Below are 72089 nucleotides of genomic sequence, written 5' to 3' on the forward strand. Positions count from 1 at the left end.
AGCTTTGATTCCTGCATTTGTCATTGGTGATCATCTTTAGCCTTCTGACCTTACTGTACTTTATTTTAACCTTTTAAGAAGGTTTACTGATGAGCCATCTTTTTTTAGTTTAAGTCTACAAATAACTGCCTATTATATTGGAGCTAATATCTGGTGCAGAGTAATGCAGCACATGTGAGCCGAGGACTATACTGTGAGTGATTACAAGCCAGTTTATTAATGCTCAGGAAACATAAGTTAATGTTGGTTTTCTTTGAAAAAATGCATAATTGAAAGATCTTGCAATGTAAAAGAAAGAAATATCAAACTCAGAAAGCTGCCAATTAAGGAAAGTATGACTTTAAGGAAGATGTGATGATTCTGGTTTTCTGGTCTTGTTTTAATAAAATGATCCACAGAATCGGCAAATGAGAACTTCTTTGGATAATAACCTAGCTGGTTATGTGCCTTGTCTATTCGGAATGTGTGAGTCACGGCAATGTTCTGCACCTATGAGGCAAAAGAACCAACAGTCAAAGAGCTGCATACATTCCAAATCTTGAACAAAACTCTGTTATGTGAATGGTAGCACAACAGAATATGAAGAAAAGCAAATTCTCAAATTAAAAATAACTTTGGGCCAAACTGTACACTCCCATGGACATACCTTACATTCGCCTTCAAATTGTCCTCACAAATGGAGGGTCTTGGGATGCTACAGAGAAGGCAGAGGCTGCTATCTTCCAGCCTTTTGGACATCTATACAGGGTTCTCAGACCCACTCCAGCAGCATCTCTTGCTGGAGCTGCTATGCTGTTGGGCAGGCACCCTACATCCATTCATCCATCTATTGTACTTCAATGGCCCCACATTACCATAATATCTGAGTGCTCACAATCTTTAGAATATTTACCTGAGGGGAGTACAGGAAACTGAGGAAAGACTAATGACCAGATTTTTAAAGGTATTTAGGCACCTAAAGATGCAGATAGTCACCTACTGGGATTTTCAGAAGTGCCTTGGCACCTGGATGCTATCTGCATCTTGGGGTGCCTAAATACCTTCAAAATCTGACCCTAAACTGGCTTGCCCAAAGTCACACAGGAACTCTGTGAAAGAGCATGGAAATTAACATGTATCTCCCAAGCCCCAGGCCAGTGCTCTGTCCACTGAACCATCCTTCCTTGTGACTATGTCACTCCCATCTTTTGAAGAGGTGTAGGGGGGCAGTTGCTGAGAAACTGAAAATGTAAGCAGCATTATGGTAGGCTTGGGATGCCCTAATGGAGATCTCTTGCCTCTGAAGGGAAGTGAGCTCCTCCCACTCTCGCACTCCAGGTCCAAACCATGCAGTCCCAACCTTGTACTTAATCCATTGAGAAGATGGATTGGAAGACAATGATGGCATGGGGGTGGTGCTTCTTGGCACCACACATTTCCCTAAGTCAGATCAGAAGACCTTCCTCTTGCAGAAGTAGTGAAGATGATCTTCCCTATAGCAATTTTTAGCTACTGACACAAAGTGAAATAATTACTTGTCATTTACCAAGAAATTATTGAGATTTGTTTCTTTTTTGTTGCGAATTATTTAGCAATGTTTAATTAGTGGTGCAGACTAAAACCTATGAAAACTGTAGGTTGAAGATGGAGCACAGGCCGGGAGTTTTATTCTTTGACTTGTGTGAATTCTTTGTGAGCTCACTGCAACATTGTGCCCCCAGTATTAATATAACATGCTTTCTGAAAATTTTAATTAGATATTTTATAAAGATACATATTTTACCTCATTTCTGGTCAGCAAAGGTGTAAATTCAATAACTGGTTTCAATGCCAAGTGCAGATATTCCATTGCTGTGGCTGTGAAACAGAAAGTTAATACTTGAGATAACAATAGTAAACCACTAAGCTATTGTAATTCTAGTATAACTGTTCATGTAGGTAATGTTAAAGAAAATGTAAATTGCTAAAGAATTGTGGACAAAATAATTGAAGTCAGTAGCACTACTTGCTTCAGTAAGATGGGTTGGATTTGGTGCTATTTTTGTACCATAAAGTAGGGGCCTACTTGGGCTACTTGTATGAATAAAGGGCTTGCATGGTTGGATGTAAGTCTGGTAGACTAATTAAATAACAACAAGATTTTGGGAAACATAGTGATAACAAGCCATTGTAGGTTGGATTCTGCATTTGTTTCACACCCAAGATTCTCATAGATGTCAGAGGGAGTTTGGGATGCACAAGATGCAGAATTCAGCATTGCAAGGAAAACATCTAGGGCTATCAAGCAATAAAAAATTAATTAATTATTTAATTAAAATTAATTAAAAATTAATTGTGATCAATCACACGATTAAAATTAATTGCAATTAATCATGCTGTTAATAATATAATACAATTTATATACCTATTTTTGGATGTTTTCCACATTTTCAAATATATTGATTTCAGTGACAACACAGAATACAAAGTGTACAGTGCTCACTTTATATTTATTTTTTATTATAAATATTTGCACTGTAAAAATAAAAGAAATAGTATTTTTCAGTTCACTTAATACAAGTACTGTAGTGCAATCTCTTTATCATGAAAGTTGAACTTACAAATGTAGAATTATGTACAAAAAATAACTGCATTCAAAAATAAAACAATGTAAAACTTTAGAGCCTACAAGTCTACTCAGTCCTACTTCTTGTTCAGCCCATCGCTCAAACAAGTTTGTTTACATTTGCAGGAGATAATGCTGCCTGCTTCTTGTTTACAAAGTCACCTGAAAGTGAGAACAGGCATTTGCATGGCACCGTTGCATGGCACAGTGTCACAGGATATTTAGGTGCCAGATGTGCTAAAGATTCATATGTCCCTTCATGCTTCAACCACCATTCCAGGGGACAAGCAACCATGCTGATGATGGAGTCTGCTTGATAATGATCCAAAGCAGTGCAGACCAAAGCATGTTCATTTTCATCATCTGAGTCAGATGTCACCAGCAGAAGGTTGATTTTGTCTTTTGGTGGTTTGGGTTCTGCAGTTTCTCCATCATAGTGTTGCTCTTTTAAGACTTTTGAAAGCATGCTTCACACCCCATTCCTCTCAGATTTTGGAAGGCAGTTCAGATTCTTAAATCTTGGGTCGAGTACTGTAGCTATCTTTAGAAATCTCACATTGGTACCTGCTTTGCATTTTGTCAAATCTGCAGTTAAAGTGTTCTTAAAACAAACAACATGCTGTATCATCATCCGAGATTGCTACCATATGAAATATATGGCAAAATGCAGGTAAAACACAGAGCAGGAGACATACAATTCTCTCCAAAGGAATTCAGTCACAAATTTAATTAAAGCATTATTTTTGTAAATGAGCATCATCAGCCTGGAAGCATGTCCTCTGGAATGGTGGCCAAAGTATGAAGGGGCATACAAATGTTTAGAATATCTGGCACATAAATACTTCGCAATGCCGGCTACAAAAGTGCCATGCGAACGTCTGTTCTCACTTTCAGGTGACATTGTAAATAAGAAGTAGGTACCATTATCTCCTATAAATGTAAACAAACTTGTTTCTCTTAGCGATTGGCTGTACAAGAAGTAGGACTGAGTGGACTTTTAGGCTCTAAAGTTATACATTGTTTTGTTTCTGAGTGCAGTTATGTAACAAAAAAAATCTGCATTTGTAAGTTGTGCTTTCATGATAAAGAGATTGCACTATCATATTTCTATGAGGTGAATTGAAAAATACTATTTCTTTTATTACTTTTACAGTGCAAATATTTGAAATAAAAATAATATAAAGTGAGCACTGTACACTTTGTATTCTGTGTTGTAATTTAAATCAATATATTTGAAAATGTAGAATAACATCCAAAATATTTAATACATTTCAATCCGTATTCTATTGTTTAACAGTGTGATTAAAACTGCGATTAATCGTGATGAATTTTTTTAATCACGATTAATTTTTTTGAGTTAATTGCCTGAGTTGACTCTGATTAATCAACAGCCCTAAAAACTTCAATTTCAGAGTATACAATGAGTCCAAAGTTTTTTACCTGTAATTTTTTACATTCATATTGTGAACTTCACCTCTATTCAGGGAGCCTGCACAGGGCTCATAGAACCCTTAATTCCCACTTAAGCCCTATTGAGATTTTAGGTGAGAGTTAAATGATGGATAAATCTTGTGTTGGCTCTCTTCATATGGGTGAAATTCACCAGTATGTGTCATATAAACCAAATTGTCACAAAGCTAGTGAACAGTTACTTTTGGAATTGCACAATTTAAAACTGTTCAATCTTGCTTTTTACAAAAGTATCATGGAAATAAAAACTCAGAGACTAAGTAAAAAAGCATAATAAACCAATCCATGGCATTCAGATACTTTGGATATGGGGGCAGGATAGACAGAAAGATAAATAAAAATATTTTACCTGCTACGTAAATGAAGCAAGTAGGAATACGTATCCATGGTGGACTGCAACCTAATTTTTCAAACTGAAAGGGATTAAAAATAGTGAATAACAAAAAAGAAACTAATACATGTACGGATATCAGTGTAGAAAGTGTATATGGAAATATTTATAGATAAAATATAAACCTGGATGATCTTTTTCAAATAAGTTCACTGTTGTTGTTAATGTTATTATTTTACCATTTTTCTTCTCAAAAAGACTCCAAGCATAATTACATAAGAAATGTAGGAAATTACATTTATCTGAAACAGCAGCATATGTGAGAAAAATGCATTTTGTGTTCTTTGATCCTAATCCCACAGTCATGATGCACTGATCTCTCATTTTACAGTGTTAAAATGTTATGGTTTTTAGCCAATCATTAACAGTAAAGTGATTAATGGAAAAATTATTTGTATTACAGAATAACAGTCTGAGCCTACATTCTTTGTGAACCTAAAACTTCCACTAGTGTCAGTAGGAAGGAAGGCTCAGGCACTAATCTGATAAAATATACCAACAAGGTAGCTTTCCCTTATGCCAATACACATTGTCCTGGCTTCAGTTAGTTATTACGGCTAACATTTGGAAAGGTACTCTTGAACTAGAGATGAGCATGCCAAATCCCCAATGTGTACACAAAAGTTGAATTTGTATACATACAAAGGAATGTATGCATGCAACTCCCTCATTTATGCATCCATATTTGCATGTACAGTTTTCAAAATGTGGGCCTACAGTTTTTCTACATTCATTGTATTGTATTTGAAATAAATATATGTATTGTACATACTAGTGGAGTTATCCATTCAAAAAGGTTGACATTCTTGCCATCATTTATGTAGTACGCCTGACCACTCTGTTAAAGAGATAGAGAAAAGACAGGTTAGTAACATAATACTGTGTGTGGAGTGACATTTTTTCATTCTCTCTTTAAATATCTGTACTGATTTTATAACTAATATAGCAACATAAATAAAAGTATATACAGATCAACAGGTTACCCAAATTCTGTTTCAATTAACTATTCTGTATACAGTACAAACTGATTGCCACAACAATGATTGTTTTATTTTGGTTAATAACACCTGCTTCACTGTAAACTTGCTTATTACAAGTTTATTGCTGTTAAAATGCTATTTTACTGTGATTCCCAAACTGAAATTGATTCTAAATTGACACTTTAATAATGTGTGCCTTCTTGGAACACACAGGAAATATTAGGGTTATATTCTGCTCTTAATTACACTGGTGAGATCCCATTGAAGGCCAAGTGACCCATACTTGTGGAAGTAAAGTTTGGCCTATTACCTTTTTCCTGTTAACAACTTCACATATAAAACCCATAACATTAGTATATGCTTTGATAGTCTTACCAATGTACTTTTATTTTTTAATCAATTATTTTAAATGGTAAAAATTTGTGCTAACAAGGAAGAAAAGACATGCAACAGTATTTTTTTAAAATATATGCACTTGTATTGAGTGTGCAGAGCTGGTAGTTTGCATGTGCAAATATATAGGCAAGAGCTGGCAGCAACACATACAGTTAAGGTTGTCTAAGACTTTCTTTCCATAATTAAACACATAGGTCCTGCCTCTGCAAATTGATCTGCACGGATTGTGATATTAGCCGAGAGTGCTAGTTTCACAACAACCATTGGAAGCTACTTGGGGAAGAAGGGATTATCTCAAACCATCTTCCCCACCCTCAATCCCGCTCCTATAATGGCCTCTGTGTATAGTGAGGATCGGGGTAAAACAGCGCCAACTCCATTCTCTAATTGTGTATTAGTCCTTTGCTCCTGTTGGAGAAATAATAATAAAGATAATTTGGGGAAAGTATTTTTCTACTGGTGGACTGAGTCTTTCACTATGTAGTGCACTCAGTGTTCTTTAGTGACACTAAAGTAGCTGGTACTTCATGGCAATAGAGCCGGGCAACGGCCATGCACAGGACGACCATGATGTGAGCGTTAAGAGCTTGTGCCATGGTTCTGTTCTGATTATAGCTATTTTCATTTTAAAGTTGTATCAAGTACCACTAGATAGGGCAGGGGTGGGCAAACTTTTTGGCCCGAGGGCCACATGGGGGTGGCAAAAGGGTATGGAGGGCCGGGTAGGAAAGGCTGTGCCTCAACAAACAGCTTGCCCCCTGCCCCATCCACGCCCTCCCACTTCCCGCCCCCTGACTGCCCCCCTCGAACCCCTGACCCATCCACCTCCCTCATTCCTTGTCCCCTGACTGCCCCCTCCTGGGACTCCCATCCCTAACTTCCCCTCCAGGACCCTACCCCCTATCCAACCCCCCCTGCTCCCTGTCTTGCCACCCTCCTCCCCAAACCTCCGCCCCATCCAACAGCCCCCTGGCCCCTGACTGCTCCCCAGGACCCCCTGCTCCTTATCCAACCTCCCCCGGCCCCCTTACCATGCCGCTCAGAGTGGCAGGACAGACCTATTGGAAAGCCTGGGAGGTGGATGGGCGTAAGCTGCGCTGCCCGCACGGCGGTGTAACTGCAGGGGACGGGGGACAGCAGCGGAGGGGCCGGGGGCGAGACTCCCCGGCCGGGAGCTCAGTGGCCAGGCAGGACGGGTTGTAGTTTGCTCACCTCTGAGATAGGGTGTTGCAGTTTTTTTCTTTTTACTTACAGCTATATAGTTCCTCTCAGAGGTAAGAGCCACGGCAGCCAGGATATGAGCTTTTACAAGGTTCTGTACATGAACCCAGTTCATTTTGGTAGAAGGGTCCCCAAACTTGAAACGAAACAGCCCCTTCTGAATATTAACCTGAAAAAACATACAAACAGGAAATCCCTGCAGGATGTGGCTTAATTTTTGCACATAAAAGGATTACATCAAACAGAGCCCAGTCCTTCTCCCACTGAAGTCAATGGGAATTTTACCACCGACTTCCATGCCTCCAGGATTAGACCCTTAATCAAAAATGAAAAATGTTGCTATTTACCAAGGGGATGTATAACTCAATTACTGTGCTTGAGACCTCTAGTCTAGTTTGTCTTTCTGTCATTTATTAGAACAGAAATCGAATCAAATACTGTTTGATTTTAAAGATTTTAAAAATAGATCTGGATAATTTAATAACATGTTAATAAACAAAACTAAAAGTAATCAAATATCACGCTCCAGAAAGTAGCCAATCACTTAAAACAGTCAGGAGGGAACATCCTCATCCCCACCTACAGTGTTAGACAATTTGCTAGGTGTATTATTGTGAGAAAGAGGGGTTAACTTTCTTCAGAAGCATTAATAGCCTCTAGGAAAGTTATTGGACTAGGATTAGTAGTCTGAATGAAAATGGGAAATTATAGAATCATAGAAGTGTAAGACTGGAAGGAACCTCGAAAGGTCATCGAGTCCAGTCCCCTGTACTCAAGGCAGGACTAAGTATTATCTAGGCAATCCTGATAGGTGTTCTGCTGCTCTTAAAAATTTCCAATGACAGAGATTCCACAACCTCCTGAGGTAATTTATTCCAGTGCTTAACCACCCTGACAGGAAATTTTCCCTAAAGTCCAATCTAAACCTCTATTGCTGAAATTTAAGCCCATTGCTTCTTGTCCTATTCTCAGGTTAATGAGAACAATTTTTCTCCCTCATACTTATAACAATCTATCATGTACTTGAAAACTGTTATCATGTCCCCCTCAGCCTTCTCTTCTCCAGACTAAACAAACACAGTTTTTTCAATCTTTTCTCATAGGTCAGGTTTTCTAGACCTTTAATAATTTTTGTTGTTCTCCTCTGAACTTTCTCCAATTTGTCCACATCTTTCCTGAAATGTGGCAGCTAGAACCGGTCACAGCACTCCAACCAAGGGCTTATCAGAGCGGAGTCGAGCAGAAGAATTATTTCTCATATTTATGCTTATGAAACTCTCATGTCTAGAAGATACTACGGTGTTTCTGTTATTTGTCTTTTGTTAAGGAACATCACCAATTTAGGGCCAATTACTGCTCTCTGATTCTCCAGTTGAAGTTATTGATATTGGGACATTTGTGAGTGTATTTTAGCACAGTGTTATAGGTATATCATCCTATCTCATTGTGTTGAAAGAACTCATTTTGATGCAAGTATTTTATCTTGTTCTGAGGGATGTCCCTTTTTTTAGACCCAAATGGATCTTCTTTTTTACAAACCTACTGCTATCTCACTTTAATTATTGTGAATTATTTATATTGTAAATTCTAAATCATTCAATTGAATTTACTGAGAATTATATAGGCTAAAGAAATTAACTCCACATTTTTAAAAGTGTTCTCTGCTCTCTTGTGGCCTTGTGCCACATTAAAGTGTGGAAAGGTCATATGTATTTCATGCTGCATATTTGACAGTATGTCTTCCATTATTTTCTATAGGTTTCAGGTGTGTGTGTGCTATATGTAGAAAAGGGGCCACTTGCATAGTAGCTGTTACACGAATCCATAAATGGTCTCACATCAGTGCATTATTTAAACATATGCTATTTTCTCTAGCATTCTTATATAAATTACATATGGTTTTGTTCCATGTACATCCAAAAGGAACATCAGATTTGCCACCTACTTTACTCTCCTAAGTGAAATACTAGAATATAGGTTTCTTCTGCTATAGTTCTGTTTTTTCTTTAAATTGGCTTCATGCTTATCTATAAGTATTCCCCTGGACAGTACAACTGAAATCCCTTAAACTACAAATGGAAAACAGCTGGTGACAGGCCTGATATTTGAGGAGACATTCAGTGACACTCCCCATGCCCACATGCCCTTGACAGTTCCTTTATGTCAGCCCCCAGGCTCCTTTTAAGTCCTGGAACTGCTAGCAGCCTTCCATTGCACCCTATAATCCTTGGCCCCCTGCCGCTCTGCTATACACAAAGTGGCTCCCTCTGGCTTCTGGATGTCATGGAGATATCACAGGCCCTGTTAACGGTATCAATTTTGAATTGGGAAAGGCAGAGTTACAGATGTCACAAGGGGAGGGCACTTAAAACCTGAGAGCTTTAGCAGGGAGAAGGAGTGGGGGGAGTGAGGGAGCTTGTGGGTCAATGAAAGTAAGGAGATTTAGGATTCAGCAAGAGGATGGGGAAAGGAGGTTTGAGTGTCAGTGAAGGGAGACTAAGGTGGAGCTTGGGAGCAGTGGGGCATGGAGAGGAGAGTGAGAGGGTTTAGAGGGCAGTGAAGAGTTTTAGGAAGGAAGAGTGAGGATGTCTGGGGGAGTAAGAGGTTTGATAACAATGAGAAGTGGAAGTAGGTGGGGATTGTGGGATTGTGAGAGAAGACAGAAAGGGGATTTAGGGAATAATGAGGGGAACAGAGGATATGCAACAAAGTGAAGGGAAGGAGTATCTGAGGAAGTTTGGGGATAATGTTTGGGAATGAGGAGATTTTGTAGCAGTGAAGGAAAGGAGGAGTAAATATTTTTGAGTGCAAATGGAAGGGAAGTGAGGTGATTTGGGAAATAGTGAAAGGGAGGAAGGGTGCGCTTGTGGCTAATACACTGGAGTGGGACTAAGGAGATCTGGGGTTTATTCCCTTTGTGTCCTAGGGCAAGTAACACTTCAATCTCTCTGGTCACTCGATTACAGACCTGAGGGTGGCTATCCTTCAACAAAAAAACTTCAAAAACAGACTCCAACGAGAGACTGCTGAATTGGAATTAATTTGCAAACTGGATACAATTAACTTATGCTTGAATAGAGATTGGGAATGGATGAGTCATTACACAAAGTAAAACTATTTCCCCATGTTATTTCTCCCCCCCACCCCAGCCTCCACTGTTCCTCAGATGTTCTTGTTAACTGCTGGAAATGGCCTACCTTGCTTGTCACCATGAAAGGTTTTCCTCCTTTCCCCCCCACTGCTGGTGATGGCTCATCTTAAGTGATCACTCTCCTTACAGTGTGTATGATAAAACCCATTGTTTCATGTTCTCTGTGTGTGTATATAAATCTCCCCACTGTATTTTCCACCAAATGCATCCAATGAAGTGAGCTGTAGCTCAGGAAAGCTTATGCTCAAATAAATTTGTTAGTCTCTAAGGTGCCACAAGTACTCCTTTTCTTTTTACATCTCTCTGTGCCTTAATTTCCCATATGCAAAATGTGAACAAATACTTCTTTACCTCATAGGGTTTTGTGGCAATAAATTCATAAGTATTTGGGAGGCACTAAGATACTCTGGGGCAAAATAAGTACTACTATATGTAGTAAATAGACAGCAGATTGAGGGGAAAGAGTGAGGAGGTCTTTGGAGCAGTGGAAGGGGGTCTTTGGGGAACTGAGGAGGAGGTTTTGCAGAAATGAGTAGGAGTTGGGAAAGTGTTTTGGGGCAGTGACAGGGAAAGGAGTGTAAGGCACGTTAAGGACAAATGAGGGGAGAGTGTGAGGAGATGTGGGAAGCAGTGAGGAGGTTTGCAGATCAGTGAAGAGGATTGAGGATTGTGAGGAGAGAATTTCCAGAAATGAAAGACAGGAGAAGATTGAAAGAGAGAGAAATTTGGGGTACTTTTGAGACCTACAGAGAGGGTGGATTGGTTGGAGAACGTGAGGAAGGACAGAGTTAGGGGGCAAGCAGAGAGAGAATGAGGGGTTTTGGAGGTAGTTAGGGGGAAAGTGAGGAAGTTTGGGATCACTGAGGAGAGAGTGAAGGGGTTTTAGGCAGAAGGAAGGATTGGAGGGAAGGATTGGAGAAGAACACAGAAAAGAAAAATGAGGAAAGGGAAAGGTGGGAAAGGGAAGGGATAAGTGAACTTGGGGGAAGGAGGGAAAAAGAGAAGTCAGCTGAAAGGAAAAATGGTGAAAAATAAGAAACATATGAAAGAATCAGAAAAGAGTCTTGAAGACAAAGGAGAGCTGCAGGAAAAGCTGTAGATAAAATAAACTGAAAATTTAAAAATTATTGAACAGAATGAAGGAAGACAGAGGTTGAAAAAGACATAAAAGAAAAAAAAATATACACCAAGACACACTACAGAGAAAATGGGAAAAAAGGAAGAACAAAATGAAGAAGCCATAGTAAGTTTATATATACATATATAATTATATAATATTATATATAAAATTTAATTAGAAAATGTTGTAATTAAATAAATTATAGATTCATAGATTCATAGATACTAAGGTCAGAAGGGACCATTCTGATCAACTAGTCCGACCTCCTGCACAGCGCAGGCCACAGAATCTCACCCACCCACTCCTATGAAAAACCACACCCATGTCTGAGCTATTGAAGTCCTTAAATCATGGTTCAAAACTTCAAGGAGCAGAGAAGCCTCCCTCCAGTCAACCATGCCCCATGCTACAGAGGAAGGCAAAAAAACCTCCAGGGCCTCTCCAATCTGCCCTGGAGGAAAAATTCTTCCCGACCCCAAATATGGCAATCAGCTAAACCCTGAGCACATGGGCAAGATTCACCAGCCAGATACCCAGGAAAGAATTTTCTATAGTAAATCAGATCCCATCCATCTAATATCCCATCTCAGGGGATTTGGCCTATTTACCCTGAATATTTAAAGATCAATTACTTACCAAAATCCCATTATCCCATCATACCATCTCCTCCATAAACTTATCGAGTAGAATCTTAAAACCAGATAGATCTTTTGCCCCCACTGCTTCCCTTGGAAGGTTATTCCAAAACTTCACTCCTCTGATGGTTAAAAACCTTCGTCTGATTTCAAGTCTAAACTTCCTGGTGGCCAGTTTATACCCATTTGTTCTTGTGTCCACATTGGTGCTGAGCTTAAATAATTCCTCTCCTTCTCCTATATTTATCCCTCTGATATATTTATAGAGAGCAATCATATCTCCCCTCAACCTTCTTTTAGTTAGGCTAAACAAGCCAAGCTCCTTAAGTCTCCTTTCATAAGACAAGTTTTCCATTCCTCGGATCATCCTAGTAGCCCTTCTCTGTACCTGCTCCAGTTTGAATTCATCCTTATTAAACATGGGAGACCAGAAATGCACACAGTATTCTAGGTGAGGTCTCACCAGTGCCTTGTATAACGGTACTAAAACCTCCTTATCCCTACTGGAAATGCCTCTCCTGATGCATCCCAAAACCGCATTAGCTTTTTTCACAGCCATATCACATTGGCAGCTCATAGTCATCCTATGATCAACCAATACTCCAAGGTCCTTCTCCTCTTCCGTTACTTCTAATTGATGCGTCCCCAACTTATAACTAAAATTCTTGTTATTAATCCCTAAATGCATAACCTTACACTTCTCACTATTAAATTTCATCTTATTACTATTACTCCAGTTTACAAGGTCATCCAGATCCTCCTGTATAATATCCCGATCCTTCTCCGAATTGGCAATACCTCCCAGCTTTGTATCATCTGCAAACTTTATTAGCACACTCCCACTTTTTGTGCCAAGGTCAGTAATAAAAAGATTAAATAAGATTGGTCCCAAAACCGATCCCTGAGGAACTCCACTGGTAACCTCCCTCCAACCTGACAGTTCGCCTTTCAGTAGGACCCGTTGCAGTCTCCCCTTTAACCAATTCCTTATCCACCTTTTGATGTTCATATTGATCGCCATCTTCTCCAATGTAACTAATAATTCCCCATGTGGCACGGTATCAAATGCCTTACTGAAATCTAGGTAAATTAGATCCACTGCATTTCCTTTATCTAAAAAATCTGTTACTTTTTCAAAAAAGGAGATCAGGTTGGTTTGGCACGATCTACCTTTTGTAAAACCATGTTGTATTTTGTCCCATTTACCATTGACTTCAATGTCCTTAACTAATTTCTCCTTCAAATTATATACACTATCCCGTTCCATCATTTATGTCAAATATGTGGCATATAGAAATAGTATATAATAGGATGGTTCACAAAAATGTTTTATTACCATAATTTTGGGATAGTTATATTACTCATGAGTGATCAATCCACAAGTGATTTATGTAGATCACCTCACATGAGTATCGATAAAACTATTTTACTACAAAACACCAGCATGTGTATTTTATATGCCACGTATTTTACAGAAAAATTACTTTATGGATATCTTGTACATTTTATTGGAATGATTTGTTTTATCTCTCCTTCTCTGAAGTCAAGTTCCTTAGTTAGCATGAGAACAGCTGTACAGGAATAACTTTCTCACCCCAGTAGGTAATCCCCCCACATCACAGTTGAGGCAGAATGGAAGGGCAGCATGGGGAAGATTGCATTGCCCGTGTTTACCAGTCCTGTGGCCAAACACACGACTTCCTTTTCTAAATCTATCGATCATGCATCACGCCTGAACCCTGCATTTTAGCACAACCCTCCCCTGCTCCTATGAAAAATACAGATGTTATTTATTCAGAGCCTTACTTAACTTTAAAGAGTAATCTGCCCTCAAAACAAGTGACTTGTAATCATGTACACTCTGTCTTCTTAACACTACACTAAGCCAACCACCTAAAATAAAGCAAGAAAAAAAAAGTAAACCTGGGCACCTCTGCTTGCCCTTTCGCAACCTACTGAATTAGAAAGTATTTCAAACTCCTTAGCCTGCTTCATTGGATAATGAAAGTCATTAATGGTTGATGCTGGAAATAAGCTATTTTACTGTATCATCTTTTATTAATACTTTTAAACTTTTGAGTATAAGTTGTACAGTGAAGTCTGAAATATCATATATGGATCTGAATCTATTACAGTACAAGCACTAAACTATTTCAAATCAGTGCTGAGTTTACATTTGCTTGCTATGAAGAATGACTTTATTGTCTATTTTTGTATCTACTGTATATTCTTTAAAGATATATTTTCTCTTTAAAGCATGTGCTATTTTATTAATTGTAATGTCTTGAAAAACTAAGAGCAGATTGTAGCTGTTACCACACAACTAGCCAATTAATCTATGACATTAATTATAACAAATGCTATTGTATATTAATGAAAAGTTGTACTGATAAAATAAAATAAATACTGCTACTCGTGGCAGATGTCTTTGCTCTCCTGGTCCGTAGATGCCTGGCGGGCGAAGAACACATGTACGGAGCTTATCACCTCCTAGGATATATGATAAAATGTGATTCTCAAATGACTTGCATATCACTACATTACAGGTACTTTTCATAGGCTATGAATACCCAAATGTATATAAAATGAGGACCGAAAGCTGTAGCCACTCCGTATGCAGAACTTACTTTGAAGTAAATGATTTTCATCTTCCTTTAAAAAAGGAAATTAAATTAGTACTTGTGAAAGCTGCTGGCTTGATAGCCCCCCCAAAGTTTATTTCTTTATCCACAAAACATCCACAACACAGACAGTAGCAATATAAAAATTCACCAAACTGCCTTGCCCATGTGCTTCAAACTCTGATTTGGAGGGATCTCCTCTAGCAGTTACTGGGTATTTCAATCCCTTGTCCATACAGTCTTTGATCTCTGAATTAAGATAGCCAAAAAGAATGCCAATTGTGACAATATTTTTTGTGATGTGAACTAGTATCAAATAAAAATTGGAATAAATTCACCAAACTAATTTTACATAGACTATGAACCGCGGACAGGAAGCATTGGCTTTCAGGCACTGGAGATATGAGCTGGATTTGAATCATTAATTTATAGATGAAAGGCTTTGAATACTTGGCCCAATCCTGCTTCCATTGAAGTTGATGGAAAAACTATCATTGACTTTAATAGGAGCCAGATTGGGCCCATCTCCCTATTTTCCCACAGTACATTGGTGATCTAGTTCATCATGTCAGAATAATTAAATTCTTAATATACTATCACAAGACTTTGATGAAGTGCAGTACCTAATCTTGATATAGCATTAAATCCAAGTTTCATGTTTGAAATGTTTAACTGTATTTAAAACTGACTGAACCATCTTAGGTTATGTCTACACTGCACTTTTGTTGTTAAAACTTTTGTTGCTCAGAGGTGTGAAAAAATCACACCCCTAAACGAAAAAATTTTTAACGATGAAAAGTGCCAGTGTGGACAGTGCATCATCAGTGGGAAAGGCTCTCCTGTCAATGAAGCTACTGTCTCTTGTTGGGGGTGGTTTTATTTTGTCACTGGGAGAGCTTTTTCCTAGCGAGAGAGAGGCTATACTGTTTACCTTACAATAGCACGGCTGCAGTGGCACAGCCACATCGTTGTAAGGTGCGCAGTTTAGATATAGCCCTAATCTCCTAAATAGCTATATAATACTTATGACACAGAATAAGTTTTAGAGAGACAAGGTGGGTGAGGTAATATCTTTTACTGGACCAACAGAAGTTTGCTTTCTTATTAAAGGCTATGATCCCATATAAAACAGAAGTTGGTCCAGTAAAAGATATTACCTCACCCACCTTGTCTCTCTAATAGCCTGGGACCAACATGGCTACAATAACGCTGCATACAGTAAGTTTTGTGATTTATTTCTCATACAGGTGTGAAATTATAGACTAATCTTAAGAATGTGAATTATTATTGTAAAGAGCTATCAATGAAAGATGAAAGAAACAAGACATAACACATGACATAACTTCTTTTATATGTGAAATCATCCTCCTGGGATGAAATTAACATTCATAGTATTATAGCATTATATTAGCCACTTGCAGTACTTTGCAAGTATCAGATGAAAAAAGTCCTTTCTGGAAATTGTCCACAGCCCAATTTAACTCAGTGTCACCTGGTCACATGGTATCATGTTGCAGTTTACATTGATTTGTATTGAACTGGCAGTTATAGTATCTCACAGGCGAGCTCAAGTGTTCAAGTGTATAACTGACTCCCTCAACATGGAAAACTCTGGGAAGCCCTAATAAATAATTCCAGGCTAAAATATGAAATGCCTTCTGAAAAGTTTAATTTAGAACTGTAGGGAACTAATGTTTTAATCAGCATTCATATTTACTTACGTTATACAACACTTTCAATATGATTAATTTAAACAAGGTTTATTTTTTAACTCTTCTATCCCTTTAAAGAAATACATAAACTTCAATGCTGGCATTCAAAAGTAAGTTTTTTATTATATATGTTGTAGAAGTTGTAAACATTATAAAATTATTTTTAGGAAAAATGTTTTAATTTTCTGGTATTGTGCTTTCTAGTATCTTTCTATAAATCTGTGACTATAAGAACATAAAACATAAGAACGGCCATACAGGGTCAGACCAAAAGTACAATATCCTGACTTCTGAGAGCAGCCAATGCCATATGCCCCAGAGGGAATAAACAGAACAGGAAATCATCAAGTCATCCACCACTTGTTGCCCATAGCCTCTGCCAGGGACCATCCCTGCCCATCCTGGCTAATAGCCATTGATGGACCGATCCTCCATGAATTATCTAGTTCTTTTTTGAACCCTGTCTACTATCCTGGCCTTCACAACATCCTCTGGCAAAGAGTTCCACAGGTTGACTGTACACTGTGTGAAGAAATACTTCCTTTTGTTTGTTTTAAATCTGCTGCCTATTAATTTCATTTGATGACTCCTAGTTCTTGTGTTATGAGAAGGAGTAAATAACACTTCCTTATTAACTTTCTTCACACCAGTCATGATTTTATAGACCTCTATCATATCCCCCCTTAGTGGTCTCTTTTCCAAGCTGAAAAATCCCGGTCTTATTAATGTCTCCTTACATGGAAGCTGTTCCATACCCCTAATCATTTTTGTTGCCCTTTTCCAAACCTTTTCCAATTCCAGTATATCTTTTTTCAGATGGGGTGACACATCTGCACTCAGTATTCAAGTTGTATGCGTACCATGGATTTATATAGAGGTAATATGATATTTTCTGTCTTATTATCTATTCCTTTCTTAATGATTCCCAACATTCTGTTAGCTTTTTTGACTGCTGCTGCACATTGAGTGGATATTTTCAGAGAACTATCCACAATGATCTTGTCAACTTGAGGAAAACACATATATACATGTCAGTTAGATATGACATCAGGAGAAGTAATAAATTCTATTATGTTGTTAATGGCTGAAGTGAATTACTGTTAATTGAAAAGCACCTGCTACTGGAGTTCCATTAGCTGCTAGTACCATTTGATCAGCAATTGATTTGGTCTTGGAATAATGGTCAATATGCTAAAAAGAAAGAGCAAATATTATGGTTTTGTTTAATTACATCAATATACTCTGTAAATGACAAAAATAAACTTCTGTCAAACTGGTTTCTTGTCATTAGCTCTGTAACAGCATCTCAAAATTAAGAAGTTGTGAGGGGTACTAATTTAGGGTAAAATGCCTAAATTATTGTTTTGTAAGTGAGGCAGACAGGTTTGCCAAAATGAATCTGGATTTCCAGTTGATTGTAGTCCATTTGAAGACATATTTTAAATCTTATAACAATGTAAAATATTTTTATAATAGTGTTACTCAGATTTTAATTGCTTAATATTTTTAAATTTGAATGTGTTTCTGTAGTAGTAGAAAAACACTCAAAATATTCATGCTTTTTATTGTATGAGTTAATGATTAGGTGAGAATTCTTGTGTTTGCTTTTCTTTTAGTGTGAACTTAATTTACTGTTTACTTCCCCCCACCCAGTTATTCAGAATAACATTATTTAAAACTATTTTTCTGCCTATCTATAGTGTACGAATCATAGTTGTAGCTAGGCACTGCATTATATCAACAGAAATATTTTAATGGAAAGAGAAGATAGGAAAAATAAAAATGTACATGAACTGACAATGTTCACTTTCTTATTAAAGACAATGATCCCATAATAAAAAGTGCAGTTTTTCCATTTCAGCATTGAGTTTGAAAATAGATAATAATATTTGACCAGAGAGAAAACAGATAAGAGGTATATAAATAAAAATAATGAATATAAAGACTCAGATAGACCCTAATCCATACCAGGCGACCTTTATATCCTTGTTGAGCTGTATTAACTACAATGGGACTCTTGATGAACATAAGGACCCTAATGGATTCCTTTCCACAGTCAGGGCCTTGATGGCCGGCAAAGTATATACTAATAGTTACTTAAAATAATTACGTATTGTGTCTCAAATGGTGTCTATATACAATTTTAAAAAACTGAAGATTTTTCTTTTTTCTTATCCTTTTGTGTCCATTGTTGTTCAGAAATAACAGAGCAGAGCAATAAAATAGGGAAAACATGGACAAATAGTACAAGCAAAATACCTTTTCTAGTGGAAAATATGGCACAGTTTCCTCATCACCGTCTTCAATGGGATTCCCTCCAAACACCACATTCACTGTACTAGTATATATCAGTCTGGGGATGTTCTGTTGTTTGCAGACTGCAGTGATATGCAAAGTAAATTATTTCAATAGAAATTGGAATAATAAGAAAATAAATAACCTAGAACATAAGAATGGCCATACTGGGTCAGACCAAAGGTGCCATCTAGCCCAGTATCCTGCCTTCAGATATTGGCCAATGCCAGGTGCTTCAGAGAGAATGAACAGAACAGGAAATGAACTATAACTACATGGTTATGAGCCTGTTCTAAAACAACAGTTACATGTATTATAAGAGTAATCCTTCCATTTTAGAATTGTTTGGGAATTTATAATAATATCTTACATTTATATAACTCTATGCATTTCAGATGATCCCAAGTTCTTTATAATTTAGCATCACATTCTGACTGAGTATCCTGTAATTGAACATTATGGTTTTGTAGAGGGCTAGAACTCTTCTGTTAGGAGAGGGGAATGGGCCCCAGTCAACTATGGTAGAAGCAGCAGAACTACTCTAATGGCAGCCCACTGTATATTCACAAGCTAGTAGGATGATAGCAGGAAGAACTGCTCTTAAAATTATGAAAATAGTTAATTTCTTCCAAGTAAATGAATTCTAATTCTTGTGTCAGGCTAAACATGCTAATGAAATACTACAGCCAAGGGGTAGAACTATTCCTCTTTGTTTCTGGCTTTCCTACAAACCTGTGGAGACACAATGTTCTGTAAGTCTTCCATGGCTGGAGAGGGTGTTGAGGAGCAGAGTTTAGGGATCCAGGGGCATGATTTCCATATTTGAGCAGATATGCCCTTGACTGTGGCCCCAAATATTAACCTCCACTCAGCTCTTGAGAAGGATAATTTGAGGGGAGAGGAACAAGCTGTACAAGGGGTCACAGGCAGGCAGAATATGGGTGCAAACTGGTCATGTTTTTGCAGCATAAATGTCATTATATTTTGGGACTAAAGAAGAGAGATACAGAAGCTGAGCCACAATGTATGCAATACAATTTGAAAAGCCATATCTGGAAATGAGAGAATCTGAAAATTGTTTATCATAATTTTCCTGAGATTGTTGGTAAAGGCTAAAATGTAAGAAAAACAAACATGAGTTTGGGTAAGGCGTTTGCAGATACAAAGTAAAATAAAAGGGAAGCATTCCCTTATGTGGATATCTGTAGCCTTAATCGGGTAAAGTGATAATAAAAGTAATCCTAGCACTCACAGAGCACCTTCTATGTGATAATATAAATAGCTTTTTCATACATTAAATAATTGTTTTAAATCTCACAACACCCATATGAAGGAGAGAGGTATTATTATATCCAGTTTACTGATAAGAAGTGGAGAGATTAATAGTGTCATCCTGATGTTAGGGGATGCTGGTGGCTTTGTGCAGAGGGTGCAAGAGGTCGGGAATGGGCATCTCTGAAATGGTCCCAGCTTTGCCCAAGTGAGGGGTTTTGCGATGATCTAGGATTGGGCCTAGTGATCATGTTTAGTGTTGTGCATATGTAAGAAATTGCAGAGTAATTATGTTTGTGAGAAAAAGAAAAGATAAAGTAACTAGAAAGCTGGGAAAGAGCAGTTTGAACTGACACTAAACCTGTATTGATGAGGGAGGAGAGTTAACATGGAAATGAGAGACTAATACATTTGTATAAAAAAAGATAACAAAAAGTTATAAATAAGTTTATGTAAAAAGGGAGGTTGAAGCTGAGTTCTCTGGTGCTGGAGGCAACTGTGATGACATCACCCTGATGAGCTACCTACTTGAGAGTAATTGATCATTACTTGCTGAGGGTTTTGCCTTGTTAGATCCATCTGCTGAGTAAATGAATCTCAGTCCAACAGTACATGGATCCTTTGCTAATTTAATTCTGTGAAAGAGGTTTGCATGACAACATGGCAAGGGAAACATAGGGTCCAGTGGCCCCTATTGAGCAGCCTACTCTGAAGCCTGGGTGGGAGGAATATAGATTCCTCCTGCTTGCCCCGGCACAGTTCTCCAGCACCCAGTGTGGCTGTTTGGCTTTAGTGTCTTGTCCAAGTTTACACAGAAAGTCTTGAGCAGAGTCAGATACAGAATCCAGGTGTGCTGTCTTAGTACTGTTTAAAACAAATGATATTTTCCATATAAAATATATGCTAAGAAATAGTTTAACTATGCCAAATAGCTTTTACTAAATGGTATATTAGCTTGCCATACCAATACACAAAGAGACATCTAGATACATACCTTCAATTATGAGTTTTGTCCCACCAACATTTATAGATTCAATCTTTTCTTTTTGTAGCTAGAAAAAGAGAGATTGTACAGTATCTGAATAATCTCACACTTTACATTCAGTCCTAGAGCAGGTCAGGGATTTTCAGGGCAACTAATTTTTGTTTTCTTTTTTTGCAAAAAATGTCAATCTTTAAAACAAAAATTGTTTCTGGGAATTGGTTTGCATCCTGTTTTGATGTTTTTGAAACAAAAAGCTTTGTTTTTTCTGTTCAAATGACTTTTCATTTAAAAATGTAACAATGTATCCTAAAACAAGCATACAGAAAGGAGGATTTTAAACATACATATAACAATAGCAATTCAATGGTCAGTCCTTTGTATTCAGAGGTATCTATTCAGTGAATTTGTGCTGTTCAGTGACAAAATAATTAAACTATAATGTCTAGCAAAGATGATTATGTTGCTGTTTTAACTAAAGTGTTGGGGAGTATTTTATTTTATTCAAGGAGGTTTGGGTTTTTAACATTATTATTTTAACCCTCAATTTCTTTCTAAGGATCATACATCAGGGACAAGTTTTCTTGGCTTTGACAACATTTTACCTACTAATTGTGGACAACTGAGAATTTAAATACAGCAGCTAATACAGGTTTCAGTCTTCCCAGTCAACTTAGCAGTATATTATTTCTGGCTTTTAATAGGTATATTTGTATTTATAAATGTAAGTTCAGAGATTGTGGGGAAGACTTACCTACGGTTATGATATGCACTTAATGAGATTTGGGCATAAATAGTTAAGCCTCACAACAAAATTGTGAGGTAGGTAAGTATCATTATCCTTCTTGAAGTGACTTGCCCAAAGTCACACCTTGAGTCAGTGGCAATGCTGTGAACCCTACTCTCCCGTCTCCCAGTGCAGTGCTCTAACCCCTAAATAGCACTTCACTGACACTTCCTAGCTGAAAGTCCTTGGTTGCTCCCAGGTTGTTTTTGGAGCCTCAGATAGTGAAGTCACTTCCCCATCCCCAGTACAAGAACGCTAAAAGAACAGTTTCACTATAACTAGAGCTGCAGTTTGTATACAGCAACACACTGAATCAACTTGAGAATTTCATTCTACAATACTTTCGTATAAGCAGGATTTCAGTATATCTGAGTTTGTGTTCTCTAGTCTTCCCTTTCTGGGAAAGACTGCGAACACCAGAAGACTGTGGCAAGACAACTCTGGTGCCATCTAGAGTCATTAGACTGCTATAAGCACCCACATGGCCCCACAGTATGCCAACATTTTTATGGCTGACTTAGAACAACGCTTCCTCAGCTCTCTTCCCCTAATGCCCCTACTCTACTCGCGCTACATTGATGACATCTTCATCATCTGGACCCATGGAAAAGAAGCCCATGAGGAATTCCACCATGATTTCAACAATTTCCATCCCACCATCAACCTCAGCCTGGATCAGTCCACCCAAGAGATCCACTTCCTGGACACTACAGTGCTAATAAGCAATGGTCACATAAACACCACCCTATACCAGAAACCTATTGACCGCTATACTTACCTACATGCCTCCAGCTTTCATCCAGACCACACCACACAATCCATTGTCTACAGCCAAGCTCTATGATACAACCGCGTTTGCTCCAACTCCTCAGACAGAGACAAACACCTACAAGATCTCTATCATGCATTCTTACAACTACAATACCCACCTGCTGAAGTGAAGAAACAGATTGACAGAGCCAGAAGAGTACCCAGAAGTCACCTACTACAGAAAAGGCTCAACAAAGAAAGTAACAGAATGCCACTAGCCAACACCTTTAGCCCTACAACTAAAACCTCTCCAGCGCATCATCAAGGATCTACAACCTATCCTGAAGGACGATCCCTCACTCTGACAGCTCTTGGGAGACAGGCCAGTACTCGCTTACAGACAGCCCCCAACCTGAAGCAAATACTCACCAGCAGCCACACACCACACAACAAAAACACTAACCCAGGAACCTATCCTTGCAACAAAGCCTGTTGCCAACTCTGTCCACATATCTATTCAAGGGACACCATCATAGGACCTAATCACATCAGCCACACTATCAGAGGCTTGTTCACCTACACATCTACCAATGTGATATATGCCATCATGTGCCAGCAATACCCCTCTGCCATGTACATTGGCCAAACTGGACAGTCTTTACGCAAAAGAATAAATGGACAAAAATCTAACATCAGGAATCATAACATTCAAAAACCAGTCGGAGAACACTTCAATCTCTCTGGTCACTCAATAACAGACCTAAAAGTCACAATTATTCAACAAAAAACTTCATAAACAGACTCCAATGAGAAACTGCAGATCTGGAATTAATTTGCAAACTGGACACCATTAACTTAGGCTTGAATAAAGACTGGAGTGGATGAGTCATTACACAAACTAAAAACTATTTCCCCATGCTAATTTTTCCCCTACTGTTACTCACACCTTTTTGTCAACTGTTTGAAATGGGCCATCCTGATTATCACTACAAAAGTTTTTTTTCTCCTGCTGATAATAGCCCACCTCAATCGATTAGTCTTGTTAGAATTGCTATGGCAACCCCCATTTTTTCATGTTCTCTGTATATGTATATCTTTCTACTGTATTTTCCACTGCATGCATCTGATGAAGTGGGCTTTAGCCCACGAAAGCTTATGCTCAAATAAATTTGTTATTCTCTAAGGTGCCACAAGTACTCCTCATTCTTTTTGCTGATACAGACTAACACGGCTACCACTCTGAAACCTAGATTTCTTTGATTCCCTTCAATCATTTAGCTTGAATACCTCTGGGTGGCACTGGTCTTGTAGGTTGATTATCTTGTAGGGAATGGAAAACAATCAGAGGTCCATTCTTTTAGCTTTGACAATAGCCTTTTATACTGTTAAACATGAAGTTTTGTTAACTCATTTTAAGACATTAACTGGGAAGGACAGTAGTGTTCCTGACAGGATTAATTCCGACCTGTCTGGAAGGTTGCAAAGGGAAGTATTGTACAATTTATGCTAGTTATGTGGGGTTCTTCAAAGCTCAGTTTTATTAGTCTTTGTTTTCAGTGTATATAAGAAAGTGTGTGTGTGGGATGAGGGGGGAATCACAATGCAGTCTGAGTTGCAGTGTTAACAGTTTGCAGATAACACTGCTCTGTGTCTTGTTTTCATCAGTATTGGACTAGGGGTGGTAACTATGATTTCCCAGTAGCTGCCGGAGACTGGGATATGGAGGAGAATAAGCTGGATAAATTCAATCTTGATAAGATGGAACTAATAATAGTGATTTGGTTGAAGGATTTCAAGGTTATCACAGGGGTGATTCCTGCCCCCTTTATTGAGGAGATTTCTTCAATTTTGGTTCAAGATTTGCAGTGCAGAGTTGCCCTCAGATACCTGTTTGCTCTTTGGAACTCAGGCAACCAGGAGCACCTACTCCCATCTGCACTCAGCTATGTGATTGTCACCTTTTTTAGGACCTTGATACAATGATTTACAGTCATCAGATTGAATTACTACAGTGCACTCTACAATGAGCCCATCCTTGAAGACTATGCAGAAGTTACAGCTAAGGCAGAATGTGAATGCCCACCTCTGAGTTGGTATTAGCAAATGGGACTTATTACATCTGTTATTTAACAGATTCCTGAGCTTCCTAATCACTACACAGTAAACAATTCAAAGCTTTGGTTTAGATCAATACAGTTCCATATTTTTGAGCTTAGGCTATCTCTCTTCGTGTTATCTACCATGACAGTTAGGATCAGCTGAGACATGCTTTAAACAGGATGGAGCTTGTGGGAGGTTATTCTTGGGGGAGGTGCTTGAATCTAGAATTTGTAGCCTCAGCAAGTCTGAGAGAATCTGAGTCTTTTGGTGTTTTGGGGACAATACAAGGACCTTCTCTTCACTCAGGCATCTGCCTGATGTGGTAGGTAGACAAGGTATGAATAATGTGGAATAAAAAAGGAGTAAGAAGGAGTGGGAGGTAGATTGTTTATCTGTGAAGATTATTATTTTTCTAGCATGATAGAAGATGATTTATTTGTATCAATATAAGTTTTAGTAACATCAGGTATGTGTCCTGAGATCTACAGAAGGGAGCATTTTATAAGTTTAAAAAATAATTCCAATAATCAGTAAATTTACTGATTGTACATTGATGGAACTATTTTTCTGATGCAGATGGTATTGACTATATATAATTATTTGCATTGATATTTGATTCTTACTTGTATTTGGGTAAACTAAAATATAATGTGTTTCTTGATCTTGTACAGCACAGGTTCAGATTGTTGCATGGGTAAATGTAAGGTTAAATGTAATGCACAGAACAGGGAGTACAGAGCCATCCAATCCCAAATAAATGTCAAGTTACTCTGCCTAATAGTAGCAGTAGAACCAAACTGGGGAGTGTGAGGCCAAGCACTTAATTTCCATGCTGAGGATCACATATAAGCCATATCTCTTCAGAAATGCTTGTTCTCTCCCCACCCTCCACTTTTTTTAACCTGTGCTCGATAGTGAGGAAGAAGATATGCAAAAGCTTTGACACTATCACTTATTGTGAACCGCTAAGCCTAGTGCTTAACCTACTTGTACCCATGCGCAGCCACAGGTCTCTCTTGTGGTAGGGCAAAATTAAGTGTGTGCTCTGGGCTGTGTACTGTACAAGGATTTGCAGGATCAAGGCCTCAGAGTAGTTTACAGACCACTGGTTCTTAGTACAGGGTGGGGAAAGGTATGGAAATGATTATTATAAGAGAAGGCAACAGTAGGAAATTACACTAGAATGTTTACTCAGTTTTTCATTGAAAGTTATCAATCTGAGATGAAACATGCAAAGAAATTTTGAAATCTTACGCTTTTGAGCAACACTGGGTTAATGCCATTTTATACAATGGATTAAATCTCTTTTTATCACCCACAGCTCAAATTTTCACCACTCAAAGTTAGAAAAGTTATATGTATTAACCATCACTGTAAATAAAACTTTAAGTGATTGATAGAGGCTGGATAAAGTCACTGATATGATAATCTATTCATAAATAACTGGCAATGTACAAAAAGACAAACATTTAAAGAAATATTCTTTAAATAGCTCTTTAAACTATGATGTTCTATACATTGTGTTCTTGAGCCTGTGAGTTCTTAAAACTGTGCACAGCAGGCAGTGAAAGAGGTGGTTGTGCTTCAGCTCAAGTTTGTATGAAAGCTACAGATGGACATGAGTATGTTTAAGCATGAGACAATCCTCTGCATTGAGCAGACATTAATGTAAGCACCATGCACACAGGATAAGAAAAGAGGTGTGCGTTGGGGGTGGCGAATTGGTGTATCTGAGAAGAAGATGGACTTAAGTAAAAAACCTAGTTATTGGATGACCTGAGTGCTGGGATAGGAATTTGCTCTTTTCAACGGAGTGCTCAGAAATCTGAAATATAGTGCTAAGATAACCACCAGTCTCACATGCTAACTTAACGTTGATTCTAAAAGGATTCAGACAGAAAGACATACGAGATAATTGTACTCACTTGCTCTAGTCCTGACATTCCATATGCAGCTGCATGAAACACACAGTCAGCCCCTTCACAAACTGCAAATAGGGCATCATAATTCCTCACATCAGCCTGCAATATATATGGAAAGATATTTTGAATTTGAACACAAAACTACAGTTTAGAGTTTACCATGAAGCTGTTAGCACCCATAAAATGCATGCATGAAATTGTGCATACACTTGTTGTGATAAATAAAGGGGGAGGAGGTAGCTCCCTTTGTTGGACACCCAGCCAGCCAGTTAGCTGTAAAATCCCTCCTGGTAGCTGACAAAAGCATCAGGGATTAGCACAGAGGAGATCCACAATCCAAAATAAAAAATAAACCTGATAGCATCTAACTAAACATTCCCTATCGAAATCATTTCTTCTAGGTATGGAAGATACTTTTTCATACCTGGTTCAAACCTTACACAGCATTCCTGCTTATAGCATTGCTGCTCCGTGTCCCTGCATCCCAGAGAACAACAGACAAAGGGAAAGTTTCTTTTCCCATTTTAAAAAGTTCTAACGTTCCCATTGTCTCTTTTTGTCAGATGCCCACTTTTTTTTCTTTACCTGGGGGACTTTTTAACCCTTTACAGGTAAAGCAAGTAAAGAACAGCTATCAAGAGGTATTTTACAGCTAACTGACTGGCTGGGTGTCCATCAAAGGGAGCTACTTTCCCCCCCCCCTTTATTTATCACACTTGTGGAAGCCAGGGGCTGAAAATCAGGCCCATTTTAATACTTTGTAATGATATTATAACAACTTTCTTTCCAGGAGAGCAATACACTTCACAAAAATTAATTCCTTTAGCTTTAGAACACTCCTGTAAAATAGGGAAATATTATCATACAAATTTTACAGACAGTTAAATCAAGGCACAGATAGGTAAAGTGACTTGCTCAAAGTCACAAGGAGATTATTTGTAGTCAGGAATAGAACCAAGAACTTCCTTATTCTAGGCACCAGACTTCATTGCTTTCTCACTGTAAGTACAGTAGTTCACATATATTTTACAGTCTATTGATTAAATTGCTATGGAAGTTGTGGAGAAGTCTGACTTTTAAAAAGGTATTTAACATTATTTATGGTTGTCCTGGGTTCTGTGAAAACTGTGCTGCTGAGACACCACATAAAAATCAAACAGATTAACTTAATCTGATTGTTGTAAACTTATATTTTTATCCTACCTGGATAAACACTACTCCATTAGGAATTTCCCAGATGGGCTCTTGTGTATCTAAGAGAACAACGGAGGCTCCTGATTTGGCAAGAGCACACCCCAGATTATATCCAAAATAGCCTCCACCTCCTGTCACCACTGTGTTCATGCTTCTTTTACTCAGTGCTCCAGCATGTCGGTTCAGATTACAGTCAGATGTTTGGCTCCAGGGGGGCACTACCCCATTAGATATATGTTTTGGGTCATGTCTACAACATGAGATACGATTTTCTATCACCAGACAAACACATTTTTTTTCCCATGTTGAAAATTGCTCCATGATGCTCTGGGATGCTGATAATTCCACTAAGTTTCATGTTAAAAAGCTCCATTCAGGGCTGTACTGTTTTTCTTTATCTTAACCTGTTTAGAAGATATAAAGATAAATAATAGCATTAGCCAGTCTTTCCAAGTCAAAGGGTAATTAATATAAAAGCTTATTTATATTAAATTTGTATAGCTTTCTTCTGTTTACTTTGCTTTTACCATAATTGTCATATTATACAGATGTAAAAATGGTGATATTTGGGAAACCTTACATACTGTCACCTACTGCTTGACAATTAAAACGTTTCCGTGTGTGCTTTCTAAATTAAAAAAGTATCATGAAAAGGCCTCACAGAGTTTGCATATATTTGGCCAGCCGTTTACAGAGATGGCAGCATACAGAATGAGAGGAAAACATATTAGTATTTTATGAAGTCAAGGAGCATGAGAAAGTGTACAAAATTTCTTGTATGGCTTGATGAGTTCCACATTCTGGGTCAAAATTAGGAATAATGGTAGATACCAACATTTTCGTCATCTTGAGATAAATGGCTGGTTAGTTGTCTATGTCTGCTGGTCTCAGTTAAGTTCCTGGTAGTCAAATGTCTATATTACAAAGGCTCAAGCTGCCCTTTGGGGCTCACGTAGCCTATGACCCAGGGTCCCCTACCTTGATTTGGAATCTTAAACTATCAGGGTCCAATATGAAAGAACAGAAAACACTTCGTTTCTACATTTTTTTTTAAAAAAGGACAAAACTTCCCCAATACAGTAAACTAAGTATTAATGCACACACACACACACACACACTGCTCCACTCAGAAAAATATGAGAAAAGTGATGCCCATGCCTCAAAATCAACAGCTAAATGTGCATATTTATAGTTTTAACCCTTGAGGTGGTTGGTGTTGAAACATGTTATTGGGCCGCTGTGAGGAAGAGTGCAATGCTGTTGTCTGTTGTATAGTTGTACTGTGGATAACATTGGACAAGGCTACCAATCCATCACCTTTCAGGGAAACTAATAAATTCAGAGAGAGAAAGAGAGATAAATGTGTCCATATTTTTATTTAGAAAGCAAAATAAGTAAACATGTTTATGAAACAAGGATACTATTTTCCCATCCATAAATAAATAGGCTCTATTAGGTGATGTTTGTACAGCATTTTAAAATGCAAAGAACTATATGGAGTCTAAGCATTTTTAATTATTGTGAATAATTATTATTGGATTTACACATATAAACCCACCATCTCTCAACAAAATATTCAAGATATAAGTTATTTGAGATCCTTGCAAATTTGCCATGAGAATGCTACAAGAGGCCAAGGAAGTGTACCCTCATTTAAAATGTTACAAACTTTAAAAGGGATAATTTCTATAAATACTAATTACCATCATATAAAAATGTGAAGCAAAAGGGCAGGGTACATGATGCCAATTACTTGGACAAACAAATCAAGTAGCAAAACATCAGTTTAATTCAAGTCAGAACCATAAAGAACTCTACTGCCACCAAAACATCAATGTGCTTCCTGAAGAATTGTTTTGACAATTTAATAACTTTAATTATAATATTTTACTCTTGGGATTTCAAAGTACTTTACAACTATTAATTAAATTAATTCCCACAACAAGCCAGAAAGATAGGATCTGACAAGGTCACACAGCAAGTCAGTGGAAGAGAAGGGAATAGATTCAGAACTTCTGACAAACAATCCTCTGCTCTAACTACTAGTCAACATTTCTTTCCACATATGGTGCCATCCTCTTAGAATTTTAGTTTGTTTAATGATGTGGCATGTTGCAGGAGAAGCATGGTTCAGACTGATTAAATGGTATGCGTCTAGAAATAGTACAGTTAAATTGAGCAAAATATATTTTAAACTGAAAATCAAGAAAAGTTGCTTATTTAGGTCTATTTGATGGTAGAATAAATTTCCTAGACAGGTGATGAGAACCTGATTGCTAAGTCATTTAAAAATGGACTGTGCTGAAACTCTTAAGATTATATTTCAGGGAATACTCATGCATTGCTTGAGAGGATCCACTAAATGTGAATTAATTTTTCAAGTGTAATTTCTATCAAATGGAGTCTGGAGCAAAGTTAACCAATAACATCACATATGCAAATTATGGCATACTGATTGGGTGCAGTTGAATTTGAACTTCATCTATCTTTTAGAACGTTACAGTTCAAAACGCAAAAGTCTGCTGGCAGTTAATGCAGTTAGCTGGAATTCTAGGCTAACTGTTTGTAGGCCTGAAAACATGAATGAATATACCACCAATTAAATTATAATGGCTTTTGTTTCAGAAATCTTTAATTCTTCTTTCATCAAGATTTTTGTCAATATCTCCCACAGGTCAATACATCTTGATTTTCAGTTCTACAGCAATAAATAACTGATTATAATTTTGTGAAATATCGTGACAATATAAAGCTGCAAATCATGAGTACTTTTGATTAGTTTGCTTTTGTGCATTCTATTTTCAGTATTTTTTACATTTTTGAAATTATACAGAAAACCTTTACATTTTCTATTTGTTGATTTTGCACACAGAAAGTGCTAAATTGAGAAAATTGCTGAAATTATTGGGAATGACTGGAAATAGAAAAAAAATATCCTCATATACATTTAAGTTGTACAAGTGCATATTAAACAATTTATCTTTAAGCAAACCTTTCACTGTCCTTTGATCATTTTTTCCTCTAGCATAAGGACAACCTGAAAGCAGGAATCTGAAATGTTGTTAGGTAAACTGTGAAAGTTTCAAACCTAACACATACAGGACAGATGGTTTCAGGGGTGCAACTTTGGGTGCTAACACCTAGCACACATAATCCTTTCTAGTCTCATCTCCAAGAAACTAGAGAGCTCCTCAAGGATCTTCCATTCACTACAAGGCAGATGTTACAAAAAGTCCATTTCAAAACAACAGTCAATATCATTATATCCATCAGCTTCAGAGACTTTTAGAAAATGCTTGCTGAATTTTCAGTCCTATGCAAAGTTCCCTATCAGAACAAAGTTGCTTCTAGCATTTAGTATGTCTTTTTTCCTCTTTCTGTCACTTTGTAGAATTTGGATTGGCTATTTAATAAGTGTAAATAAACTCAGGGTTATGTGTGACTAGGTCCAAGTACTGTGGCTGCATCTTTAACTTCCCCACTGCAATCTAGAGGACAGGTGCTGTATAACAGCTATAAAATACATCAGTACACACAGTTACAATCCAACAATTTGCCATTTTAAATAGCCAGATAACAGGAATTACTTTTGGCAGGCTCCTCGTTGTTGGACTAAAATTTAATTATTCTGAGTCCTCATTTGCAAGCTGGGGAGATGGTCAGCGCTCTTTTCTCTGGATGTTGATTAGCATCGGCATAGCAGGGCTCCCCAGTAAAGCGTATTCCCCAAACGAGCTCAGATCTTCGGGTTCTTCATACTGCACATCATCCTAGGATCCAGAGAGAGCCGTTTCCTGGGGGCCAGAGCGTACCGTGTGGCCACTTCGTTTACCTACTCAAGGTAACCCTGTGGCCGTATTTACCTCAGTCGCAGGGCAGTTGATTTCTGCTCGCAGCATCTCCTAAAGAAGGAGCAGCTCTCATTGATCGAATGCTATTTATGTAGCAGCAAGGACGAGACACGGAGGAGCATTAATATGGTATTTGACACACGTGTGAATTAATATAATATTTTACACACATATGAGTATAGGATTTTATTTACATAGTAATAATGTTACGATGAAGTTCTACCATATTATCTGTAATATACAAATATACAAGTCTCACACTGGGATACTTTGTAAAAGGGTTCAGAGTAGCAGCCGTGTTAGTCTGTATTCGCAAAAAGAAAAGGAGTACTTGTGGCACCTTAGAGACTAACAAATTTATTAGAGCATAAGCTTTCGTGAGCTACAGCTCACTTCATCGGATGCATCCGATGAAGTGAGCTGTAGCTCACGAAAGCTTATGCTCTAATAAATTTGTTAGTCTCTAAGGTGCCACAAGTACTCCTTTTCTTTTTGTAAAAGGGGTATTTGGGGCAGGGGCGATTGTTAATCAACAACAATGTGGTTGGCAGTGTAACAGTCTCAGAAATGTGCGAGAGATGTTAAACATGCACAACAAAATCCGTTATACCAGGAGGAATGAAAATAATTTGAAACAAATGCTCATTGGGAAAAAAATCGCCCTCCAAAATGAGTGAAATTCTGTTGGCTGTCAGTTTAATATAAAATTAATGTAGAGCAGTGTTAAGTAGGTATCTGAATGTCCAGTATTTTTAAATACAATGAACAGTTAATGGAGGACTTCTTCAGGTTAAAGAAAAAACTAAAAGTTTCCGGTTTGATCTTCACAGTTCATCACATATTTTTGTACGTGCCTTACCACCTTTGTCTTCCAGACCCTAGCACTGCCATAGCTATCTTTTCATTTTAAAAAAGTCTGAATCATATAAAAATACAATTACAATGTATCATAGAGCAGCAATACATTTATATATTAATAATAATTAGTCACTCGTGCACAAAACATCTCTCTTTTAGAAAGCAGGTTAAGTATGCCTATGCATAGTTGGTAATATGGATTAATTTTATGCTATTTTCCTCTGTTTATATAAATATTTAAAAAGGAACTAGGTGGCTGAGGCAGTCTCTTGCCTGAATAACCTGGGGTGGTAATATTTATTTAAAGTGGCTTTTGTACACATGGCCATGGGACCATTTGTACTAGTCACGTATATGTTCTTGGGTGTATTTTTGTTTTATTGTTGCAGTGAAGCTGGCACTTGTCCTGTGTGGGAGGTAAATTAAAAGGCATGACGGAATGGCCTCCATCCATTTTTCTTGGCCCTAAAAAAACCCAAGTACATCATGTGACAAGAGAGGCAAATATTTCCTGGGTGGATGCAACTGGGTGGATGCAACTGCAGTGTTCTTTTATTGACCCACCCTATTAGCAGGTGTTAAAACCCTTCAGAAAGCTGTGACTCATTGTGGCAGGTCCAGCTCATTGGCTGTACTTGGGAGTTAAGAGAGGAGGGAGTTGTTCTCAGGACAGAACAACTAGAGAGAAATCCTAGAGACAGTTGACCTTATGCAGGAAAATTAATCTGAGATTTGTTTGTTTTTTATGTTATCAATAAATCCAAATCCAGAAAGAGGGTGAGAGTTTGGACACTAACTAAGTTGTAAAAAGAAAAGCAGTACTTGTGGCACCTTAGAGACTAACAAATTTATTAGAGCATAAGCTTTCGTGAGCTACAGCTCACTTCATCGGATGCAATTTAAAATGCATCCGATGAAGTGAGCTGTAGCTCACGAAAGCTTATGCTCTAATAAATTTGTTAGTCTCTAAGGTGCCACAAGTAAATGCATCCGATGAAGTGAGCTGTAGCTCACGAAAGCTTATGCTCTAATAAATTTGTTAGTCTCTAAGGTGCCACAAGTACTGCTTTTCTTTTTGCGAATACAGACTAACACGGCTGCTACTCTGAAACCTGTAACTAAGTTGTGTGGTCTGCTTAGAATCAGGTAGGGACTCATTCTGTTCATACTGGGCCATTCCCTGAAATGGACAGATGGTGCTGGGATCAAGTGCTGTTTTGTGTGCCCCTCTAGGTTCATAGCTTGATTTCCTTTTCAAAAAAGGGCAGAAGGAATGGGAGATTCTTCAAGGCACAATTTCAGTTTCTGAGAATTCAAGGCTAGGACAGAGGGACTATTGATAATATAGTCTGACCTCTTTTTTTATCACACCTGATTAATTTCCACCCAGATACCCCTATATTAAACTCAAAGGGTTTAGTTAGACCAAAGCATTTCAGTCCTCAGGAGACTAGACTGTTTGCCACAGGTAGGGAAAGGGAGAGACTAATATTCTGCAATGGCAGAGAATTGATTTGCCCAGATGATCCTAGCAGGTGACTAGCTAGGTGACCCAAGCTTCATGCTGCAAAGGAAAGTAAAAACTTCCAAGATCCCAGGCAGTCTGACATGGGGGGGAAATTCCTTCTCAATAGCCAATCTGGCAGTCTGACCTTGAGCATGTGAGTAGAAATACCAGACAGGCATCTAAAAAGAAGATTCTCTGTACCATCTTGGCACACTGGTCCACTGTCCCACCTCTAGCTGTGGCCAATCATCCTTCAGAGGAAGGCAAAACCAAAACCCCTCAAACCCCAGAATATATCTAGGCAATTATGCAGAGGGGAAAAATCCTTCCCAACCCTTGCAGGTGACTGGCTGAAGCCTTGAAGTATGAGATTTGATTATAGTCATTATCTTAAAACAGAGCTGCAAGTGTTACAAGTACTTTGAGGGCAATGCAGGCAATCCTGTTCTTGCTCCTGTTCAATAGGGGGACTCAGATTTACTCAGATTGAGCCCAAAGGCCTCTCCCCTTCCAAGTTATATTTTCACCTTTTTCTCTTAGAAATATCAATAATATTAAGTCTCCACTTCCTTGGTTTTATGGAGGACTCTTTGGAAAAACTACAGTGGGATGAATTGTTATCCTGGTGGGCTGGCCTCTATTCCACCTTAGTACCAAGACCTGCCGGGGATATCAGTTGGCAGCTCCTTCACAGGGCCATGAGCATGGGCGTGTACTTGGCGCGGTTCACCCCAATCCCTGACACCTGCCCCTTTTGTGGCTGAGGGAAACCCTGGCACATGTCTACCTAGAGTGCGCCAGGCTGCAGCCCCTATTCCGGCTCCTCACGAATATTTTGTTAAGATTTTGGTTGCACTTTTTCCCCTCACCTTCTTATCTATGCACTCCCTGTCCGTGGCCCCAGCAAGTCATGGGACCTCTTGGTCAACCTCCTCCTGGCCCTGGCTAAAGTGGCCATCTATAAAAGCCATCTTGACACCTTCAAGGAGCAGTGGGCGCTGTCCAGGGTTCTCTGCTCGGTGTCCCCGTCTGGTTCCCTTCGTTTGACCCTTTAACCGCACCCCTGTCCCTGTTGTTCATTAGTTGCCACCCGTAATTATTTGGCTTTCCATGTCCTGTGGACCCCCCTCTTAGGCTGGGAGGGATCCTTTAGCAGTGGATGGGCTTTGCCCGCCCACTTCCTGGATCCCAATACAGGGGATGAATTGTTATCAATTGTTGCATGAAAAGAATTTTAGAAGCATAAAAAGGGATCTTACAACCTAAAAAGGCAGAAAAATATGTTTTAGCCTTAGGTGCATTTTGTTAAAGTTACTTTCTGTGACATACTGTGGTACAATCCATATCAGTGGGAGGCTGTGTCACCCCTGCCCTGTAATCTGGGGCATTTTGCAGTACCTTGCTGCTGTAGACTCTAACAGGTACAGCTCCCAAACAGCCAGCAGCAGGTCACTTCTAGATGTGCTTGTGTAACTGCAAAGTGCCAGTCCCACATTGGCTTGCACCAATCTCGGTTATAATGAAGAGTGATCCCAACACACTCCCAGTCCTGGACTTTCCCTCAGAAAGGCATGCCTTGTACTGCCTAACCCTTTCCTGGACAGTCTAAATATATTTAGTCCGTCATTCCTTTATGGGAATAATATGCCAGCTTATTACCTTAAATGGAGTTACCCAGACACTTCAATTTAACCACACTGTATTAAATAAAACAAGTTTATTAACTACAAAGAGATAGGTTTTACGTGAGGACAAGTAATGATGCATGAATATCAGAAAAAGTTACAAAAAAATAAAGATAAAATTCTTTCTAGCACCTAATTTAACAAACTATAGCCTTTTTATAGTTTCAGTCCTCCTTGTGAAAAACACTTTCAGCTGAGAACCAGGAGACAGAATCCATGTGGAAGGATGTTCCCTGCTGTTTTTTCACCTGTTTAAGCAGGAAGGGAGAACAAAGGAAGCTCAATGACTCTGTTTAGTGTTTAAATGCAAATTAAGGCAAGCACACATTCCTTTGTTTTGGACAGACCTGTTTGCCTACTTCTGCCTGGGCAGGGCTGTGGGGTTTGGAACATGTGTTACTAACATCATACAGAGAAATCCTATAAATTCATATATAATGTTGCCACACACATTTTATCAGGCAGTACCAACCAGCAAATTATGGGTTTTCAAATGATACCATACAAAAAGATAATTAGAATATGTAGACTGTGAATACAGGGCTATATTCTGTCACACCTTCCTTTTTCAAATAGATTAATTATCTAGCATATAGCATAACAGTTGGACCACCTTCAAGATAAAGAGATTCAAAACAAGGAGATATAAACTTTAGCATTAAAAATGTCTGACATAAATGCAATACAGGAAGAAAACATTTCCCTAACTTTAGTGTTATTTAATGACATTTAACAGAAGATTCATAACATTCCAATTTTAATGTATCAGTGTTAATAAAAGTAAGAGATTGTGTGTGAGTGCATGTCCTGAAAAAAAGACTTTTATTTTACCTCTTGTGCAGTTTCAGAATACAGTTAATTCACAGAAGAAATTACAGTATGTGTAACTTTTTCTGTGCAATCACTGCCCATTATGTATATGAATTATTTTTTCTTCTTTGTTCTATTTCCTGGTTCCTTTGTATTCCTCACAGTAATATGCAGTGGCTGTGGCCGTTGTTCTGTCAGAATTGTCTGGTCAATACTTTCCTTATTATAGCTACTTGCTTTTGTTTATAAACCACTGCAGACATACTATAGCTACTCCTCCTCCAGTTTTTTCTGCCCTTGAGCAACCATTTTCAGAAGGAGTTCTTTTGAGATCAAGCAAATAGAAACAGCAGCTCTGGTTCCTGCATTTGTCAATGGTGGTCTCCTTTGGCTTTGCAACTGTATTATACTTTAAAAATGTAGTAGCTTCAACCTTTAAGAACAATTGCTGATATGCCAATTTTTTTTTATTTAATAGCAAAAACAGCTTAAAAATACATCAGAGCAAATAACTTATTCAAAGAATAATGAAGTTCATGTGGACTGAGGAATACACTGTGACTGATTAAAATTAGTTTATTAATACTCAATAAACAAATTAATGGTGACTTTCTGTGAAATAACTATGTAAAGGTGTATGCTTAAGAAAATAATACAAAGAAGAAGATCAAACATAAACAGGTGCCAAGGACAAGCCAGATTTTAAGGAACTTATGATGGTCCTGGCACTTGGGTCTAGTTTGAAGATAATGATCCACAGAATCAGCAAGTGTGAATTTTTTTGGGCAGTAACCTAGCTGATTACATGCCTTATCTATTCGGAATGTGTGAGTTACAGTGATGTTCCACACCTAAAAAGCAAAAGAACAATTAATAGTGATTCAAATATAGAATTAATTTAGGTGCCACTATTAGAACAGATATGTAAATAAATGGGTGGGCTGACTGAGCAGACACAAAACACAGCAACAGAGAGTACAGTGTATTCAACCAGACAGAATCTTTATAAATACAAACCAAACAGGGTTGCCATAACCTAGCACAGTCTGACTATGCCTTCCTCCAGTTCTGCCATATGCCCTTGGATGGGGGAACCAGGGGTGCGTGGCACAGAACTGCTGTGCCATCTCTACACCACCTGGGGATCCCCCTATGCAAAGCTACTTCAGCCAGCTTGCTATCCCCTGTGTGTCACTGGAGCTAGAAGTTGGTGCAAAGTGAATGTAAAATGCCAGCAAATCAGAACTGTTGCAGTTTAAATCTATGTAAAGTGAGTGTAAGACTACTCGGGGTGCAAGGCAATGGAAAGTGATCAATGGCTCCATGTCTAGTTGGCAGCCGGTGTCAAGTGGAGTGCCCCAGGGGTCGGTCCTGGGGCCCGTTTTGTTCAATATCTTCATAAATGATCTGGAGGATGGTGTGGATTGCACTCTCAGCAAATTTGCGGATGATACTAAACTGGGAGGAGTGGTAGATACGCTGGAGGGGAGGGATAGGATACAGAAGGACCTAGACAAATTGGAAGATTGGGCCAAAAGAAATCTAATGAGGTTCAATAAGGATAAGTGCAGGGTCCTGCACTTAGGATGGAAGAATCCAATGCACCGCTACAGACTAGGGACCGAATGGCTCGGCAGCAGTTCTGCGGAAAAGGACCTAGGGGTGACAGTGGACGAGAAGCTGGATATGAGTCAGCAGTGTGCCCTTGTTGCCAAGAAGGCCAATGGCATTTTGGGATGTATAAGTAGGGGCATAGCGAGCAGATCGAGGGACGTGATCGTTCCCCTCTATTCGACACTGGTGAGGCCTCATCTGGAGTACTGTGTCCAGTTTTGGGCCCCACACTACAAGAAGGATGTGGATAAATTGGAAAGAGTACAGCGAAGGGCAACAAAAATGATTAGGGGTCTAGAGCACATGACTTATGAGGAGAGGCTGAGGGAGCTGGGATTGTTTAGTCTGCAGAAGAGAAGAATGAGGGGGGATTTGATAGCTGCTTTCAACTACCTGAAAGGGGGTTTCAAAGAGGATGGCTCTAGACTGTTCTCAATGGTAGCAGATGACAGAACGAGGAGTAATGGTCTCAAGTTGCAATGGGGGAGGTTTAGATTGGATATTAGGAAAAACTTTTTCACTAAGAGGGTGGTGAAACACTGGAATGCGTTACCTAGGGAGGTGGTAGAATCTCCTTCCTTAGAGGTTTTTAAGGTCAGGCTTGACAAAGCCCTGGCTAGGATGATTTAACTGGGACTTGGTCCTGCTTTGAGCAGGGGGTTGGACTAGATGACCTTCTGGGGTCCCTTCCAACCCTGATATTCTATGATTCTATGATTCTATGAAAAGCAGGCTATTTGTTTCTTTCCACATAGCAATGCCACATTGATCCACTAGATGACACTATTCAAACACCCCCGGCCACCTAACAGAGTCCTTCTCTCATTTTAATAAGTATCAGCCCTCTCCAGCCTGTGAATAATATTCGTGTTTAATTGTTGTTTCTATGCTCGAATCTCTTTCTAAGGGGTTTATAAATCAGTAATTAATTCTGTCGAGTGAAATATCTCTTTTTTAAAAAACAAAAACAGACATTTAAACAGATTTAACATCAAATGCCAAATCCTGCTTAATTTGCTCATAGTCCCACTGAAGTCATGAGAGCTAATTAAGCAGGATTTGGACATATCTTATAGAAAAGGCATCCAATATTGATTTTAAAATGGTCAGTGATGGAGAATCCACCTCCAGCTGTTGGTAGGTTGTTCCAATGATTGAAACCTCCACACTGCTCTCATAATCCCCTGCTCTCTGGCAACATTTACACAGTCTAAAAAACTGGGAATAATACAGTGGTGAATCAGGCCCAGTCTCCCTCAACAATCTGTGTATAACTTCAGATGATACTATGTGGACATATGTATAGAAAAATACCGGTAAGTGTTTAATTAGAATGGCTTCATTGTGATATTTTATAAAATTTAAAATAGCTACCATACCAATGTTAGAAAAATCAATCATAAACCCTGAGCCCTATGAGTGGGTGGGTACGGGTATATCTTTGCCCCTATATATTGCATAATATATGGTAATATAAAAGATAGACATTTATCATGTGTCATTCATGTTTTGAGGTTTGTATTGATTCATGCTGTGCTCACTGGATGTGCTGAGATAAGGCAGTAAAGCAGGTCACATTCCAGTGCATTTTGACACTGATCTACCTAGAATGAATCTTGATGAAGGGTGCTTCACCTCTTTTTTTTTTTTTTTTTTAAAAGACTGTCATTACCCAAAAAGGGCAAAAAGCATATTTAAATTATATATATAAGCATATTTAAATAACCAAGTTTTTCTTTTTTAAAAAGCTGATATTTGATTGAAACCACTCACATTGCCCAAGTATTGAAAAGATCTTAGGATAGTGCTTCATGTTACATGCTGCAAAACTCCACATTACAAAATGGCAGCCAAATTCTGCCCTTGGCTTCTATTGTGTAAATGAAAACCTCCTCTTGCTTCCAAGGGCAGGTCTATGCTACGGGGGAAAGTCGATCTAAGCTACGCAATTTGAGTTACGTTAGTAGCATAACTCAAGTCAACGTAGCTTAGATCTACTTACCGCAGGGTCCACACTACACTATGTTGATGGGAAAACATTTTCTCGTCGACTCCCTCTTAGTCTTCTCATTCCAGTGCAGTACCGGAGTCGACAGGAGAGTGATCTGCGGTCGATTTAATGAGTCTTCACTAGACCCGCTAAATGAGTGGTCACCAACCGGTCGATTGTGAATAACTGGTTGATCCTAGAGGATCTTTCAGTTGATCACAATCTCCAGTGGGGCTGCGGCTAAGACAGGCTCCCTGCTTGCCCCAGTCCCACGCGGCTCCCGGAAGTGGCCAGCGTGGCCCCAGGGACAGTGGGGGAGGGATCTCCCTCCAAACACTGTTCCTGCCTGCATGCACCACCCTCACAGCTCCCATTGGCCAGGAACTAGGAGCTATGGCCAGTGGGAGCTGCGGGGTGGTGCTTGCAGAGAGGGGCAGCGTGCAGAGCCACTTGCCGGCTGCCACCACCGGAGTGCGTTGGCCCCTTCTGGGAGCGGTGTGGGACTCGGGCAGGCAGGAGCCTGCCTTAGCGACAGTCATGCTGCACCGCCAACTGGGAGCTGCCCAAGGTAAGTGCTGCCCGGTGGGAAGCCACACCCCAACCACCAGCCCCACTGTGCAGAGCGGCCTGACCCCTCCACCTAGGGGCTGGACATGCTGGTCACCTCGAGGAGCAGAGCAGCGCAGAGTCAGGGCAAGCAGGGATTCTGCCTTAGACTTACTGTGCTGCTGACCAGGAGCCACCCGAGGTAAGCGCCTCCCATCCGGAGCCTGCACCCCAACCCCCTACCCCAGCCCAGAGCCCCCTCCCAGATCCCACACCCCGACCTGCACCCTAATCCCCTGCCCCAGCCCTGAGCCCTCTCATGCACCCTAATCCCCTGCCCCAGCCCTGACCTCACTCCAAGCCCAAAGGGGCCTTACAAAATCTAATAGCCCCAGGCCCACAGGAGAATTAATTCGGCCCTGGTGATACTACCCCTCCTGTGGAGTTTCCTCTAGGAGGGAGGAAAATTGTGTGCAAAGCCTTTCCTGGAAGAAAAAGAGGGTTTCTTTTGGAAGCTCCCTGGATACAGTAGAGATGGTAAAAAATTTTCTGATGGAATTTTTTTTTTGTTAGAAAACATTGATTTTTCCTATCATGATGTGATATTTCATATCCTATTATATTAGGACATGTCATTCCATGCCATAATATAATAGTAAAATATTTAGACTTTTATAATATAAATTATAATAGAACAACAGTGAAAATAATAATGTCAAAAGAAAACATTTAGATGAGGTTAAAACAAACAAACAAAATCTTAGAAATTTCATTTAATGGGAAATTTAAAATTTTCAACTTTTTGTTCTGATTTGGGGGAAAAAAAATAATCAAAGTGTCATCATTTCTCTTGGAATGGAAATTGTGAGTTTTGACCACCATTAAGTTATGGTATCTGCTGGGAGTACAGTCTCCATACCTTGCCTGTCCTTTTCCTACTGCTAGAGACTCCTGGTCTGCAGCTGCCTCTGGAACCTCCCTTTAACATGCAGTTCCATAATATGAAGTGGCTCATTGGAAATGATAATACAGCCTATGGTCCGTTTTACCTCTTATGTGGATTCCCGGCTGGTGGCATGAGGGATGATGCACTTAGCTCTCCTGTACTCCCTGACATACCCCCTCTGGCCCATATACTTGAAAAGTAGGGAAACAGTATGGAGGGCCTTCTTGGGAGGGGGTGGAGATGGGGTAGAAAAATGGTGTTAAAGAGGTGACAGATTCTCTCTGCCCCTGCATGGAAAAGTGGAGCTCTATATGCAGGGAATCCACTCCACACATGCATCCAGAGGAGATGTTCCCCTCCATTGATATTAAGCGTTTCTTGAGAACTTTAGCCAGAGACTTTATAAATGCATGCATAATCATCTTTATACTTTTACCTCATTTCTGGTCAAGAAAGGTGTAAAGCTAAAAACTGGTTTCAACGCCAGGTGCAGGCATTCCGTCACTGTGGCTGTGGACAGAAAGTTGATAAAATGAGATAACAATAGTAAAGTGAGCATAACATAGGGCTTGTCTTTGCTGCCAAAAAAAGCCATGTTTTTTTACCTGGGGGTAACTAATGTGAATGAGTTCTCAAGAGATTAAAAACACAAGTGAAGACAAGGTACTTTAGTTTTACCGTGAAGTAAACTCGTTGAGGTCAACCCAATGTGGGGTATAGGATGACCTTAGTGAGTCTAACTAAAGCATCTTGTCTTCACTGTGTTTTCACCCCAGCATAGCCCACATATATTAGTTATCCTGAAGTAAAAAAAAAAAACAAACAAAAAAACAAACAAAAAAAACTTAGCTTTTTTAGCAATGAAGACAAGCCCATGGTGATGGCAGGTGTTGTGGGCTAGATCCTGTGTTTGTTGCACACCCAAACCACCCTCTGAAGTCAGTGGGTGTGCTGGGTTTGCTACAGAAGCAGGAGCCAATGTTTTGAAAATAACATATAATTTACAGATTATTTGATGAACCCAAAGATATCTTATCTCCTTTTGTAGAGAAGTACTTATTACACTTTTACAGGTATTACATAATTCCAGCTAGTACAATTGCACAATTATTATAGTAATTACACAAGTTTAAATCTGTATATTCCTTTTACAGAACTGCCATGCAGATTACCAGTGAAGTGGAAATAAAAGATGAAACGCAAAATAAAATAGCATAATAATCTAATACTTGTTTTACTCTTTTTACCTGCTGTATAAACGAGGAAAGCAGGAATACGTATCCATGGCCTACTGTAACCTAATTTTTCAAACTGGGAGGGATTTAAAAAAAAAAAAAAAAAAGAGAATAAGATCAAAGTATTCATACTAAATTGGGTCAGTGCAGCAAGAATATGCAGAAATAATTACTGTCAAATTATAAATCTGAATTTTTTTCCCAATTCAGCTATTACTATTTTTAAAATGTTTTTCAGTTGAATATCCCTATGCCTGCCAACACAATGAGATGATATAGGCAGAGATATCTATTTTAAAACAATAGAGGACATGAGAGGAGTGCATTTTTTATATCTTGAGTACAGTCCTGAAGTTTATTGCATTGATGTTCATGGGAATTTCGTCTGTGCTTGCACTACAGGATGTGGCCTTTAGTGGAGGTTCAAAATCCTAGCCTGCTAATTATGAACATATCCCGATGCTTCTGTTTTATGTTTACAATGAAATTTAAGGGCATGATTTTCCAGGGCCTTGCATCTTGAGGAGCCATTTACAACAAAGCAGTCTCTGTACCATAGTGCTACCAGATAAAAATGGTAGCATTTTACATGCACTTTGGACAACTCTGCACAGTGGTAAATGACTACACAAGATAGTGAAGAATCAGGATTTATAGCTTTTTAATTAAATTAGGTCATAATAAAGGGCCTTACTCTGCATTCTTGCACATCTAAAACTCCTGTTGAAGCCGATGGGAGTTTATCTTTGTGAGCTATCATTTTGCTAAAGTCTGTGAGAATACAGGACTGGGTTCTGATCTGATAAATAGAAATAATAGAAATGTAGAACTGGAAGGGACCTCAATAGGTCATGTAGTCCAGTCCCCGGCACTGAGGTAGGAAAGTGTTGTCTAGACCATCTCTGAGAGGTGTTTGTCTAACCTGTGCTTAAAAACCTGCAATGATGGAGCTTCCACAGCCTCCCTAGATAATTTGTTCTAGTCCTTAACTACCGTGACAGTTAGGAAGTTTTTCCTAATGTCTAATATAAACCTTCCTTGCTGCAATTTAGTCCCATTACTTCTTGTGTTGTCCCTCAGTGGTTAATGAGAACAATTTATCACCCTTTTCTTTTATGTACTTGAAGATTGTTATGTTTCCCCTCAGTCTTCTCTTTTCCAGACAACAAATAGTTTTTAAAATCTTTCCTCATAGGTCATGCTTTCTAGATCTTGATTATTTTGTTGTTCTCCTCTGGACTTTCTTCTATTAGTCCACATCTTTCCCAAAGTGTGGTGCCCAGAACTGGACACACTACTTCACTTGAGGCCTTTATCAGTGCTGAGTAGAGTGGAAGAATTACTTCTTGTGTCTTGTTTACAAAACTCCTGCTAATACATCCCAGAATAATGTATGCTTAGTTGCAACAGTATTACATTATGGACTCATTTAGTTTGTGATCCACTGTAATCCCCAGATCCTTTTCTGAAGTTCTCCTCCCTTGGCAGTCATTTCCCATTTTCTATTTGTGAAACTGATTATTCTTTCCTAAGTGGAGTACTTTGCGTTTGTCCTTACTGAATTTCACCCTGTTCAAATCAGACCATTTCTCCAGTATATCAAGTTCATTTTAAACTCAAATCCTGTTCTCCAATACACTTGCAGCCTCTCCCAGCTTGGTATGAGTATACTTGTATGTATAATGTATAAGTATACTTTCTATGCCATTATCCAACTTATCAATATATTGAATAGAACCAACCCAGGACAGATCCCTGTGGGATCCTCACAATATGCCCTTCCAAATAGATTGTGAACCATTGATAATTACTCTGAGTATGCTTTTCCAGCCAGTTGTGCATCCACCTTATAAAAGGTTTGGCTGGGCCAGTGATACTCAGACTGAGGCTTGAGAGCCGCAAGTGGCTCTTTAATGCATCTCCTGCAGCTCATGATATTAAAACGCTGTGAGATTTATTAACCAATCTAAGTTATTATCCAGTCAGGATGCTTTTACTATGTTATTAACCAATTGTAGTTGATAAAATAATAATACTTGGTCAGTCAATTTTGCTGCAAGTATATTATACACCCCCGCCCGCCCAATGAATTCACACTATTGTGGCTCTTTAAGGTAATGGTCTGAGTATCACTGGTCAAGGATATATTTATCCAGTTTGTTTATTAGATTGTCATGTGAAACAGTATCAAAAGCCTTACTAAAGTTGAAATGTATCAAATATATTTATATATTTCTTAAATATATCAAAGTTTTAAGTTTTGCTTCTTCAGGTAATTACTGTGGTATTGGCTTCATTTAGCTGATATGTTCTTTCTAGATTAGTTATATGTTCAAGTCCCATACACTGTATTAGAACTAAATATGTGTATAGTACATACTAACGGAGTTATCCATTCAGAAAAGATGACATTCTCGCCGTCATGTATGTAATATGCCTGACCACTCTGTTAAAGAGGTAGAGAAAAGACAGATTAGAAACATAATACTGTGGATGGAGTGACATTTTCTTTTTATCTTTTAAGACTATCTTTATTCATTTTGTAAATAACAGCAACATAATTAAAAGCAAACATTTACAAATCAACAAGCAACCTCCATTGGAACTAATTCTGATCCTCATGTAAGTTTCACACATCTGTAAATTCACTTAAGTTACTGGAGTTACTCATGATTTATTACACTGATATATAAAAAAAAGAGCAGATTCAGGTTCATTATGTTTAGGACTTCTGCTATGATTAAAACAATCAACCTAGTTGTCATAGCACTGAGGTTTTTCTTTATATTTTTGCAGGGGCCAAAATTACATTAGACTTGATGAATTCACCAGAGTTGGCAATACTGACATGTTAGTTAATGCAACTTCTTGATGTCATGTTCTCTTTGGCACTTCTTCCTGCTTTAAAAACAATGGCGTGTTCTTTAATGATTTTACCTATGTATCATTTTTTATACTAGGAGCATTAGTGACACTATTAAGATTTCCTATGGATTTATACTAGAACTGCCTATATTCAGTTCATAACATTCTGAATATTTCATTTAGTGAGATGAAGTTTGCCAGATGTTATCTCAGAATAAAGGCAATTTTTTTTGAAAGTTTGAACAAATACACTTCTGTGGTTCTCAATTAACAAGAGTGAAAAATACATTTTCCCCATATGTGATGTGGTTTGCAGATCCTATTCTATCCCAGAGCAAGGCCTGGGCTAGTGAGGCCCCTCCCCTCAACAGCTACAGGTCATGCTCCAGTTTAAATGGGCACTGGTAGGCCAGGAGAAGGAGTTACAAGCTGTACTAGGAAGTGATGCTGATGCCTGGAGCTATGGGATGAGGGACTACAGAATTGGTATGGCCACTTGGGAAGCGGTGATCCATATGCTTCTCCTGTTTGGAGTTGGGAACTCACAAGAGGCCCCAAAGAACTGGACATTGTCCACCCCGGCAGACTAAGCTATTAATACTAAGATTGTGACTACACTCAAAAGGGAGGTGCCAGAGCCTGGCAGGAAGTGCCCCAGGTTAGGACACTGTGGAGTGGGAAGACCTAGGTTCCTCTCCCCTGCTTCCATGCCACTGTTGTGATGGAAGCTGAGGAAAGAAGAGAAGAGGAGGGACTGAGACCCACTGTTTATGGTCCAGCAGGGCCCTGTCCAGAACGAGCAGACTGCAAAAGAACTGTGGCACCACTGTCTGACCACTAGGCCAGCTGCCTATTGGACTGATCAGCTACACCATATAAAAAAAGATTATAATTTTTTTCCCCAACAAATTCAGCACTGACATGATATGGAGTAAAGAAGTTGAAATTTGTCAGGGAAATGGCCCACAGTGAGAAGTTTTTTGAGTGTTAGCATGATTACTAGATTGGATTTGACTAAGTTATGCAGGTTTGAAAAATTTCAGGGAGGAATATTCTTTTTATCTGTATGGATTGGTCAAGTCTCTCAAACCCTATTATGCCAGCTTTGCAGAATTATCAAGAACCTACTAGCCAGCCCAGGAAAAACATCTACTAATCCATACTTAAACAAACACCAACACACTGTCAGGTCCTGAACCCAGTTCTGTGTGGGTCCAGGAAGTCATTGCACTCCAGTTCTCCAGTGGCAGCTCACACAGACAGCAGTTGGGGCCAGAGTCCATGAAGCCCAACTGGGGCACAAGCCCTTCCCCTACTCTCTGACTGAGAGAGGTCGAAGGCTCCTTGTTGGGCTGCAGCCCCTATTTAAGCCAGAGGAGGAAACAGGAAGTTGTTTGTACAAATGAGCTTCACCCTGCCATGGGCCACTGGTATGGTGTTTATCTGTTCCTGCCTTCTGATCTTGACCTCCTGGTATCCTGTCTTGGCCTGACTCTTGGAAACAGATTCTTGATCTCTGACCTCCCGTTCATCTCTAGATTCTGATCTCCTGGCTTTCCAACCCAGCCTGATTCCTGGATATTGGCTCCTGGTCACTGGACCCTCTGTCTGCACCCACTGCTAAACCCTTGGTCAGGCTGCACATGCCCCGGCCCTGACATATACAGAGCTCCCACTTCCTTGCCCATAGAACCACACATATACCAGATAACACCACCTCTCCATTATTTAAGTCCCACACTCCATGTGCCAAATGTACACCTCATCTCATCCCCTCCCTCCTCAACACTCAATCTTCATTCAGTCACCCACCAGCTGCATCTCAGTAACGCACCCATTCTCTAACTACCAACTCATCTGTTCTCTACCCTCACCAAACTGATCAATTTTCTTTTCCTTACCCCACAAATTCATCAGCTCATATTCCAGTGTCTAGCAATACTCCCCAAATTCAACAATTCTCTTCTCTCCTCCCTCCTTTCTCTCCAAATTGATCTGTTCTCTTCCTTGACTCATGGTGTAGCAGTCTCTTCCAAGCTGTACAAGGTACTTCAGCCCCTCCAAGTTGGGCCTCGTCCTTGCTACTGTAGCTGCCTGAATAACTTCCCAAAAATGGGGTCCCAAGCCTTCCCTTGGTGGCAGGAAACTCTCTCTCCCTCTGGTTGCTCTACTTGCATCATCACTTCCAAAAAACTTGGGGAGGTTTGAAGGGTTGATGTCTATAGCCTCCATCACTGAACAGGGTGGCCAGTGTCACTGTTGGGATTTCTGCCCCTCCCTGGAGGAGAGGGTAGAGGGCAATAGAACAGGGGTTTTCTGGGACTCGCCTTAGCTAACTGGGGGTGAGAATAAAACAACCTGGCCCAGAAGACGCGGCGCCTAGAGGAGCTGCTGATCTTCCCTTCACCATAGGCCCAGGGCAGGGAATACTCCGAAGAGCCCAGAGGATTCATATGGGGTGACTGCAGCTGTTTCTACAGTAGCTCAGCTGCTGAACTGAGTCAGAAGGAGAGGTGCAATCTATGAGCCTGACTGATGCTGGAGCTGCCAGGCAGTGTGAGCGCAGCTGCTGCTGCAACACTGTCAGGTGTGTAATGGTTCATGCTCTTAAGATTTTTGTCACAACAATAAGGGATAGAAATTTAAGTAAAAATATTCAGAAGTGTTCACTAATTTTGAATATCCACATTTTTGGGAATGCTGAGCATGTACAAATTAGGTCCCAAAGGTTTCAGATTGGTCAATTAAAAATGTACACATCTAGAATCAAAGCCTGCTTTTGGGAAAAACTTAAATAAAAACTTTGATTCTAGAGAATTTATGATTGCCATATTCACTTGGGGAAGATTCCTACTCAACCTGGGCAGGCAGGAAACCCTACCTTTGCAAAACTAGCTTACAAGAAGAAAAAGATGTGACACAAAAATATTAACAAGATGAATGTGAGCTGCATTTACAAAGAAGACATTTCGCATGTGGAACTGCATAGTTTGCATATGTAGTACTTTTGAGAATTTAGCAGATTGACTTTTAGACACAGAGTTTTATCTAAAAGCCACAGAAAGTGACCCATATTTTAAAATTGTATCCAACTGGATAGGATATTTAAAATTGTTTACTTACCGCTATATAGCCCTTCTCAGGGGTGAGAGCTTCAGCAGCTAAGAGATGAGCTTGCACAAGATTTCCTACATGAACCCAGTTCATCTGAGCTTTGGGATTTCCAAATTTGAAGTTAAATAGCCCTCTTTGGATATTCATCTGTAGAAACAGACAGCATATGCAAAAGACTAAAAAATTGCTTTTCATTGTTCAAAGTACTTGAGATCCTGGAAACCTGCCATACAAACTGTGGGGCCACTGGATGATCAAGGCATTAAAGGAGCACTTGAGGAACACAAGGGCATTGTGAAGAAGCTAAACAAATTCTTTGTACCGGTCTTCACTGCAGAGGATGTGAGGGAGATTCCCACACCTGAGCCATTCTTTTTAGGTAATAAATCTGAGGAATTGTCCCAGATTGGGGTGTCAATAGAGGAGGTTTTGGAACAAATTGATAAATTAAACAGTAATAAGTCTTCAGGACCAGATGGTAATTCATCCAAGAGTTCTGATGGAACTCAAATAGTTCTGCAGTATCATAACTGTGGTATATAACTTATCACTTAAATCAGCTTCTGTTCCAGATGACAGGCAGATAGCTAATGCGACGGTAATTTTTTAAAAAGGACCAGAGGCAATCCTGGCAATTACAGACCAGTCAGCCTAACTTTCAGTATCAGGCAAAATTGGTTGAAACTATGTTAAAGCACAGAATTATCAGACATATAAATAAACACGATTTGTTGGGGAAGATTTAACATGGCTTTTGTATGGGGAAGTCATGCCTAACTAATCTATTAGAATTCTCTGAGGGGGTCAAACAAACATGTGGACAAGGGTAATCCAATGGACATAGTGTACTTAGATTTTCAAAAAGCCTTTGACAAGGTCCCGCACCAAAGGCTCTTAAGCAAACTAAGCAGTCATGGGATAAGAGGGAAGGTCCTGTCATGGATCAGTAACTGGTTACAAGACAGGAAATAAAGGGTAGGAATAAATGGTCAGTTTTCAGAATAGAGAGAGGTAAACAGTGGTGTCCCACCAGGGCTCTGTACTGGGATCAGTGCCATTGAACCTATTTATAAATGATTTGGAAAAAGGGGTAAAACAGTGAGGTGGCAAAGTTTGCAGCTGACACAAAATTACTCTGGACACTTAGGTCCAAACTAACTGCAAAGAGTTAGAAAGGGATCTCACAAAACTTGGTGACTGGGCAACAAAATGACAGATGAAATTCAAATGTTGGAAAATGCACAATAATGCACACTGGAAAACATAATCCTAATTAGCTGTTACCACTCAAGAAAGAGATCTTAAAGTCATTGCAGATAGTTCTCTGAAAATATCCGCTCAACGTATGGCAGCAGTCAAAAAGATAAAGTTAGGAACCATTAGAAAAGGGATAGATAATAAAAACAGAATATATCATAATGCCACTATATAAATTCATGATACACCCATACCTTGAATACTGTGTGCAGTTCTGATCACTCGCTCTCAAAAAGATATATTAGAAATGGAAGAGGTACAAAGAAGGGCAACAACAATGATGAGGGGTATGGAACAGCTTCCATATGAGGAGAGATTAAAAAGCCTGGGATTTGTCATCTCTTTTCTAATCTGAACAAGAAGGTATGTGATAGAGGTGTGGAGAAAGTGAATAGGGAAATGTTATTTACTCCTTCACATAACACAGGAGCTAGGGGTCATCCAATGAAGTTAAAAGGCAGCAGATTTAAAACAAACAAAAAAGTTCCTTCACACAATGCAGTCAATCTGTGGAACTCATTGCCAGAGGATGCTGTGAAGGTGAAAACTATAAAAAAATTATATTTCAAAAAGATGATATAGATCCATCAATACTATTAGTCAAGATGGTCAGGGATGCAACCTCATGCTCTGTGTAACCCTAGGCCGCTGACTGCCAGATGCTGGGACTGGATGACAGGGCATAGATCTGTGACTGAATGCACCCCTATATTCACACCCTACACACTACTGTAATAATCTTTGTACAAAATATGCCTTGTGAGGTATCATAGGAAAACTAATAACTCACTGGTCAATAATATGGTGAAAGTATATAGCAACATTATATGTAAAGTTATGAACGTGGACTGAAATTCAGACATGTCATGCTTTCTACGAAATATCACAACCATATACAAATGATGAATATGGGGGTTACAGGCTGCTACTTTGAGGTCCTATGCATCACAGGGGTTATTGGGTAATCTGGCATATGGCTAAACCTGTTTCTCAAAAACAAAGGACAAGGTGATGACAGCTTTGTTATCAAAGTTGATGGGTAACCACCTGTCAAGTGGCCATTCTTCAGCAAAGAAGCGGGCCTGAACAGATCAATCTACATTTTAGCAAACAGCATGGAATCTTTTTCATCGCAAGACTCCATGACTCCAACCTCACAGTGGAAATGAATTTTATCTAGGGGTAACTCTCAGGAAAATGCATTTTAAAAGGTGACCGGGCTATATAAATGAGGGGCAAAAACACCCCCAGGGATCTCTCCCTATCTATCTCCCTTTCTCTTTCACCTAAGATGACAAAGGAAGCAGCCATTTGACTTTGGGAAGAGATTCTGATCTGAAATTTCATCAGCCCTGTTGCTGAGATCAAGTCTAATTTGTTAAATTTTAGCACTAGAAAGCATTTTATCTTTATTTCTGTTGTAGCCATTTCTGACTTTAATGCCTTGTACTCTCTTAAAACCTACAAAGGTAATAAACTTGTTTTATTCTTTAATCAAAACTAATCCAGTGTTGTCTTTAAACTGAACTGTAGGGGTAACTCCATTTAAAGTAGCAAACTGTTGTACATTGAGAGGGACAATGGACCTCCAATATCTGGACTATCCAGGAGAGAGCTGGTCAGTGAAGAACACATGTTTTTGGGGAGAATATCTGGGTCCAGGAGTGTATTGGGGGTCATCCTGTAAACACTAAGCAAGGCTCGTGGAAGCCTGAGTGTGACTAGAGTGTGTTGGCAGGCTTCAGCTGTACATGCTCAGGGTGTTATCTTCATGCTGGAAGGCTGTGAGTGGCCCAGGTGGGAGCCACAGCAGCAAAGCACTGTGAGGCACCCCAGGTTGTAGGGCAGGTGATGATACAACCCCTCACTGTCTGGGCTGCACCCCAGAATGTGACAGGATTACTTGATAATTGCCCTGTTCTGTTAATTCCCTTTGAAGCACCTGGCATTGGCCACAGTCATAAGACGGATACTGGGCTCGATGGACCATTGGTCTGACTCAGTATGGCTGTTCTTATGCATGAAATAACTGCAGGAAGGGGTGATTTGCTAAGCAATGTGATTCATTAAAGTAGTCATTGCCTAAAAACCAAACGTTTGCCTCTTTAAAAACAAAAACACAAAAAACCCCAACATCTAAAACTTGACATCAGGAAGATTTAACTACAGCTACATGTCATGGCTATGGTCTGATTAAACAATAGTAAAATATGATTTCAGGATTTTTTGAGAATATTTTATGCTGAAGTTAAAGCTTACTTAACAAAACAAATAATGCATAATAGCCAGTGATGCAGGTGTAGCCCTTTCTTCATAACATTAGCCCAGTTTTTGTCTATCAAAAAAACCCATGTTTATAATTTTCATTCCCATCATCCTCCAGTTATGTTATTTGTCAGCTTGCATTATGTGGTTAGTCAACAAAAGGCTGTTTGAGGGATTGTTTAGATCAGTAACCAGGATACTAGCTTTTGAATTTTTTAGACTTAAACAGTACAGGTACTATAATATTTGTAATGCACTCCAGAGCTGATAATACAGTACATACTAATACTCGTGGCAGGTGTTTTTGCTCTTCTGGTCCATAGATGCCTGGCGGGCGAAGAACACATGTATGGAGCTTATCTCCTCCTAGGAGATAGAATGAAATGTGATTTTCAAATAGTTTCCATATCAGTACACGACAGGTATACTTCATATACTATTTATAATTTTATTTTGAAAACCATAAGAGGCCAAACACACTGGTCCCTTTGTAGTAAATTCTCTTAATCTTCTTTTACAATGTGAATTTAATACTCATGAAATGTGCTGGCTTATGAGTCCTGAAAATTGAAATTCTCTGACCATAAAATAGCTGCAATATGAACAGCATCTTACATATTTCCCTACCAATATACCCTCATACCTAACTCGCAGAGGCCACCTCTTATGGTCTATTTATAAAATAAATGCTCATCTTCAGGCACACAGAACACTGAAAATCACAATATCTAATACAACTAGCTATATTCAGACACCTCCTCTGATCACAGCTGTAGCAGTATCACAAAGAGATAGAAACAGTTTCTCAAGCAGTCAGCATCCAAATCAGTTAGTTTTGACCTTAAAAAATCCTAAACCTTTAAATATCTCATAGAAGTCAATAGGCAGCCTGTGCTCTCTACTGAGAACAGATATGATGTGCTTTCTGTATGAAACTACTTATAAGTAACAGACACATTCTGCACTAATAGTTTCAAGTCGTATCCCCATGTAGAGTACATCAAAGTGGTGTGGGTCTGAGCTCACAGCCGTGGATAATGGTAGCAAGGTCTGCCTCTGATAGACAAGAGCATACCCTGCTTGCCTAGTGTAGATTGAATAAAGCCTTCTTGGCCACAGCTGCTATCTGTGTACTCAGGATTTGAGAAACTAACATAACTCAGAAACTGAAAATCTAAGTAACAAGCATCTGTCTGCCTTCTTCCTTATCTGTTGCAAGTCATCTGTAAGCCCTAATGACCTGTGAGGATGAAGCTGGTGGAGAGAGTGTTTAGGGGCCACTGTGTCTATAGTGAAGCTTAGTGGGACCGTTGGCATGAGTATATGTGTATATGAATAAGGAATGCAGGCTCAGAGCCTATATTTGCAGTAGAACTTATAAACATTTTTAATTGACTTGAAGAAATAAGGTTTTAATTTTCTAAATCTTGGATTATCCCTTTCCCCCTTTGTGTATAGTCTCTTGTCCACCTGCATATACATGGACACTGGGATTAGACACATTAATTGAGGGAAGAAAAGACCCCTTTAAGTTCATAGTTTGACATACAGTAGTGATATCAGAAAAGTAGATTTTTATATGTACCTTTTAGTGGGGTTCCATTAGCTGCAAGGATCATTTGGTCTGCCATTGCTTTGGTTCTAGAATAATGATTAACCTGCTGAAAAGAGAGCAAATATAATGAATTGCCTAACTATATCCCTACATTGGTAAATGACACCTCTGATAACTTTTCAGTAAACTTGTACATCTATCCAGCTTGCAGACATAACCTCAATAAAATCTTCTCAAAACATAAGATGTGGAGAAATTATTTAGGCCTCCAACCATAAATTATCTGTTTATGACAAAAGAGACAGGTTAGCATTTTTGGCTAAACAAGTTTAGATTCCCAGTAAACTGAGCATGGCACTCTTTTAAATTTCTATTTTTACTTATGATATGCTTCAAATATATGCTTTGATTCAAATTATTCTTTGGTAAGGTAGATATTTTTGATATAAGTAACAGTATTGTGAAAACAATAGGGTAAATACATATCAATTAAGTGATTTTTAATTTATACATTTACTCATGCCAGATTTCTCATTAATCTTAAAATTTAAGTTGCTTAACTAGAGTATAGACTTGAATGGCTCAATTCTCCCATGTTCTGGGGCAGCTCTGGGGCATTCTGGCTGCAGTGTCCCTAAAATCAGCTTCCTGGAGGACTGCCCCAATGTAGAGAAATCACAAGGTGGCAGAGTGTTGCCACAGTGGTTCCTATATGTCCCAACTCACAGCTGACATTATAGGGGCATAGCTAGGGAAAAACGGGTGAGACTGGGGCTCCTTTTCATGCAGCTGATCACAGGCTTTTGAAATGGTCTCTTAGTGGTAGGAAGAGGCTGATGTAGGAGCTGCTATAGAGTCTCTAAATGACCTGAGGTTTCCACTGAAATATATCAGGTGGCACAAAGGGAGCAAAAACCACTGATAAGCTCCCTGCTTAGCGTTCCTTTGGTACAAAGGAGTCTGCAACATGTATAGAACCAGAAAGAGTGGTTACTTACTTTACGGTTCTTTGAGATACATTGTCTGCATAGATTCCATTTTTGGTGGTGTGCATGAGCCCCATGTGCACACGGTTGAATTCTCTTTTGAATAGCAGTGTCCATTGGGGCCACACATGCTCCCTGAGAGACCTTGTGACCCCTGTAGTTAAGGGTATAAGGAGTAGGGAGGCCCCAACTGCTTCTCAGTTCCTTTGCCAATAAAGAATTCCATAAAGCAGGATTCTGAATTAGTGGATATGGAGGACTGGGTAGTGGAATCTGCGTGGACAATATATCTCAAAGAACCACAGTTACCTTTTTTCCTTCTGCAAGTGATTGTCTACACTCTTAGGGTAGGTCTACACTGCAATTAGACACCTGCAGCTGGCCTGTGCCAGTTGACTCAGGCTCATGAGTAAGGCTAAGAATTTATCACGGATATTTTTAGTAAAAGTCACGGACAGGTCATGGGCAATAATGAAAAATTCACAGAAGCCCCTGACTGGTTTCTGTCTTTTACTAAAAATATCCATGAAAAAATGGGGAGTTTGGGCAGCTGTGGGTAGGCTGGGAGCTCCAAGCTGCAGGGGTTCCCCCTGGCGCCTGTGGAGGTAGAGAGCTCCGAGGGTTCCCCCTGGTGCCCATGGTAGCCAGGAGCAGCAGGGGGTCTGCTTGCCACCTGCGGTGGCCAGAAGCTGCAGGGGGCTCCGGCTGCCTTGGGTAACGAGGGTACCCCACAGCTCCCTGCCTTCGCAGGTGGCAGGGGACCCTGCAGCTCCCAACTGGAGCTGGCTGAAATCATGGAGGTCTTTGGAAGTCACAGATTCCATGACCTTCATGACTAAATCGCAGCCTTACTCATTAGGCTTGGACTAAGGGGCTGTTTAATTGCAGTATAGACATTTGGGCCCAGGCTGGAGAGCTTGGGCTGTAAAACCCTGCGAAGTGGGAGGGTCCCAGAGTTCGGGCTGTAGCCTGAGCCCAGAAGTCTACACTACAATGAAACAGACCTACAGCTTGAGCCCTGGGAGCTCTAGTCAGCTGGCACAGGCCAGCTGTGGCTTTTTATTTGAAGTGTAGACATACCCTTGGTGACTAGCAAGCAGTATCTCATCCTCACAGATGGGTAAATGGAGTCTACTTAAAGATCGATTGATGGATGGCTCTGCCTAAACTTGCATCTAATCTTGAGGTAAAATTATGGACTGATCCATGGTGCCACCAGATATATCTCAGACATTGGGATACTGTTTAAAGAGGTGGTAGAGGCTGCTTAGGCTCAAGTAGATTGAAACAGTGTGTCCAGAAATGTCTGTCTTAGTTAGTACATAGCAAGTTCATATAGAGTCTGACACCCATTTAGTCTCTGAGGGTATTGGTTGTCCTCTCACTGGTTCCACAAGTGCACCACATAGTTTAGGTGGGGCTCAAATTGATCTAGTATTGTCTATATCAAAGGACAATGTTCTTACTGAAATCCAATGTGTTTGAAGTTTTGCTTTGGCTGATTGAAAGTTCGAGGCTGGAAATTCGGGTGAAGCCTGGGAATGAGTTTGTTTCTAAGGAGAGCCTGGCATAAGGGCCTGAAGAGGCATCACATGCCCATCATTTATGGGCTTTGCGGTGTCACAAGATGGACAAATCTTGAATCCTGGAGACTTTGGCCATTTGGGGCCTTTTTACAGAGGGATGTAGCCCTTGGAAGAGAGGGGCGGTGGCAAGGAAACCTATTAATGCCCCAAGCAGCTAGATTGGTGAAATACATGAAAAATTTTTGAACCAATGGGTTAACTAAAATTTATCGAAGTTAATCTAGGTAACTAACAATAACTAATCTTTCTGTAGGTGAAGAGATGCAGGCTCTGTGCGGTTGTCTCATAGCCACGGGTGCTAAGAAGGAACTGAGAGGCAGTTGAGGCTGCCCTATCTCTTATACCCCTTGGTTGCAATGGTTACGGTGCTCCCAGGGCTCAGGCACAGCCCCAGTGGACACGTCTTATTCAAGAAGAATCTGACCTTGCAGCCATGGGGTGCATGATCACCACTAAGAGTGGTATCTGCATAAACAAACAGTCAAAGAAGAAGAGGTGACTCCTAAACACATGAGGTGTTCTGAGGACAGGGAAGAGCAGAGAGCAGTGGGAGTGGCTAAGGCACAAGGGGCTCCAGATGATAAACATTCCCTCAGAGACAATAGCAAATTGGATGAAATTAGAACAGCCCCCAGACTACTCTAACTTATACTTGGGCTGGGTAGAGAACCAGGGAGCCAAAAGACTCCTTGACAGCCCCCTGCAATAAAGAATCTTCCCATTATTTTCAAATTCCAATTTTTTAGTTTGTTTATTCTTGCAAGATCCCAAATGTGCTTATTTCTGGATAAGGACTGAATTACTGATCACAGGCCACTCTTAGAATAATCTCACAGCGTTTAAGTCAGAGCTATGGCAGCAATAGTTACCTCTACCCAAAGAGGGACTGATACTAATAATTTAAATAAATGCCCTCTGTAGAAGCCTACTTTGGAACACAAATACAGTTTCATAAAGTTGGACAGCAGTGCTTTGCTACTGAACATGCTGATGAGGTCTGTTGCAAAGTAAAATACCTTTTCTAGTGGAAAATATGGTACAGTTTCCTCATCTCCTTCTTCAATGGGATTCCCTCCAAACACCACATTCACCGTACTAGTATATATCAGCCTTGGGATATTTCTTTGTTTGCAAACTACAATAATATACAAAATGCATTATTTTAAGAAAAGGGGAAGAATATGAAAATCCACATGAACTGGCATCAAACATTTTCTTGTTAAAGGCAACTACTGCAAACATAAAAAAGGGCTGTCTTTCAGTTTTAGCATTATTTTTAAATTAACATAATACCTTTCATTCATATAGAAGTTTTATCCTTCAAAAGATCTATTAGTTAGTGTCTATACAACAGTTTGAAAATGGAAAGAGCTATATGAATGCTATTGTTATTACCAAGTGCTTTACAAACTACATACATGCAATAATCACATCACCACAGAATTGCAGTCACTAGTTGGTGAGGGGTCGTTACTTGTGTGAGTACACTTTGATGGAAATAAAAAGCCCTGCTGTATTTCAGTAACATCACATTAAATGTTTTTACTGTGTATGATTGAGTTAGAAAAGGGGATCAATAGGCACATGCATGTGATCATATGGAATTATAAATGATTGCATCATCTTTTCTAATGGACTGTAGCTCTCCCTGCTGAAGTCACTTTAGCCCATGCTTGAGCAGTAGGCAGCTGTGCTAGTAGTGCTGCTACTTCTAGCACATCTGGCCTGTACCCCTGCCACCTCCTTGCTTATTTGTACACACCTCCATTAGGTTATCTCCATTTTCATCTTGTGAGAACTTAAGTCTGATAGGAAACAGAGATGTCTTCCCAAATGTCTCAGTGGAGAAAAGTTTCCCCCACCGTCATCCCAGGGATTGAGGAAAAAAGGTGGAGGCAGCCTTCCAAGTGTTATGAAGGAGAACAAAGTGCTCCTCAACCTTCCTTTTCCAAAGTGCAATGGAGGAAAATTCCTCCAAAAATATGAGAGCGAAAAACAAAACAAAACAAAAAATCTTTGGTCAAATGGGATTCAAATCCACCATCCCTAATATTACAGCTGACTCTAGTCCCTTGTGCCAGTGTTCTGGCTGGGTTTGAGGTTTCCATACTCCATTTTTGTATACAAGAAATCTTATGCAGACCCATGCATGGGTACACTAGGTAGTGTGTGGGGAAGGAACAGCCAGAAGCATGGTCCAACTGTGTTAGGAATAGCACCACTGTTTGGCTGCCCACAGGCTGTGGTGACAACAGCAGGGAGAGCAGCTGTCATAATAGTGACTGAGAAAATACTTGTAGTTGCAAATACATGGGGGCAAATTCTGCCTTTTGGCAATGTGTACTCTTGATAAACGACAGGCACATGGGAAATCTCAGCGTGTATGTTTCCCCTGCAATTCTTGTTCCATTATAAACCTGTGGAGACGTGTCTCTGCAAATTCTGTGGCTCTAGAGATAGTTTCTGGTTGGGGCTAAAAAGGGAAATATTTCAATGGATATGTTCCTTGATTCATTCTTGGCTTTGCTTACCACTTCACTTAAGCTGTTTTTGCTCCAGGAAGACATAATCTGCCGTGAAAGAGGGGGACTGCGCATGGGCATATAGGCAACACAAAAGTGGGTACAAATTAATCTTGCTTTTGCCTTTGCTGTGAGGGCAAAAGCAGAAATAATTTTGATATGTACAATACAGTATAAAAAGCATTATCATCAGAAACTGAACTGTTGTCATTCTCCTGAAATTGTTGCTAAAAGGACAAAATATAATGGAAAAAGCCAGGATTTCATTCCAGATATCCTACTCGCAGGCCAGTGCAAAAAACAAAATTTTCCACATAAAATGTAGTAAGAAATACTTTAAATATATCATAATTATGTTACTTTAGGGCTTCATTCTGCCACCCTTACTCACTCTGAGTTGTGCCTTACTCTGTGAATAAGGATGGAAGAGTTGGTCTTTGTCAAATCAATCACTAAAAACCTGAAGCGAATGGGAATCTTTCCACTGACTTCAGTGGGCTTTGGATCAGGCCCCAAGAAGGAAAATCTAGGTACATACCATCAATGACTACTTTTGTTCCATTGACATTTATGGATTCAATCTGTTCTTTCTTTTGTAGCTAAAAATAGAGAAGTTGTACAGTATCCAATTAATTTAACACTTTAAATTCACCACACAGCTTTGTAATTCCCCAAAACAAATGCAGTTATATCTACTTTGCTACTTATTTTATTGTTTTATTTTCTTGCAAACCTCACTTCTATTTTGTGTGTCAGTTTCATGTAAGTAAAGTTTAAATTAAAAAAAAAAAAAAAAAAAAAGGAGATGGGGTGGGAAACAGATCCCAAGGCCTCAATTATCTGTTCTGCCCAAGGTATGACTGGCATAGAAATGAGAGCTGGAAGGTAGATATATACACCTGTGTGCTTTCCCCTATTCTAGGGCCTGGCCATGGCCCTGTCCTGTCCTCCCCCATCCACTCTGCCCAATAAATTAGAAGCCTCAGGGTTGCTTTAATTAATCTTTAGTACAACATTCTGATTATTTTGGGCTCTGTACGAGGTTAATGATTTGGTGCTTAGTATTTAATAAATGCCCCCTCATTCCCTAATTAGATTCATAGATACTAAGGTCAGAAGGGACCATTCTGATCATCTAGTCTGACCTCCTGCACAGCGCAGGCCACAGAATCTCACCCACCCACTCCTACAAAAAACCTCACCTATATCTGAGCTATTGAAGTCCTCAAATCATGGTTTAAAGACTTCAAGGAGCAGAGAAGCCTCCCTCAAGTGACCCGTATCCCATGCTACAGAGGAAGGCAAAAAACCTCCAGGACCTCTCCAATCTGCCCTGGAGGAAAATTCCTTCCGGACCCCAAATATGGCGATCAGCTAAACCCTGAGCATATGGGCAAGATTCACCAGCCAGATACTACAGAAAATTCTTTCCTGGGTAACTCAGATCCCATCCATCTAATATCCCATCTCAGGGGATTTGGCCTATTTACCCTGAATATTTAAAGATCAATTACTTACCAAAATCACATTATCCCATCATACCATCTCCTCCATAAACTTATTGAGTAGAATCTTAAAACCAGATAGATCTTTTGCCCCCACTGCTTCCCTTGGAGGCTATTCCAAAACTTCACTCCTCTGATGGTTAAAAACCTTCGTCTGATTTCAAGTCTAAACTTCCTGGTGGCCAGTTTATACCCATTTGTTCTTGTGTCCACATTGGTGCTGAGCTTAAATAATTCCTCTCCTTCTCCTATATTTATCCCTCTGATATATTTATAGAGAGCAATCATATCTCCCCTCAACCTTCTTTTAGTTAGGCTAAACAAGCCAAGCTCCTTAAGTCTCCTTTCATAAGACAAGTTTTCCATTCCTCGGATCATCCTAGTAGCCCTTCTCTGTACCTGCTCCAGTTTGAATTCATCCTTTTTAAACATGGAAGACCAGAACTGCACCCAGTATTCTAGGTGAGGTCTCACCAGTGCCTTGTATAATGGTACTAAAACCTTCTTATCCCTACTGGAAATGCCTCTCCTGATGCATCCCAAAACCGCATTAGCTTTTTTCACAGCCATATCACATTGGCAGCTCATAGTCATCCTATGATCAACCAATACTCCAAGGTCCTTCTCCTCTTCCGTTACTTCTAATTGAAGCGTCCCCAACTTATAACTAAAATTCTTGTTATTAATCCCTAAATGCATAACCTTACACTTCTCACTATTAAATTTCATCTTATTACTATTACTCCAGTTTACAAGGTCATCCAGATCCTCCTGTATAATATCTCGATCCTTCTCTGAATTGGCAATGCTTCCCAGCTTTGTATCATCTTCCAACTTTATTAGCACACTCCCACTTTTTGTGTCAAGGTCAGTAATAAAAAGATTAAATAAGATTGGTCCCAAAACCGATCCCTGAGGAACTCCACTGGTAACCTCCCCCAACCTGACAGTTCTCCTTTCAGTAGGACCCATTGGAGTCTCCCCTTTAGCCAATTCCTTATCCACCTTTCGATGTTCATATTGATCGCCATCTTCTCCAATTTAACTAATAATTCCCCATGTGGCACGGTATCAAATGCCTTACTGAAATCTACGTAAATTAGATCCACTGCGTTTCCTTTATCTAAAAAATCTGTTACTTTTTCAAAAAAGGAGATCAGGTTGGTTTTGTACGATCTACCTTTTGTAAAACCATGTTGTATTTTGTCCCATTTACCATTGACTTCAATGTCCTTAACTAATTTCTCCTTCAAAATTTTTTCTAGGACCTTGCATACTACAGATGTCAAACTAACTGGCCTGTAGTTACCCGGATCACTTTTTTTTCCTTTCTTAAAAATAGGAACTATATTAGCAATTCTCCAATCATTCGGTACTACTCCTGAGTTTACAGATTCATTAAAAATTCTTGCTAATGGGCTTGCAATGTCAGGTGCCAATTCCTTTAATATTCTTGGATGAAGATTATCTGGGCCCCCCGATTTAGTCCCATTAAGCTGTTTGAGTTTCGCTTCTACCTCAGATATGGTAATATCTACCTCCATATCCTCATTCCCATTTGTCATGCTACCATTATCCCTAAGATCCTCTTTAGCCTTATTAAAGACTGAGGCAAAGTATTTGTTTAGATATTGGGCCATGCCTAGATTATCTTTAACCTCCACTCCATCCTCAGTGTTTAGCGGCCCCACTTCTTTCTTAGTTTTCTTCTTATTTATATGGCTATAGAACCTTTTACTATTGGTTTTAATTCCCTTTGCAAGGTCCAACTCTACTCGACTTTTAGCCTGTCTCACTTTATCTGTACATGTTCTGACCTCAATAAGGTAGCTTTCCTTGCTGATCCCTCCCATCTTCCACTCCCTGTATGCTTTCTGCTTCTTCTTAATCACCTCTCTAAGATGCTTGCTCATCCAGCTTGGTCTACAACTCCTTCCTATGAATTTTTTCCCCTTTCTTGGGGAAAAAAGATTATTTAACCTTTATAAATAATTTGGCTTACACTTTAAACTAATTTAATTGAATCACATTCATCAGAAGCTTAAATTACTTGTAGCTATGGGCTCAACATTTGTTTTCCACAAACATTTAAATGAATAAAATTTCACAAGTATAAATGTTTTAATAAATATAAAAAAAGTTTGTGAATATTTTTTTCCTATCATTTACCCAGCTTTATGAGAACAATACACTTCTACTTTTAAAGGTTCCAGAGAGAAAAACAATAAGAAAATTGTACTCACTTGGTCCAGACCTGACATTCCATAAGAAGCTGCATGAAAAACAAGGTCTACCCCTCCACAAGCCTGGAATACTGCTTTACAATCCCTCACATCACCCTTTGATAAATCAGAAAACAATAGATTTGGCCAAAAAGGTGTCATTTATAATTTTTTATATAACTAATAATTATCGTTAAGAAAAATCTAAAAGTAATTCTGCTGCCATTCACACAATTGCTTTGCTAACTAATATGCAATAGGCTTTTACAAAACTGTGCAGAAAAGTCCCTGATAGAGTATTTCATTAGGGACAATAAACATCTATATACTATGGTTTGGTTGAATGGTACTATGTTTTTCACATCTGGTCCTGTAGCCCTTATGATGGCAAAACTAGCTTGACTTGAATTTGAGTAACATGTGTCTAAGAGCTGCAGGATCAGGGACCAATTCTAATAAGTCTGAGAAGGAAGGTTCAGTGATTTGCAGTGTTGCCACCCTGAGATAAGAGTGTTAAATTTTACCATACTCATAATAGATCAGACATCAAATCTTAGCTTTGCAGTTTATTAAAAACATACAAAATCTGGTCTCCAACAGGTTATTTTAAACATGTTTCTGTTAGACGTTTGCTATTTAATTGACATCAATGCTAGTTCCTTGCAAAGTTTTAGGATAGATCAGATCCCTCTAGATGGATATAAAAACAAAATATGAAGGTTCTATGGCTGGGTGGTGAGATTTCAACATCAGATGCGACTCAGATTACTATCATAGAGCTAATAAAATAATGTATCTTGCACCTCAAGTTGTCAACACATTTCACAAATATGATTTTTGTTAAGCTTCACAATGCCCCAGGAGTCAGATAAATAATATTAGATCTAGCCAGTTTATAGTTTAAGCGTAGGCACAATAGTGGTGAAGTAAATTGCGCAAGATCACACGGCAATTCCAGTGCCAGGAATAGACCATCCAGGCATTCCAACTTCTAACCTGCTACTCTAACCACTAGATGAGAGCGTCACCCTTCCGTGATTAGTTCATAGATAGACTAATATACACACACACACACACACACACACACACACACACACTGCAATCTTTTTTTTTTAATTAAAATGTGGGAAAAATTGTTTAGTGGATTCTGACAGCCCGATCCTCAGATGGTGTAAACTAGCCATGCTCCATTAATTTTGATGGAACTACACTGATTTACACCAGCTGAAAATCTTGCACATACTTTCTAATGAGGTCTTTGACATGACTTATGACAGTTCTGTGTTCCATGAAAACTGCTGAGATGACAACTTGCTGTTGTACACAAAAGAGTAGAACAATTCATTTAATTTGATTGTTGTTAAAATGTAATTTTACCATACCTGGAAATACATGGCTCCATTAGGAACTTCCCATTTAGGCTTTTGTATATCAAAAAGAACAACAGTGATTCCTAATTTGGTGAGAGCACACCCCAGGTTGTATCCAAAGTACCCTCCACCTCCGGTCACCAATGCCTTTGTGCTTGTAAGATGTGGTCCAGCTTGTCCATTCAGTCTGCAGTCAGATGATTGGTTCCAGTGGGGCAGTACCCCATCAGCACTGATTTGTATCATGTCTACAGATTGAGAGCGAGTGAAGGAACCGGTTCTTGAGCTTCTGACAGCTCATCACTGGAAGAAATGAGAAAATATGAAGAGAAAATGTGCTGATATTATAGAGACAAAACTGAAAACAACCCACACTCCTAAAGTAAAATTAGGAAAAAGAAAATAGTCTCCTTGCCCCCTAAAGGGGAACTATCGTGATTTGTATGTTGTGAAAATAAGCTACCTTATAACCAGTGATGAGCTGTCAGAAGCTCAAGAACCGGTTCCTTCACTCACTCTGGGTCTTCAGCGGCACGTCGTTCAGTTCCTCCGGGTCTTCGGTGGCACTGAAGGACCTGCTGCCGAAATGCCGCCAAAGACCCGGAGCGAATGAAGGACCCGTCGCCAAAGTCTCAGAATGCCACCGGATCAGTAAAAATTCACATGGGAGCCTCCCCAGCTGAGAGCTCAGGCGGGATGGACAGGACGGTCCTGCGGGCCACATCCTGTCTGTCCTGCCTGAGCTTCCCCACCCCTTTAACAACCGGTTCTAAACCGTCTTCAAAATTTAACAACCGGTTCACACAAACCAGTGCAAATCGGCTCCAGCTCACCACTGCTTATAACTTACAGGGTAAAACTCTTTCTTTTCCCTTTGTCTGCCACAAGGACAGACTGAAAGCTGGGTCGTTATATCATGCCAGGTGATCCCTGTTAGGCCAGGTCTACACTACACTATTATCAGTATAACCACCTCTCTCAGAGGTGTGAAAAATCCATATCCCTGAGTACTATAGTTATGCCTACCGGGCTCCATGTGTAGACAGCGCTATGTCAATGGGAAAACTTCTCCCGCTGACATAGCTACCGCTTCTCAGGGAGCTGGATTAACTGCACCGATGGGAGAAGCTTTCGGGTCGGCATAGGAGTGTCTTCACTTAAGCACTACAGCAGTACAGCTGCATTGGTGCAGCATTTTAAGTGTAGACCTGCCCTTAGTTTCAAACCTACCACATATTCCAAACAACCTGGTTTCAGGGCAACAGGTTGTTTCTTTATAATTTCAGTGAAATCTTGTTATGGGTTGAATTAAAACCTCTTTAAACTGATGTGTGAATAAGTCTCCCATTTAAGAGCCAAACAACTCTGTAGCTCAAAAGCTTGTCTCTCTCATCAACAGAAGTTGATCCAATAAAAGATATTGCCTCATCTTCTTTGTCTCTCCCATTTAAGTTAGCTGAAAGAGACAGATAAGGGGGCCACCCCTAAAACAAAGCCTAATAGAGTCTGCTTAGAAAGTAGCCCTATCATGTGGGGTTTGACTGGGTATGGTGATCAGGTGTAGGGGGAGAGACCTTCCAGAAGAACCTGAGAACAGACAAGAAAATAAAGCAGGAACCTGTAAGCACATTGTGACCCTAGCAAAAACTAGAGAGAGCGCTTTTGGAACTGGTGTTGGCGAAAGAGGTTTGGAACTGCTAAGGAACTGCTCCCTTTGTTCTTGTTCCTTCTGTGTTCAGAGACACAAGATTTTGTATGTTCTTTGTAAATAAATAAGATTGTATCAAAGAACTATCTGATTATCACTAGCTTCTACTCCAAACCGGAACATCCCCAGGGCCCCAAACTTTAACTAGCCGCAACTGATCACAAGCTAAATAGGAGTCAACAGTGTAACACTGTTGCAAAAATAAAGCAAAACATCATTCTGGGATGTATTAAGCAGGAGCGCTGTAAGCAAGATATGAGAAGTAATTCTTCCATCTACTCTGTGCTGATACAGCCTCAACTGGAGTATTGTGTCCATTTCTGGGCGCCACAATTCAGGAAATATTGACAAATTGAGAAAGTCCAGAGAAGAGCAATCAAAATGATTAAAGGTCTAGAAAACATGACCTATGAGGAAAGATTGAAACACTGAGTTTGTTTAGTCTGAAGAAGAGAAGACTGAGGGGGGACGATAACAGTTTTCAAGTACATAAAATGTTGTTACAAAACAGGAGGGAGAAAAATTGGCCTAGTTAACCTCTTAGGCTAGGACAAGAGGCAATGGTCTTCCATTGCAGCAAGGGTGGTTTAGGTTGGACATTAGAAAAAACTTCCTAACTGTCAGGGTAATTAAGCACTGGAATAAATTGTCTAGGAAGATTGTGGAATCTCATCACTGGAGGTTTGTAAGAACAGGTTAGACATACATCTGTCAGGCATGGTCTAGTTATAACTTAGTCCTACCTTGAGTGCAGGGGACTAGACTAGACGACCTATTGAGGTCCCTTCCAGTCTTACCCTTGGAAAATCAACTGGCAAAACAGACACCCTGGAATGTAGTGCCTCCTCACAACACTCCAGTAAACGCTTTCTGGTCATAGAGAGATAAAACTTGGAATTTAAAGATGAAATATTGTATAAAGATGGGAGGTATCAGCTGGTTGTACTAAATACAGTGAAAATGGGTGTGTGGGTGGGGGAAAAATGAGGTTAAGTCATGATCTTAAAACTGCTGGACATAAATACTCCCACATCTTGAATGCTGCGTGTTGATCTGGTCACCCAATCTCAAAAAAGATATATTAGAATTGCAAAAGGTTTAGAGAGGGGCAACAAAAATGATGAGGGGTTTGGAACAGCTTCCATACGAAGAGAGAATAAAATGACTGGGATTGTTCAGCTTGGAAAAGAGATGACTAAGGAGGGATATGATGGAGGTCTATAAAATAATGAATGGTGTGGAGAAAGTGAATAAGAAAATGTTATTTACTCCTTCACATGACACAAGAACTAGGGGGTCACCCAATGACATTAGTAGGCAGCAGGTTTAAAACAAACAAAAGGAAATACTTCTTTGCACAATGCAGTCAACCTGTGGCACTTGTTGCCAGGGGATGTTGTGAAGGTCAAAAAAGAAATTAGTGGGGGATAGATCCATCAATGGCTATTAGCCAGGATGAGCATGGATGGAACACTATGTTCTGTTCTGTTCATTCCCTGTGCGGCACCTGGCATTGGACACTGTCGGAAGACAGGATACTGGGCTAGATGGACCTTTGGTGTGGCCCAGTATGGATGTTCTTAATGACCAGCATATCCCATTCCTTTTGATGGCTTATAAACAGCAGTCAGTGAGTACAAAGTGTAACTCAGTGCTCCTTGTGTTTGGGCATGAGCTAGGGACCACAGCAACCTCTTGGTTGGAGTTCCTGAAAAGGGACAAAGGGACTTGGACTATGTAGAAACCCTACAACCCAAAATTGAAAGAGTTCACACATTTGCTAGGAAAAAATTGAGGATAGACTCTGATAAAATGAAAAGACGCTATGATGCAAGGTCAAATGGGGAATTTTTTAAAAGAGGGGATCTGGTCTTCTTCCATAATGCTATTAGAAAGAAGGGTAGGAGCCATAAACTTAATAAACCTTGGGAGGGACTTTTCACAGGTCCACTAGGCCTAATCTATGCCCCAGCCTGTAACTGGTCTCTTGGGAGTAGCCCCTTTAATGTGCCAGACTCCAAGGACCCACACAGTTCCACAGGGACAGGCCCTTAGCCTCCAGAACTGGGCCTTCAGCACTAGTGATCCCTGTCTCTCTGTGTGGCTCTCTGAAGCAAATCCAGATCCAGCCAAACTCCTGTGGGAGCCTTGTACTGTACCCTTCAGGGTGCAACGCTCTGAGTGAACATTTACAGTTACTCAGACAGCTTTTTCAAAAGAAGATGCAACTAATAAAGTGTTCTGGCATACAGAATCTGAAAGCCTTTATGTTAGCAAAGTGAGGCAGAAGTTCATCCAGGCCAAGTCAATACCATCAGCCAAGCTGTGATGGACTCCATCCTTGACTCTATCTCCCTGTCCCCTATTGTGAACCTCCCAGTCTGTCCTGATCAAAGCTACAGCTTCTTTCAGAGCCCATACTTTATTTCCTGTTAGACATGTCTATTGGTTGTTTCCAGGCAGGGCCACACTGAGTTCCCAAGCACTTCCAGCACTTCCCACTGTTGAGAGATGATTCATGAGTCATTGGAGCTTGCATTGTTTCTCAGGACCCCTTGTTGATCTGGGTCCATTTCAACCAATTACAATTAACAATTCTTAACAATTCTGTTCATTCTGCCCAGACAGAGAGGTGACACACAAGCCTATTTCTCTTAGGGCTTGTCTACACTTGAAACTTCTCCCTTTGCCATAGTAATTCACCTTCTGAAGAAGCAGTAGCTAAGTCAACAGAAGAATTCTTCTGTTGACCTAGTGCTGTCTACACAGGGACTTAGGCTGGCTTAACTATTTTGCTCAGATGGTTTTCACACCCCTAAGTGACATAACTGGGTTGATCTAATTCTCTTCTGTAGACCATCCCTAAGTCTGGCCTGAAAGCAAACTTAATCCTCCCTCCCACCCCCCCGCCAAATATGGGGGAAAACAGACAATACTAGGTGGAGGAAGAGTAGAATCCCTAAGCTGGATAAACCTTGGGAGGAACCTTATACAATAGTAAAAAACAAACAAAGAAGTGCACAGGATACAGCTGTTTTGTCATAGGACAAAATGTTATCCATAAGGACCAAGTAAGGTGATATCAGCAGAGGAGGGATTTCAGTATGGCTGCCCTCCAAATCTGAGCATGTGACTGTGGATACTGATGCTGGGAAAGTTGTGACAGTAACCAGTCCCTCACTTGACCAGAATGGACAGGAACTGTCACAGCCAACAAGTTCCACAGAAACAATAGGCATGCCTCAGGAGAACAATGAAAGGAAAGCCAGGGAGAGAAAACCCCCAAAGAATAATTTTTTTTATGTTGATAGTGTGAAACTATCCTGAGAGAAAGACACTATACATATGTAAATAGTTAAGTTTGTATCAGCTGTAATTTGTTAAATTATTTATTTTCTTTCTATTTGGGATGGGTTATCATGTTTCACCACTTTAGGCCTCATCAGGATGATTGACAAAGCTGAGGTTTGAGGTGGTGTTATGAGCTAAAACCTCTTTAAGCTGATGGGTGAATGAGTCCTCCATTTAAGTCAGTTGTAAGAAACAGTTAAGTTGTCACACATCAAACAAAGCTTAATAGAGTGAGCCCAGAAGCTAGCACCAGGTGGGTGGGTATTCAACTGGGTATTGTGAACAGGTTTTGTGTGTGTGTGTGTGTGAGAGAGAGAGAGAGAGACTGGTTACCCCCAGGGTGCCACCTGGAACTGGGGTACCACTGAGCTCCCCTGAGTCATCAGCTTGGGCTCCCTTTATACTGTACTGCTGTGACCAGCCTGCCAAGCCCTCTCTCAGGCTTCAGCACACATACAGGTAGAGACACACCCAGCTGCAGTACATACAGATGGTGTGATCAGCTCTGCATGGGGAGGCTACAGCTAAGGAACTGCCCAGCTGCTCAAGTGCAGCCACCGCCCTCACGGAGTGGAAACCCAAAATTATACCATCTTGCACTGCACAGAGATCTGTACAGCGTAAGCTCATGAAATTCGCCCCCTCCCTCAATGTGGAGAGGAAATATACAGCAGCTTTTTGCCCTAAGTTATGACTCCCACACACTGGTTTGTGATAAAGCAAAAACAAAAAACTAACTAAGCAATTATAAGGGATAACAAACAGAGCAAAGCAGTTTACCTAGCAAATAAACAAAAATGTAATCTAAGCTTAATATACTAAAGGGATTGGATATAAATAGCAAATTCTCACCCTAACTGTTGATTCAAGCAGGCTGCAGGCTCTTAAGGGGCAAACTACACTTGCTTGCTGCTTAAAATCCCAAGGTGTTCCTTTCACAGGCTAAAATTCCCTTTCAGCTTGGGTCCAGCACTTCTCACTTCAGTCCTTGTTCCTTAGGTGTTTTCAGGAGACATTTTGGGTGAGAAGTCATTGAAGAACCTCGATGATGTCACTCCTCTGCCTTAAATAGCTTTTGCATATGGTGGGAGCCCTTTGTCTCTAAGCTTCATTCCCACACCAGTCAGTGGAAAAAAACATTGGTATTTCAAGATGGAGTCCAGTCCAGGTAAACCAGTCACATTGCCCCTATAGTGCCACAGCAGCCATTGCTCAGAGGCCAGTTGTAGCATCTTCAGGAAGACGCCCTGATGGGAGATTAACTTCTAAGACCCATTATTTTCTCCTAATGGCCCTGTAACCTGAATGGCTCTTCCCAGCCAACCATCTAGACTGACAATCTTTTGCCTAGTGGGCATTCCCCAGGTGTAAACACATTTGGGATACAGATACAAAAATGATACATGCATAGGAATAGGATAATCATATTCAGTAAATCATAACCTTTCCAATGATCTCACATGACCTTGATTATGTCATAATCATATCATCATAATAATACTGTGAAGAGTATGGAGTAGTGTCACAGTGCATAGGAGAGAACACACAGAAACTAAGAACAGGGAGAGGCAAAAAAGCCAAGCAGGAGCCTGTAAGCACTGCGTGACCCTGGAAAAAGTTTGAGTGTGCTTTTGGGTTTGATGTTGGCTAAAGACATTTGGTAAGCTCAGAAATTGCTCCTTTCATTCTTGGTTCCTTCTGCGTTCAGAGACACAGGGTTTTGTACATTCATTGTAAATAAATAAGATTGGTCCAAACAAATACCTGACTGCCACCAATTTCTACTCCCAGCTGGAACATCCTCAGGGCCCCAAACTCTGACTAGCTGCTTGGATCAAAAGGGGCAACAGTTCCCCAAGGAACTGGAGAGTTGCTTAAGAAACTTCCTTTCACAAGCAGGATATTACATAAAATCTCTTTTTAAAACCACTTTTGGCACCAGTGCATTCATCACCATCAGATAGTGTTAAAATGCAGTGAGCATTTTCTAAGTGCTATATGGAGATCCCAGTCAGAAATTTGTTTTCATTATCGATTACATCACTCTTCCTGTTTCTCTCAATTTGTAGAGGTTATTTTGAGAGATTCACTCAAAACTGGTATATGATCAATGTAATTATGGTTAGGGTTACGTCTAACTAGGTCCAAATACAGTGGGTTCATCTTTAGCTTCCCCACTGCAATCCTGATCACAAAAGATGCAGAAAAGCTATAAAAGCTATAAAAGACTTGTTAGTCTCTAAGGTGCCACAAGTACTCCTTTTCTTTTTAGAAAAGCTATAAAGTACCTTACTACATAAAAGGAGTACTTGTGGCACCTTCGAGACTAACAAATTTATTTGAGCATAAGCTTTTGTGAGCTACAGCTCACTTCATCGGATGCATTCAGTGGAAATACAGTGGGGAGATTTATATACACAGAGAACATGAAACAACGGGTGTTCACTCTCCTTACAGTGGTAAGGTATGGTATCACTTAAGAAATAACCACCACCCTATACCGGAAACTTACTGACCGCTATTGGCAATTCTTCAATAAAAAAAAAACCTTTAAAACCAGACTCCAACGAGAGACTGCTGAACTGGAATTAATTTGCAAACTGGATACAATTAACTGAGGCTTGAATAGAGACTGGGAGTGGATGAGTCATTACACAAAGTAAAACTATTTCCCCATGTTTATTTCCCCCTCACCCACCCCCCACTGTTCTTCAGACGTTCTTGTCAACTGCTGGAAATGGCCCACCTTGATTATCACTACAAAAGGTTTTCTCCTCCCCCACCCCACTCTCCTGCTGGTAATAGCTCATTTTAAGTGATCACTCTCCTTACAGTGTGTATGGTAACACCCATTGTTTCATGTTCTCTGTGTATATAAATCTCCCCACTGTATTTTCCACAGAATGCATCCGATGAAGTGAGCTGTAGCTCACAAAAGCTTATGCTCAAATAAATTTGTTAGTCTCTAAGGTGCCACAAGTACTCCTTTTCTTTTTGTGAATACAGACTAACACGGCTGCTATTCTGATACCTGTCATTACTACTTACAGTTAGCAGTTGTTCCACTTCTTCCTTGTAAATGCAAGGGTGAAAACTCTCTTCTGTGGAAGTTTATTAGCACCAAGCTAGCAGGAATCATTAGAACAGCATGTTGATGT

General features: G+C 39.7%; 2 protein-coding genes across 5 annotated transcripts in view; both read right to left on the minus strand.

Moving 5' to 3' along the window:
- Window positions 1-237: 237 nt before the first annotated feature.
- On the minus strand, window positions 238-27904 carry SDR42E2 (short chain dehydrogenase/reductase family 42E, member 2). The gene is made up of 11 exons (XM_038420126.2): window positions 27593-27904; window positions 26393-26488; window positions 20843-20900; window positions 18541-18659; window positions 17397-17472; window positions 14356-14438; window positions 7074-7211; window positions 5218-5283; window positions 4404-4467; window positions 1763-1836; window positions 238-489 (listed from the first exon to the last, which is right to left on the minus strand). The coding sequence occupies exons 1-11, from the start codon at window positions 27902-27904 to the stop codon at window positions 238-240; spliced, it is 1338 nt and encodes a 445-aa protein (XP_038276054.2).
- Window positions 27905-36856: 8952 nt separating this feature from the next.
- The window catches only part of LOC119862706 (putative short-chain dehydrogenase/reductase family 42E member 2), a 35714-nt gene continuing 481 nt past the window's right edge, over window positions 36857-72089 (minus strand). Inside the window, exons 1-12 of one of the 4 annotated variants that reach the window (XM_043493817.1) lie at window positions 71980-72089; window positions 63885-64120; window positions 62524-62619; window positions 59314-59374; window positions 57270-57388; window positions 53712-53787; window positions 52410-52492; window positions 48614-48751; window positions 45006-45071; window positions 42638-42701; window positions 41827-41900; window positions 36857-37145 (exon numbers count right to left, since the gene is read on the minus strand). The exon at window positions 71980-72089 is cut by the window's right edge and continues 481 nt beyond it. In XM_043493817.1, coding sequence (XP_043349752.1) covers window positions 36936-37145; window positions 41827-41900; window positions 42638-42701; window positions 45006-45071; window positions 48614-48751; window positions 52410-52492; window positions 53712-53787; window positions 57270-57388; window positions 59314-59374; window positions 62524-62619; window positions 63885-64120; window positions 71980-72089 — 1333 coding nt within the window. In that variant the 3' untranslated portion in view covers window positions 36857-36935. Of the gene's footprint in view, window positions 37146-41826; window positions 41901-42637; window positions 42702-45005; window positions 45072-48613; window positions 48752-52409; window positions 52493-53711; window positions 53788-57269; window positions 57389-59313; window positions 59375-62523; window positions 62620-63884; window positions 64176-69783; window positions 70082-71979 lie in introns of those variants that run through there. The other 3 variants (XM_038419884.2, XM_038419879.2, XM_038419880.2) reach the window with 3 other exon arrangements.

The sequence above is a fragment of the Dermochelys coriacea genome, chromosome 10 (genome assembly GCF_009764565.3).
Source record: "Dermochelys coriacea isolate rDerCor1 chromosome 10, rDerCor1.pri.v4, whole genome shotgun sequence".
NCBI classification, from domain to species: Eukaryota; Metazoa; Chordata; order Testudines; family Dermochelyidae; genus Dermochelys; species Dermochelys coriacea.

Bases quoted from the DNA above. Each gene is read 5' to 3' on its own strand.
- SDR42E2 (XM_038420126.2), bottom strand. From the start codon at position 27,904: ATGGAGCAATTTTCAACATGGGAAAAAAAATGTGTTTGTCTGGTGATA. The intron at 14,439-17,396 runs GTGCTTTTCAAT...CATATATCCTAG, and splicing joins TAATGGAACTCCAGTAGCAG to GAGGTGATAAGCTCCGTACA. The intron at 490-1,762 runs GTAAAATATGTA...TTTGCCTCATAG, and splicing joins CTTTGCTGACCAGAAATGAG to GTGCAGAACATTGCCGTGAC.